Genomic DNA, 71,282 nt, shown 5'->3' with positions numbered 1-71,282 from the left:
TGATCCTCAGCCGCTTTTCTCCACCTGCCCACAAAGCCTTCCAGCACTTAGTGCTTCTCCCCTTTGCCCTGGCATCAGCTCAGCCCCCAGGCCGCCAGGCAATGAGATGTGCAGAGGTCTTGCCGAAATATGGCTTTTGCCATCTGTGTCATCCACGCAACAGATGGACACACTAAATAGAGGTCCTGAGCAAAAGCCCATTTGAGCCCTGGATTTTGATGAGCTGTCTATCAAACCCATTAGCAGGGCCAGCTCTATGCACAAGCAAATTAAGTCGCTGCTAAGCCAACACACCGATGAGAATGGCATAAGAGCTGTGAACCCACTACTTTCTTTCGCAAGAGCAACAATATGTAAAGTCAGACTGACTGCGACTGCTGCCAGGAGATGGGTCAGAGTATGGCCCGTGGTGGCTCCATACGTAGGGAAGAAGTGGTTTCAGCCAGCAGCTGCAGGGAGAAAAAGCTGTGATCTCCTGGCTTTCTCTCCTAGCTCTTTCCTTCATGTGTCTTTTCCCACTCCCACAGCAAGAGTAACCCAACTCCAGGTTCTCATCAAGAACCATGATTTGGTCTTAGCCTACAAAAAGCAAGGTCTGAAAGTTCAGAAGGAACTCAATTAGCAGAGACCACAGCTTCAATGATGAAGGTCCATGGCATCAATGACAGGGATTGCTTGAATATCGATGGATCCAAGTATGGCCTCAGCTCTGGGACTGTGTCACAGACCTAAAGATATGACTGTGTGACCCAAACTCCTGACTGCAGGAAGAGTCAGCAAAGGCTGCAGGAGCCTGCTGTAAAACCCCCAGCCCACAGAGCAGGGAGCTTTCAAGCAAGGGGATGTGGCCTTTCCACTCACCCTTTGTGCAAGGAGACTGACTCATGAGTGATTTCATCCACCATGCCTTTCGTCAACCTCACTTCATCTGCTGTTCCTGCAGCCTGGAACATCCCTCTTGCGTTATTCCCCCTACGCAGCCCCCTGCATTTCTCTCCCGCAGTCATGCCCCAGCTGGAAACATGCATTTTTCTACTCTTGACTCAACAGAGCCAGTAGCAGGGCGGAGGGGCAAATGAGCTTCCGTTCTGCCTTGCACATTAGCAACAAAACATGACTGACTGCGTCCTGATTGCAAACACTTTATTCTTGGTGACAGCATGGTAGAGGCACAAAGGATACAGCTGGATTTGCAGAGCCCAAGATGAGCTCTGCAGAACTGATAATTAGAAGAAATCATCTTTTTGACTTGTGAGCTGAGCACATTTGAACTGAGATCAGTGAGGGGGAATAAATATGAAAACCAATTATGTCATTTGAACCAAGTCACTTCCCTGATTATAATCACCTCCCCGTATGGGCATAAAAAAGGTGAAAAAATGCCCATGTCAAATTATTAAGCGAATTAGGGTGACCAGACTGCATTTAATGACTCTGTCGCTAGTAGAATTTAAGTGAAGTTGTCTGATGGGATTCTGAAGTCAGATGTGCACTGAGAGGGATAATTGGAGCATCAAGACAAGGATTTATGGTACTGTTGTGGTAGAGGACTCAGCGTAGGTTGTACAGCACTGCACCGCTACAGCAGGAAACCTTACTGCTGGCAGGGGGTGGAGTAACAGCAGTGAAGCCTCGGTATGTTCTGCAGGGCAGCGTCCTGCCAGGTTTCACTATGGTGAAATCCAGAGTCACACGGCCTGATGGTCCAGCACCACTCATGGCATCCCAGCAATGACTCCTGGATTGCAGCGAATAGAAGAAGTGAGGACTTCACTCAGAAAGACGGTGAGAAGTCAGGTAAATGCTGCATGAAGCAAGCAGTTGCAATCTTCTCGTGAATGTGGCTGAGATCCAGCAGGGCCAAAGACCCACAGATAGAGTCTCTAAAAGCAGAGATGATCCCAAAGGATGCATCCCAAACCCATTTATCACCAGTCTAAGGCTGGATCTGCAAGATGCTGAGCATCTAAAAGAGGTACCCAGTTTCCTCCCTAGAAACATGCTTAAATTTCTTCTCTGTCTGGTCTAAATTCACCAAGATTAAGTCAAGAATATGCCTACACTGTCACTGTTCTCCAGGCAAAGGGCAAGCCCTGCCAGCAGCCTGCAGTCCTTCCACCAAGATCCAGCACCCATCCCATCATCATAACCCTCTGGAAAGCCTTGAGATGAGACAAAAAGCTTAAGAGCTGTTTGCTGGCTTTTGCTGTGCATGCGTGAACCAAGCCTGTGCTTAGGAGCTTGCTGAGCAGTGTTTACACACTTACATCCACTCAGCTTCAGCAGCTTTGCTACCTCTCAGTGGAGACGTTTTAAAAAATACGTTTTTGATCCTTTATTAGCTATCCACTGGAGGTCTCATGGCATCTAAATTAAATACCATTAGGAGACCTCTAATCTGCAGTGTTTCCAGTAAAACCAGATGGTCTCTCTTGAGCATACAGGCTCATTCACTGAAGACTCTCCTGGCACGCTTATCCTCAACACTGGAGCTCAGAAAGCGAGCCAGGTGCTCAGCAGGCTTGAGTTGGCTGGGTTCCCCCACTGCCAGAGGGGAAAAGCCAGTCTGTGCCAGCCAAGGGTCTGAACCAGTATTTGCTCACAGGAAGGAAATCAAGGAATTTGGACGGCTCTTCCCAGTGGAGTGCCAGGAGCATCTAAGAACCTACATTGCTGTCCTCTGCCCACAAAACAATTTGGGGAGGCACAAATACTTATGTCTGTCAAACTGTTTAATCTCCCTGGCTTAAGCTGACTGTCCAAATTTGAAGCCTAACCAGATTTTCCCCAGACTGTTTATAACTTTGTCTTATCCTTTTATTAAGATGAGGAGGATTATTTGAAACTTTTCTTCTTTACAAATCCCCTCGTGCAAAGGCAAGGTGGCGCTTGAGATGAAATCTTCATCCCGGGCTTCTCCGATGAGAGAAGAGTCCTTTCTCACAAAGGATTTAATGACATTGGATGTTGAAAACTGGTACCAGATTGTTTGGGGGATCTATGATGCTCTAGTCCCCATGATTGCTGCTTTTCTTCCCTTGAGCCTAAGAAGCTGTGGCTCTTCAGCCTTGCGGAAGGAGGCAGAAATCCTCATTTTTGATGCTAGAAGCACAAAAATACGCAAACTTTCACTTGAAATGGAGGACAGGCAAAGAGTTCCCTCTAACTGCTTACAAACCTTGGCTCTTCTGAAAGCCTTTGTTTAGCTGCATCACTTGCTTTTATTTTAACTTGCTTTAATATTTGACAATTGGCACGACTTAGCCAAAACATGTATAAATCTTAGTGCTGAATTCCTGCAAGCTAAATGCCCCTGGGGAAAACGTGACCAGGTGTCCCCTAAGATGAACATCTGAGGGGGGGTCTAGAGGATATTTGCTAGCTGGTGCACAGATGTACAGGCCTGGTGAATACAGACAGCAGGGACATCAGCTGGACAATTTTACCCTCAGCAAGCTGAGGGGTCCCTCCTCGCCCAAGGGCTTAGAAAGCAGCTGGCTCCACTCATGTGCTCTGTCCAAGGAATAGGGCACAGCAGTGCTCCACATCCATACCTCATGCATCTTCAAACCCTGTAAGACCCAGGGACTGAGTGTTCGGGATGGAGAGAGAGATCAGGATTTGTATCTGCAAAAATGTCAACTACCAGCAATTGCAAGTGCGTCTTAGTGGAACAGGACATCTCCAGAGGAACACTCAGACCCAGGAGCAAGGCGCAAAGCCCTGTTCCCGCAGAGCAGGTACTGTGGTGAGTCACTTCCTCGCTCAGTTTTTCCCAAGCATTGCTCAGAAGAGGAAAAAATGCCCCTTTTGTTGAAGGGATACCCGACTGGGAGCTGTGCCAGTTTTGCTGCGGCCTTGAGGGAGTTTCTTAGCATTGGTGAGTGCCTGAGGTATTTAAATACCTTTCTGAAGTTGGATCTTCATTTCCCTGGGTTTCCAGCCTCTGTCTTTTGCATAGTCTTTTCAGACTGTAGATGTTTTAGAGCAAGAAGTCTCTTTTATTATGTACAGCACCTAGCACCACAGAGCCCACTTGCTAATGTTATTAAAAGCCCTGCTACATACCACCAAGGGCAAAGGTGGACACTGAATCAAAGGAGTTCTCATTAGCAAGCCAGGCAGGGATGCCGGAGGAACTGCCACACTTCGTGACATGCCGCGTATGCACCCAAGAAGTCACGAGCTCCTCTCAAAGCCGCCTGACGTTGCCCTGCGATCTCCTTGCACGATGCTAACACGGCCAGCAGGGAAGCGATGTCTGACAGGCACAGCCTTTGATTGCTATTGTAACATAGAGAATATTAGCAGAATTGGGCACTGGATCCATCCCTCAGTGCCTGTCTGTGCCTGTATTACTCAGTATTTTCATGTTGTGGTGGCAGAGCCTCCCTTCCTAGGTAATCTTGTTGTCAAGTTGCGGTGACTTTGGCTTAGTCTTTGGGAAGTTGTTCTGGGGAGTGGAAAGTGGAACATCCCGTAAGCAATTAGCAGGAGGAACACGTGCATTGCAGATGGTTAATCTGCCTGCTTTCATGTGAACAAAAGAGAAGTCCCTTGAATGAAAGGAAACGGGTAACTTTAATGCAAGCTACAGTAAATGCAAATTAACTCCACAAATAAAGAAGCTTTTCTTCTGGAGCCAAGAAAACATTTCTCAAACTCTGTATTTTAGATATACAATAATCTCTTTTATACCTCAGAAAGCCGTCCCTGCCGTGAGCAGTCTGATATCTTCCTTGCAGACTGTAATCAGTCCATCACCAGCACTCAAGGGTGAATATTAATGTTTGATTGTTCTCTTTGTATTCTGGCACGTCCAGTTGCAGGGCTGGAACCAGACTGACTTCCCCTGCAGCCTGCAACCTGCCCGGCCTCAGGTTTAGGCTGGAGTCCAAGAAGGTGCCTCACACTGAGCACTGGGGCATCCAAAAATCTTGGTATGGACCTACTGCCCTCCTCAGCACTAGGGTGTATCAGATTTTTCATCCACTGATCCACAATGCTGCAAAGACCCTGTACGGATTCAACTTGCCTTAGGGAACTCATCCCTTGCTAGGGGTGCTAGAGCCAAACAGGGCTGTGCACCTCATAGAGGACAGTGGTCCTTCTCTAGCTGCTCCAGAACAGCCTGAGGGCCAGGCAGAGGCAACAGCTTTAATCTGATGGGGGGTTAGAGCTGAGACAAACAGAAAGTCTGGGGCACTTCTTCAGGCAAGGGACCCCATGCTAGTTAGAAGAACCACTGCTGCCCTCTCCCATCACAGCAGTGTCGAGGCAGAAGGGTGCCTCAGTTGAACACTCTTGGGCTGAGATTAAATTTTCATGAGCAGGGCAAAAGGTGAGGGGGACAGCAGCCCACAGTTGCTGGGTGAGACAGGTCTGTGCTTATGGAGCAGCTGGAGTCACTGCTAATGGCCTGGCTACTGCAGATGCGGGGGAAGAGAGTGGAGCCAGATGGAGACAACAGGCTGGGCCAGGTGGCCAAAGAGTCTGGGGAAGCATTGCCTGAAGATAAAAGTGACCGAGCAGCCAGGGCGATGCCCCAACCTCGAAATTACCCAGCAGAAACTCCCAAAGGAGTAACCCCAGCCCGCCCCGGCACCCATCAGGGCAGGTCTCACCGGCATCTCCAGCCTCAGCACTGCTGGTCCCACCTCCAGCCCAGTGCAAAACAGACGACAGCCAATTTGGATAATGCAGGGGAGGATATGCAACACCAGCCTCCAACAAATGCTCAGATAGTCCCAGTGCTGGCTCTTTCCACCTGAAGTTCATAAAAGTGACATGAAATTCAAAGCTGTGGCAGGCTTCTCAGCCCATTCCAGCATGACAGATTTGTAAGTCAGTGAAGCTGATGGCATTTGGGAGGATTTGGTTGCAGATGGATCAAAGAAAATCCATCCCAGGAGAGAGCGTTTGCAATGAGAAGCAGAGTCTGTGTGTGAGACAGGAAGGAGGGAGCACAGTAGGGGTAGAGGAAAGGACGCAAAGCAGACGATGATTTTAATTTCCTTCTCCTTCAGGCTCTTTATTAACACCCTGCCAGATCCCTCACCCTGGCTGTTGCAGGGTCAGGCAAAATATGATGGCAGGTGGGTGCAAATCAGGGGCAAGAGAGACTAAGGCATCTACACATCCCACATCTCTCATGGCAGCCCTGAGAACAGAGAGGGACACATGAGGACGTGCTGGGGATGGGGAGGGAATAAAGGACCGGTGACAGCTCCTGCTTCTTGTGACTGATCCAGGTGACCTGCTGCAAACACAACCCTGAGAGGTGCTAATAGGAGAAGCTGCAATATCCTGATCAATCTACACCTGCTCGGGTCTGTACATCACCTACTGCCAACACGGTCGTGCCAGTCAAGCAACCGCTTGCCTTCAAGGCTTGCCTGCAAGGTGGCACTCATAGCCTGATCCTCAGCAGAACACGCAGGCAGGGAGGAAGGACAAAGCCTACGGCAGCTGTGGCTGGTACTGGGGTTTAAGTCCATCCTGGGGCTGGAGAAAAGGGATTGCGTGATATGGAAAAGAGCAACCGGTTTCCGCCCTCAGGTGTAGAGCTGCTGCCACGATGCTGCCAGAGCTGCTGCTTCTCCCTTGGCTTCCCGAAGAGACGAGGCTTGTATGGACATGCTGAACATGGGAGTACCATGCTGTCCAAAGGGTTTCCAGCCCCCACCCCTGAAGATTTTAACCCCTCAGGCCATTTCCAGTCCATGATTTTCAGAGGGACAGAGATCCTAGGGAGACGAAGTCCCCATAAGCTAGGGATGACTAGACAGAGGAGGGGGACCCTGTTATTTTCTCCACAGAGGAGAAGCAGCTGGAGCTCAACCCCTTGGTAGACAACAGAGAATACACACACACGCACGCACACAGACACAGATCCAAGCTGGGAAGCACTTTGGGCAGATTTCACACCTTTCTGGATGCCAGGAAGTGCAATCGTGAGAGACAGAGGCATGGGAAAGATGGCTCTGCAGCTTGGTACAGGCTCAAAGACAGCTCTAAGTCATTTCCAAAATCAGGATTCAAGTAACCAAGTGAAATAAAGTCAGGACTGAGGGAGATGACAAGGAGACGGGGTAATTTCTGACTCTCCTTGAGGTGCCTCGGCGGGTGGGCGACTGAGCAAGCGCCTGGAAGCCTCTGCTCCGTCAGGGGCACGGGAAGTTACAGCAACACCAGCGAGACAGGCCCTGGAGTATTAGCGCTAATAGCCATCTCAACCAAATTAATTCAAATTGCGTTCAGTCGACCATTAAAACGTTGTTGGTGGCAGCGCTTCCCCATCCGCTCACATTTTCATGAAGTAATTAAAGCCATTAGAATGTAAACCAGCTTTTTTGGCTTGGGAAGGAAAGAAAGCAGGAAGGAAAAAGGGAAGCTGAATAACAGCTTAGCTAATTCAGCTAATATTCCCATTATTTCCATATATACTAATTAGTTCCCATTCTCCAGCCATTTCCATACCGATGCATAGGCTTGGATCCTCTGCAGAGGTGCCTACACCCCTTGACCCCAGATCAGCATCCATCTCAAGAAGGATGCAGGCAGCTGGGTTTTCATCCCACCAACCCTCACCCCTCTGGGGTTCACATCCCTGGGTGCGAGTCTGTTCTCTCCCTCATCGCGAATGTGTGGGAGGAGGGGAAAGAGCAAACAGGTTTTGTGCTTGAAGGAAAGAAACCCCCCCATGAACTCCTACACAAATGGAGATAAGCAGGAGATTCAAGGTAACCACACTGTCCTGGGAAGTCATTTAATGACTGAGAAACCCTCCCTGCAACGTTCAGCTGCAACGCAAGTCCCCTCGAGTGATGGAGCTATTGGTGCAGGGTCTTTATTTATTGGGCAACCAAAGGGAGACAGCATTGCTGATGGCAGGTGGCCAAAGTCAGTACCTGGGGCTTAATTCTCCACCTAGTGCTGGCCTGCATGCCGGAGGGCAGGCACAGCTCAGGGCCAGCAGGACCTGCGGTGAGGATGACTTTGTGAGAAGTCCAGTGGTTAGAGAGAAATGGGCTGGAAAGTAGAGAGGCGAGAGAAAGGGATGCCCAGCAAGATGCAGAGGGTTGCTGGGGGGAGATAAAAATGGCTTGGCAATGCCAGGGAGGAGGAAATCCTGCTGCACCGCAAGGACAGATGACAGCTGTGTCCAAGCCAGTCTCCACTGGTGCCACTGTGGCTGGGCCAGGACCAGGGACTCTGCGATCCTCCCAGGGCAGTGGCTGGGAACTGCTGCCTGCATGTGCATCCAAGGCAGATGTTGCCTGCGGGACTGGCTCTGCCCAGGGACACTTTCCCAGGCTATATTGGTTAGACAGGGATGGAAAAGCTCTCCTGACTGGCTGCAGCAGCGACTGGCCTGCTGCTCATACAGCCTCTTCCCCTCTTCCCGCCCACCTCACCCTCACTGTCCCTGATGAACCACCCCTGTGGGATGGCAGGTTCCTTGGGTCACACAGAGGACCTGGGCAGCACAAGCCATACCTCTGCCCACACCAAGGCTTCACAATGCAGTGAAGCCTGAAGAGCAGAGCTGGCCCCATGTGGACTTTGCACAGACTTGAGCCATGCAGAAAGTGCTGTGATGGATGAAGAGGGCACGATATAGTCGTGCAAATACCTGGGGAGAAGTTCATTGTGGAGGTGCCCTCTCCATCTCTGGCTCTCTGCAGTCTGTCCCTCTTAAGCCCACCTCTTCTCCATGTAGGCAACGTGGGGGTGTGGGTTATCTGACATTTATTTTCAAGGCAGAGCACAGCAGAGGAGTTCAAGGGCATCTGAGGGGCATGTTGTGTCTGTGAATAACAGCAACAACTCCCTCCCTGCAAGGACCTTGAAGGAGACCAAAGGGCAAGTAATTCTGGATGCGGCAGCTACTGGGGGCCCTCTTGAGCTCAGCCTGTGCTTTATTGGGCCATCTCTCACTTTGACTGACTTACCTCAACACTTCAGAGCTAAAAGCCTGGAAAAATCATGCAGCCTACAGGACCCAGAATGGCATAACCAGTTGGGCTTGTGATCTCTCCCATCAGCAGGTTGGACCATCAGGCTGAGCGCTCAACTTTCCCAAGGGGCCAGTCTGTCTGAAGGATGATGTGCGCACAACCAAGCTGGGCTAGTGGATTTATGAGCACTCCTGGCTTAAGCTCAGCCAGCTGGCTTTGCACAGGAGTGGCGTAGGAGTACTCACATGGACTGTCCCATGTGCCCAGTGCTGAGACACAGCAATGGGTAGCCATGGACAACTACTGGGACTGATTGCATGCTGGCCAGTGACAGGATCCAGACTGAAAAAGGTACCCTTTTTTCAGAGGGCTTTTAGCTTTGTCCAGATAATTTCCTCTGGCTGGTTTAGTGGAAATGCCCCCAAACACCTGTATCAGTATGATGGAGGGTCAGCAATAGCAGGCAGGAGATGCCAAGTACCCCTGGAGTGGGTTTGCAGCCAGATGCATGAGAAGGTGGAACAGCAGCCCATACCACTGCTTTCACAGCTTTCACAGCAAGGTCCAGCCCGGGCCACAAGGAAGACAGGATGAATGTCAAGTCTAGAGCATCCTTTACACTGCCCTAGGACACCATTCTATCAGCATGCTTGGGCAGCAAAGAAAAAATCCATTCAGGAAGCTAAGGAGCAAATTTATCTCTAGGGTTACTGATCCCTGGTGCAAATCAGAGGGTTTTGCCCAAGAAGTACATTGCTGTTGATTCCTGGGAGAGCGAGGGGCACCCACAGGGCCGTCTTCGAAGTGGGGTCCCTGCCAGCAGCTGCTCTTGCACACATGTTGCAGAGGAGTAAGAAGCACTGGGAAACAGCAGGAGGAGGAAGGATCTGCATTTAACTGGCAGATCTTTGTAGCGGGGCTCCACTCAGGGCTGCCCAAATCCCCCAGCACAATCTCACTGCTGCTCTCACAAAGTGCTCCTCTGAGAGCGAGGAGGACGGCACAATGCATCAATCACCCCGGGCATTCATCCCACCTGGGCCTCTCAGCGCGATGTGAGGAGCAGCACTTTCAATCAGACAACATTAAAAATAAGAAAGATTCACATTTCCATTGGCATCAGCAAAAAAGGAAGAAGACGACGATGCCAATTGAGCCCAAGGGGCTAAATAGCGTCTTTCACTCAGTTTTCTATGGGCTCCCAAAACTATGGGAGAAAATAGAAATCTGTCTCTTTCTGTCTCCTTTTCTTTCCTTTTTTTTAATAATTCCTGGTATGCAAGGCCGTGTGCCGGGGCTGGTATTGTGGGTGATGAATCCTGAGTCAGGCGGCAGGGAGGTTTGTGTCCTATCAGCGTGTGCTTGCCGTGGTTTGGGATAATGTGCCTGCCGGCTTGTCAGGTGCTGATGGGGAGCAGGAGGGGTGGGGGGCTGAATGCATTTTTGATTGCTATAATTGCCACAGATTGGATGCTTGAGAGGAGCTAATTAACAAGGAGGCTATGGGCGGATTATACTTGCAGAACAGAATCCCATGCAGATCCTTTCCCTTTGTGCCACATGTATGAGATCATTGGTAGGTGATTATGGCTGTGAATACGGTGCTAATTTACTTTGCACGTCTGACGAAAATCCTGTGCATAATAAACCACGGAGGCAATTCAAAAGTGGCCCAGTTCAGAGGGGAAGGACAGCCTTGCTGCTAAAGCACTGAACCCAGAGCTAAGCTCCTGAGGCCTCCTGCTTTCCCTGAGTAACCGCGGCTGAGTGACAGCTCTTCCCCCTGCCTCAGTTTCCCTCCCTACCAAAGGGAGAAGGCAAGCTTGTAGCTATGGATGTTTGCAAGGCGCTGAGCGCCCTGTCAGGGAAGATGCTGTAAAGGAAAGAACAGAAATATCATCATGCCACGAGAGCAGATCAGACAGCACAGCAAAAATAGCAGCCAGAAAGCTGTGCACTTGGAAAAAAATACCCGTCTGTGTGAGCACTCTTGCTTTCAGAAGAAAGGCGTGCAAGCAGCAGCCCCAGCTGTTCCTGCAGCTTCAGGATGAGGGAGAACTGACAGTCAGGATTAGCTCTGCCATCCTGGTCCTACTGCTCCAACATTGTCTCACCAATGCATCTCCTACATTCTCCCAGGCTTACCTCTGGTCCCTGGGGCCCTGAGCAGGAGAGGAGCAAAAGTTTCTCCTTAAATATAGCCCTTATCCTGCTGGAGATGCTTGGGCTGCGGTTTAACCCAGGCTCTGATTTCAGGGCAAGGCTACACTTGTTTTTCTCTCTGGCTGCTAGGCATTCCTGGTGACCGAAAATTAGGATTTGCCCTATAGCTGTTGCGCCAACATACAGCTGGAATATCACTAGTCAGGCAGGGAAAAGAGTTACTGGACACGGAGACTGACCATCCATCCATCCATCCGTCCGTCCATCCGCATCCATCTGTCCATCCGCATCCATCCACCCATCCCTCCCTCCATTCCTGAGGGTTTTAGGAATAGGTTAGACTACGCAATACCCCTGTCTTGATTTGGAAAGCCGGAGAAGGGTTTGCCCAGGGTTCTTTCACTGCTGTCTGTGCCAGTGGGAGTTAGGCTGGGCAAGCCTGGAGGGCTTTGGCTTTTCCAAGCACAGCAGAAGTTTCCGAGCAGGAACGCCTTGCTGGGAGTCAGGCAGCTTGATTAAGTACCAGTAGACTCTTTTAGAAAGTTGCAGTATTCCTCACAAATAAATCATATCTTTTCATTAAAAAATGGAAGTGACATTTACAGGTTTGGTCAGACCTTTTACAGTATTGGGTAATTTTCACTAGAAATGTTTTCTGCACTTTTCAATGGAATTTTTTTTGGGGGGTGGGAGGTTCAATAAAGTCAGCATTTTCAGAGGAAAAGAAACAAAACCAGTTTCCAAGGTTTTTTTCTTTAATTAAAGTCAGCATTTTGGACTCCAAATTATATACAGGGAGTTGATCTGTAGAAGGAAAAGGTCTATTTTACCACAGTCATTTTTTGATTAAGGTTACTGTTTCAATAATAACGGCTCCCCATTGATACCAAAATGAAAATATCACTGGAGGATCTCCTAATAAGAATACACTGTTTCATAATATTTTCTCAGTTTTATTTCATTTTGTGCTTATGTATTATGCTCTGTATGATGGTTCCCATAAAACAAAACTCCACAGCCAGTCTTGTCCTGCAATCAAGAACTACTCACCTAAAATTTAAGTTTAAATTAATCAAGCTCAAAGAGAGAAAGAGATCTGTCTGCAGGTTTAAAAATAGGACTCATTTCAACAACAGGAAAGGGTTTTCTTCTAGAAAAAGCAAGAGGTGTAAAAATGGATTTCCACTTCTGTCACGACCGAATTTAAGGAGAACAATCCATGAATGAGAAAGGATTGTTCTGCTGAGGAAAGAGGTTGCTGCCAATTAGCAATCTGGGCTGCTGGAGTCCAGGGAGATAAACTGGAGAGGAAATATTTCATTTATTGAGAGGCAGGATTGAGTGTCTGCGAATGCTTTTAGACAAGATAACGATTGGACCTGGCCTGTGTGCAAATCTCCTCTCTTCCTGCAGGGACGAGAGCAGAGCATCCACAGACTGTCTCTCACTGCAGAAAGGAAGAGTAGACTAAGACATGAAATAATATAAAGAAAGGAAAAGATGTGGCTGACACTCAGGGTAAAACCCTGTTCTTGGAAAGAACCAGGGCTTAAGCTTTGAATAAAACTCACACAATTGATGGGGCCAAGGCTTGGCATGCTGTGGGGGAACAGACCTGCCCATCACCAGGCGCCTGGATCCTTCATGAAGGGAGGATGGCCGTACCCAGCGCTCTGCTCCCAACCAACCCCAGCTCATTGCCACAGAACTCATTCGTGACACTTTGGTCCAGGTCCCAGTTTTGACGCTGGCCATTTTCTGATGATGTCCCAACCCCAAGTTTTGCTTTGGACCATTTTAAAAAATGTCCCCATCATGCTGAAGTTTCTTTTTTTGAACACACCCTCCATTCCTTTTTTCTGCTCCTTATCAAAACATTTTCCATCCCTCCAGGTCAAACTCTGGAAATTTCCCTTTGGAAAGTTGGAGAGTGGACGGGGTCGAAGGCAAGGATCAAACCCGAAAATGTGGAGTCACCTCCAAAGACAATGTGATGGTAAGCTTAGTGGGACGGGGTTTTTCGGAAGAGAAAAAGAGGACACGTAAGAGGATGTTGTAAGGGGGTTGGCCTTTTTGAATCATTCACATTGAAACATTGGCATGATTTGTCCTAATTTCTAAGCAAAATATGTATCTCTGGTGCTGACGAGGAGACAGGTTGTCACAGATGTGGAACAAGCCAGGCAGCGATACTGGTGGTACACATCGCTAAAGGAGCAGCATTAGCATATTGGCATTTGGGCTGCCGCCTTATCTCAGGCTGACTTCTGAATTAAAAGTAATTCCAGGTACTCTCCTTCTCCTGGAGCGGTTTGTTACTTTATTATTAGGATTAATTTTCATCCTGTTGAGCTCTGCCTTCCCCCACCAAGAGGAAGGAGAGGCCAAGTCCTGCCCTGGAGAGAGGAGGGGGCGGCGTGAAGGCACAGCCTTGTCTCCCAAAAGCACCCGCGGGGAAGGAGGCGCGGGGCTGGCTGATAAGGGACTGGAAGGGAGCAAAAGAAAGGCCCGATGACAAACCTGGTCCGGACAATGAAACGCTATCCGGGCATGCAGGCTGGCAGCCGCTGGAGTGCACAGCCCAGATAACGAAGCACCGCGCGCATGCACAGCCTGTGACCACCTCCCGTGCGATGTCAGGATGCTGCTGTCCCCTCCATCGCTGCCCAGCATCCCCATTCCCAGCCATGGCTTTTAGGGGATGCCAAAATGCCGCTCCAGCTCCGGTTCCCTCTCTCCAGGCCCCCGTTTTGTGCAGACAGCATTCCTCCCTGCTGACAGCCCTCCCCATGCCAGCTCTGGGATCCTGCTTCTGCAAAGGGCTCTCGTCTCTCTCATCGTTAAAAAATTAAGAGTCCCATTAAATACTACAAAGAATTTATTGGCCAATGGGTAAAATGAACGGTTTTCTTTATGACTGCAATGATCATTAATGAAACTTTAGGGTCCCTGTTGAGATCATGGAGCAGAATAAATGACCTCTTGCTAGTCATTGTCTCCCTGGCTTCTAGGACTCTGCACCAGAAATGATCCAACTTCATTTAAGGAAAATCAGATTAAAAACAGATTAAAGTAAAAGCACCTCATGCCCCTGTTCTGATTTAACTGTGATGAAAAACAGACCATGAAGTAACTTTATAATGGGAGGAAGCTCATTTAAATAGTCCCCTCCCAACAGAAAAAGATTTAAGAATTAAATGAATGAGGAGATTTTCCTTTTAATGAGATTAGCCTTTTATAATTGCTCATTGTGGACCACTCAAGAGATTTGGAAGAAAAAAAGTTATACAACATACCTGGAAAACACTGCATTAGAAACCAGCAAACCGTGCCCCTTCACCATCCATTCTAAAAAGTGAAATTCAAACTAGTTTCGACTTACACATCACTCATCTAAAGTGGCTGCCACTCCTCCAGATCCTCTCTGCAATTACATGGGTTTCTAAAGAAAGAGAAACAGAGGCTTGAGATTTGCAAACCTTAATACATTTGCTAAAAATTCTCCCCTTTCCCCATGGAAACAGATTTTATTTTTGAGTGTCAGCTGTCTGGCAAGGCCATGTGATTTCATTTCATCTTTCCAAATTTCAATCCTACCAAAAATAAAGACTGGACAGAGCCGTTCCTTCTGGGTTTGAAATGCAGGCTCGATTCAGAAGCGCTACAGTGAGGTTGAACTAGAAGTTTCACGTCTGAACTTGAAGCGTTTGGCTCCCAAGTCCCAGCTTTGGGCCGTATAATAATACCACAGTAAGGGCACATACACACGTATTGTTTTATCCCTCTCTGATTGCGATTTATATTTAGTGTTAGGCTCTTTTGGATAAGCTGAAACTAATATTCAGAGCAGGCTTTTCTTACAAAGTGGGATTGAGCAGTTGCTTTCCCTGTTCCAGTTGATGGGAGCAGGCAGTAAATGAGATCAATAGCACTCTTTGAAAGCAAGCGTTTCTCCATATGCTGCATATTCACAACGATCATCTTGCTCCTGTTCTTTATCTCTTCACCTGCAGCGGTTGCTATGAACCAGCATTTGGCAGCCAGCAGTACCAGTACACAGGCATCTCTCAGCCCTGTGCTGCAGGATGGATCTTGCACCTTTCACATTGGGATTCTTAGATCCCATCCCCAGCCGTTGTCTCGGGATACACAAAAGCTACTAAATATAGGGAAAGACTCCGCTCCCTGAAATTTGGCTGCCTTGGAATTGAGCATGTTGTCTATGTGAGCTGTCCTGTCCTCCCTGCAGTCAGAGGGGAGAGAGGCATTTCCAGAGGATGCTCTGCTCCACTCCAGGAGGGGGGTTTAAGGCAGGTGGGACGATGAGTGTGCCAGGAGGCCACTTTCTCCCATCATCTCCTGCAGGGCCAGCTCAGATCAGACTCCTCGCTGTCAGGAGCTGAAGTCAAGAAAGCTGGATCCTGACCAGGATCAGCTGGGTTTTGATAAGGCACCGCCCAGTGCAACTATGCTGAATACTGGAAAGCCCTTCTGGCTGTGACACCGGGGGGTCAGGCTGGGTGACTACAGCCATGCCCCTGGGCAGCTGGTGCTCACAGGGAATGGCCAAAGCAGCTCACCAGGGCCATCGGCCATTCGGAGCAAGGCAGTGGTCAACATGTCAGCAGCTGCTTACCCTGATGCTAGAGCTGCTCAGCCCTTTATTGTCAAACCATTTGGCTTTGAAGAGAATTTTTTCTTCCACTTTCATTTTGTTATCAGAAGTCAAGTCCATTTCTACAGCTGTTAGGATTGATTTACTTTGATTTATGCTTCCTTTCTGTGTTTGCAAAGGCAAAGAGACACCGTTTTCCAAGTGTCTCTGCCACCCACTGACTGCATTCCCTTGTAAATCTGTGCTGGTACCAGAACCAGAGCAGAAAGTGAAAAGTGCCACTAATGAATCCAAAATTTCATCCCCATCCACCCACCATCTGATGCTGTGTGCTCCCCCCTGAGCTCACCATGGCTTGGGAGATGCTCTTAATTATGCATCAGATAAGAGGAACTTGGCTTAACCATTCTTGGCCTTGAATGCATACAAATACGCTTTATGTTAATATTTGCAAATAGCCTCTCAGAGGAGAAAGATATCTCCCAAGCTTCTCATCTTCTGGGGTTCTCCAGGAGATGGAGGGGGATGGATGCAGCTGTCAGCCATTAGCGCAGCCCAGGGATGGGGGGCAGAGGCAGAATCACAAATATTCAGCTTAATTCATGCAGTTGATGGGGAAGCCAGCAGCCCTGTGAGGTCCTTGCACCCTGGAGCACCCAGAGAGCACCCTGTGGGCAGTCTTCTGAGTGGAGCTGGGCAACATTTTTTCAGTGAATTGAGAGGGGTGTTTTTGCTGAAAACCAGACTTTCAGGAGGGCTGGAGCTGTTTGAGAATTCAGGTCAAATGCAGCAAGGAGTCTTGGTGGAGACAAAAGGAGGGCGTTTTGAGAGAGAATGTCAAAACATTTTCTCGCTTTCTTTTTTTCCCCCTGTTACAAAATAATTTTTTTCCTTCAAAAATTGCCCTAATTTTCTGGAGACACTAAAACAAAACACAGACAAACAAACCCATCTGCACAGGATTGAGTGGAAGATGGGGGCTGGCTGGAAACCACATTTTCCTATCTTTGTTTTCACTTGGGGAGCACAAGGGGCTCAGGGAGAGGGGGCTGCTCTCGTAAAGAGGAAGAAAACCCTCCTTTTTAGCTCACCCAAAGCATTCTCCACAGCCAGACACTGACCTTACTACTCTGTTAGTGAGCCAGCTCCTCTCCTGAAGTATGGAGTCCTCCTCATCCTGAAGGATGAGTACTGTACTCCTCATCCTGAAGGATGGAGTAGCTGGGACAATGTCCTGTCAAAGACCCCTATTGCTAGGACTCTGGGGTGTCCATACAAGCAAAGTTTGGAGGCTCCGGTTCATCAGTTTTTCAGGAAAAAAGGAGGAATTGCCACGTTCGTTTCTGGGTTGGTGGTGCCCTACTCCCCGCCATCCCCGCTGAGGTGGCTGCCTGGGGAGCGATGCCTCCACGGTCCCCGCCCCTGCAGCATGGTGAGGGAGAGGCTTTCATTCCTTCCTTGCTGTCACCTCGGCACCATTTACCCCTGCTAGAGACTTGGAAATTAAAATAATAAACAAAGCAAACAACACTGCGTGCAGAGGCTAATGTACTATAATGCTCTGAAACACAGGCAGCCACTGCCTCACGCTGAGCAGAGAGAACGTTTTTGAAAAATGTATCTTCCTCTGACAGCAGTTATTTCAACATTATCTTTCTTTTTTTACTTCAAATAAGGCATTTACTTTCCCCCAGCTCATAATCTCCTTACGGAGAAGAGCAGAGGGCGGTGGGGAAAGGCAGAACAGTTACACTTTTTAACACAGTCAAGGCTGGTGGGATTTAAATCATGGGAAAACAAACAGAATTTAACTGCCTGGCTGAAGTCACATTCATGTCGTGGGTATTTATGGCAATCATCACTAACAACAGGAGATTAGATGTTGTGGAGAGCCTGAGTGCCAGCTGTGGAGCAGGGGTTGACTCTGCCCGTGTGATCTTTAAAGCAAGGATCAGGGAGTGTGCATCCCTGTGTGTGCCCAGGTGTGGCTGGTTGTGCTTGGTCCGTGTATTTGGTGGCTATCTCAGAAAGACCTTTGCTGGGCTGCCAGGGAGCTCCCCCTTTAGCAATCGCCCATGAGCCAGGTGAGGACACAGCATCCCTTGACATGTCCCTGTGCACACACTCAGTCTGGCGTGGGTCAAGACCCAGCTTACCCTTTCCCTGCAATGTAGATTTGATACGGGACACCTAAGTGAACCCGTTTCTGGACACCTTTCCATGCTGTTTGGATGGAGTGAGTATGGCTGGGACCAGGGACACAGCAGCCTTTAAATACCGACTGCTGGTATTTCACTTCCCTGAGCATCTCCCCTCAGCCAGCTGAGCAGAGTCCTAACAGGTCAGTTCCCCAGCAAAACCATCTCATCTCCACTCTGGGAAAATAAACCACATACAGCCAGAACCACTGAATTGTTTCAAAGGATAAAATCCACCTAGAAATCCCCCTTTTCCAATTCCCAAACAGACATGCCCACGTTAATAAAGTGAAGTGCTCTCACCCAGAACAACTCCGGCAGGGGAAAGGGTTTTAATGCACTGAGCGGGAGGGAAAATTAACTTGCAAGAAGAAGAGCTCTGGTTGGGTCCCCTGGGCCTGGGCAGCGGCATGGTTTAGAGACTTGTTTTAATCAAATTGGTCTTAAAAAGCAGAAAGGAAAAAGCTCTTTGAGAAGTCTGACCCTTGGGCACCTCAAAGATGAGGGCACAAACTATATGATATACTGACTCAGAGGAAAGAAAAGGGGGTGGAAACAGACTGAGTCTCATTTTGGAGGTGGAAAGTAAAGGAGGGAAGAGGACAGACAGATCATCTGCTGGCTGGTGGAGTTGGATTCAAACCCATCTCAAGGCATGATGGCTCCATATGGGACCCATACGTGATCCCCACTGGGAGCAGCTTTCAGCTGGGCCTCAACATCCCCTTAGCCAGCTCTGTGCTGCAATCATACTCCATGCTTGGGTTTATTTGTGCTGGAGGCTCTGCAAGGAAGGACGAACATGAGAACTCATTGCACCTGAGGAACCAGACAAAATCATTAGAAACAACATTAGTGAAAATAAATTAAACATGCACCAAAAGAATGGGAAATCCCCATTCCCCACCTCTGCCCTCTGAACAGCACTCTGCAATGGAGATGTTGCAGACAGAGGCCGATGTAAAACTATCTGCCACAATGTGAATATTGAAATTCCAGAGGCACCAAGCACATCTGCGCAGATGGGAAAATAGTTACCACACTTGGGTAGTATGACAAGTAATTTTTTTGCACCCCGAAAAACAACTCAATTGTGGGAGGAATGTGTCAGTTGCAATTTTGTAACTTAATGAAATAAATCAACCAGATGGAAAGAAGAGACGAAGATGAGCCCACGCAGTCTCAGGGGAACACAAAGGCCACATGAAGCCAGCTGCCGGGAAGCCAAGATCTTGTCTGGAAGACTTCGGAGCCGCCCTTGAGGTGATGACAACAGATTCCCCAAGTGAGGAAGCATCTTTGAACTTTCTCCAGCCTCTGGGGCTGAGGTTTCAGGAACGCATGGCCACTGAGCTACAAAAAGACAACTTCTTGCTCAGCTCAGCAGCGATCTCAGGGGACTCTGGATGGAGTCCTGCCCCTGCTGACCTGCTGGGATGCTGCTGTGTCTCCTAAGGGGACGCAACAAAGCAGAAACTGAAAACCTCAGAGGCTGATATCTGCAGGACAAGCAGAGAGTGACAGCGGGAAGAGTCAGAACCATGGAGAAACGCTGGGAGAAACGGCATGGCTTAATCCTGCAAAGATGAGGAGACGCTCCTGGCACTCATCTACGTCCAAGCAGACTGAGTAAACCTAGAGCAGAAGAGTCGGAGCAGGGCTTGGCAAACCCCGCGCTACTCCCTTGTCATGTAAAGGAGGCAGAAAATGGATGGCAGATAAACAAGGAGCATCTTTCCACAGCGGAAGCCCAAGACAACACATCCTTTGGCCAAGGATATGCAACGCTGCCTGCCTAAAATAACCCCCAAAGGCCCACAGCACCCAGCTCTCCGGAGAGGAGGTTTTAGAGCAGGAAAGTGATTTCTAGAGGCTCCCTCATTAATTTTCATGGCACCCACAGTGTGGTTTTAGAACAAGCAGAATTATTAATGTTCAAAGTTACCCAAGCACTGTCGGGAACACAAGGTCCTCCGAGAGTCAAAGCAGGGCTGACAAACTGGGGAAGGAAAAGCCAGAATTGAGCGGGTGCATCCTTCAGGGCGCAGCCGGGCTTGTCCTCAGAGGCAGGCAGAGGGAAAAAAGCAGAAACCTTGGAGAAAAGGTCCTGTGCCCCCTTGACGGCTTTGCTGTTTGGAAGGAAAAAAATAGCATAGATATTTAGCTTTTAAAAGGGGAGAAAATTGTCTAATTGCACTAGTTCAGGGCTGCCCTGCTTCTGAGCCACCCCAGGCTTCCAGGGAGCGGGACAGTAGGCAATTAGGAAGGGCTAAATATTCCCAAGGGGTAGAGCTTGCCGCTGGCTGGCAATGCTGATCTTGCACTTGAAATCACATCTGAGCTTTGGTGACATCTCAGCTAATTAATGAGAAAACCAGCCCAAGTCTCCCAGATTGAAGTATTAGTTCTGGTCAGACATAAATCAGTATCCACAAAACTGTCCTGAATTATCTCCTGGCTAACACAGGAGGGAGGATAAGAGCCCAATAGCTGTAAAGGCATCTCTGTCTAGCTCTCCTCCATCTGTCTTTGCACAAACAGCCTCATTCCCAAGCACCTCAGTGCTTTTGGGCTGCCTCGTGCCCGCAGACTGCTCCTGCCCACCCTCAGCTATCCCTAATGCCAGCCACTTCCTTGCATCTCCGAACACAGGATCCAGCCACGGCGAGCCGGAGGATTTCGCTGTGCCAGGGGATACTTGCTGGCTGGCACTGCATCGCCTGTGATCTCGCCCCGTCGGAGCAAGAGAAAATAAGTACCATTTGTTAACATGCCAATCGTTCTTTACACTGGCTGATTAAAAAATAATTACCCGCAGCCATTATTGAGCACTCTTGCAAATGAGCTGTGGGAAGCTGTGACCGTGCGCTTAGCACACAGTGTGTCTTGCTTGTTTCAATATTATTTTAATTAAGTATCTGGGTAAAAGGCCTTTCTAATGTAACTTTCTTTTCATATGCAGAGAGCAGGGCTCCGTGCTCGGCTGAGCGGTGCCAGACTGGTATAACCCAGCGTTGCTCCAGGCTGCTTCCAGCGTGGTGACACAGTGGGATCTACTACTTATTTGAATTCAAGAGGACTAATCTTAGGCAGACCCACAAGGGGAAGAGAGCTCGCCTGCAGCCCAGGGACACGGCCACAGCAGATAGCTGGAAGGCATTGCTGCCCTCGTGCTGATCAGCTGAGGCTGCCTGGCTTGGGCTGGGCTGTGGACGGGGTGGAGGCGGTGGCCAAGGACATCCCTTGTAGCTGGGTACTTTGGACGAGTTCTCCTGCAGACACAGAGGACCAGCACTGCTGAGGCAGGCTGGCCCTCCCTGCTAGGTGAGAGGAGAGGACCTCAGTCGGAAGAGCTCTGGGACAGCTTCATCCCACTGCAGGACCTCAGACCCCCAGCACAGCTTCATTTACCATGGACGTTTTTTGCTCTTTCCACAAAATATTTTGCAAAAGAAAACAGAGAAGGGGTGGAGGAAAACCCATGTGTGATGGTTGCCCGTCCACCTCCCACAGCTGCTTTTGTGCATGACTCAAAGCAGCCTTATCAGGCAATTCCACCTCTTTCTTATTTACGTGTTTTCCCCTTCCCGCATCCCAGCTGGGGCTGTATTTAGCAGAGCACATGGTCACCATCATTTATTTGGGGGGAGGGTGTTTGCCCTTTCACATGTGCTGACATTCTCTCATGTAGCATTTAAGCTGCAGCATTGATTTCAATTATCTCTTGTTTGCAAGCGAATTAACTCGGCAAACACATTTCAGATCCTCCACCGGTGTAAAACTAACACTGCGCTGGAAAAATCGAATTACTGCACAGATTCAAGCAACACAAAACAGCCTCAGAGGTTCCTGTTGATCTATCAACTCTCTCTTATCAGTCAGAATTCCCTCTCCAGTTATTTCTATCAGGATAAAAAAAAGTCCCTGACCAGGTGGACTCTGAAGTCCCTATAGACCTGGCCTCCCCATTGCAGCCAGGCTGGGGGGTGACGCTGAGCCCTGGGCTGGGTCCCTGCCACAGGCTCTGTTTTGGGGGATGCAGAACCTAGGGAGGCAGGAGATGTCGAGAAGGGTGCAGCCAGAAGGGGCCATCATCACAGGAAGGTCTTGCAGCAGGGTGGGTGAATGATCTCTGAGTGTTTCTGTGGCAAAGAGTCAGACTGGTCGTGCTCTACTCCCAGAGCAACACAGAAACGACATAGCTTTTTGATCAAACGGACACTTGCATTTCCCCAGACAATTCCTCTTTGTGAGTTGAGAAATGCACCAATTCCAACAGATGCTCCAGAAGCCTGAAACCCTGAGCTTCAGAATTCGAATAGACAAAACCAAATAAAAATTGGAGAGGTTTTCCCTTGCTTCAACAAAAACATATGTTCTCACCAGACATTTTTTTGACAGAAAAAAATAACACATTTCCGAAACAGCTCTAGTTACTGCAGATGACTTCATTTCCCATTTCAGACACTGCCGTGGCAGGAACGTAGAAAGCAGAATTGATTAGAGCAGGTTAGGTTAGATAGGCAGCCTGGTGATGAAAAGCTGCTGCCGCTCTCTCTGCGCCCATTTGGGGCCATTAGCAACCTCCTTCCCTCTCACCCAGGGATGCTGCCCCGTTGTTGAATTCTGCTCCAAGTAGCAGCACTGTGTCTCTCAATTTCTTTCTGCAGCCTCGGTTTTCAAGAACATTTTGCCCCTGTGTGTGCTTCCCTTGCCAGAGGTGGAGCTCCAGAAAAAAAGGAAGGAATTGCTGTATACATAGTTTGGCAATACACTTTGGGATCCCTTGGGATAAAGCTTGCTGGATCAGTGCACTCTACTATTATGAGGATGTTGATGATGATCCTAGTCTCCTCTGAAAGCCTTTTTTTTTTTTTTAAATGCAATAACCCTTCCTTGTAGCTTCCCCCAGGTAATTGCTGTTCCCAGCATAGACTCACAGTGGGTCACCCAAATAACCTGGAAAGAGTCCTTTGCCAGTCCCTCCTGTCTTCGACATAAAACTACTAGATCTTATTTGCCACCGCGTTAAGCTGGCTGAGAGGGGAGCAGGGTTGTGGATGCAGTGCAGTTTGCTCTAACAGCCTCTTTTTTTTTTTCCTTCCTTGGGTAATTTCATGGTCCATTAGTTTCCTGTAGCTGCTCCATGCAAACACACACACATCACCATGGTGTGTGAGCTTCCCTCTTGCTAGCACAGGCACGGGGCAGACGACACATGTATAGCGCTCACGCTTGCTCTGGGGGCTCGGGAAATGCGGCTCACCCATGTCCAGGGCGGTGCAGAGCAGGATCCCCAGGGGTGCTGACGTCCCCCGCACTTTGGTACATGCTAAATGCAAGCATGCAAGTGCTGACCTGAACCAGTGGGTGAGGACTGGCCTGGATTGCCAGTGCCCCAGCACAGTGCAGCTTGCATGACACTCATCTGGCAGAGGCACTGCACAGAAAATACAGCGGGGAGAGCGCGGCAGAGGGAGCAGAGGGTTTTCCCCACCAGCCAGCCCCAGGGCTGCCCCAGCTCACAGCAGCTCACCCCAAACAGCCAACGGGTTGTGGTGCCCGCAGCACCCTGCCCTTGCAAAGAGAGCAGCTGAAGCCTCCTATGAGACTCCTGCACTGAAACGGAAGATGCAATCTGTCGCTTATTTTTAAACCATCTAGGGTAAAAAAAAAATCTGTGCAAGAGGATTTTTTGCAGCTGCATTACATTGGTCAGTTCTGAAACTTGCAGTATTGGGGAGTTGCTTCCCAACAGTGCAGTCAGTGCTCAGAAGCTGCGACCCTGAATTTGCAGGGAGAGGCTGTCCCATCCCTTGGGGAGAGGCTGGGGGCAACAGGACAAGCAGTCCCTCCTCTGCGGCCTCACCGGGCCGGCACAGTGTGGGTGGAGGGGACTGATAAGACTGATGTCTCTCCAAAATGACAGCTTTTGCTTGGAGTTCGCTTTCTCTCCCTAACAATTGAACTTTGAAAAAAAAAAAGCCAGAGCAGAATGTGAGTCCTGCCTGGGAAGGAGAAAAAAACCAACACCAACAAAAAAAAAAGCAACAAAACAAAGGGAGGGGGGAGATTTGGTGGATCTAAAACACAAAGAAATGTTATTCATGGGCATTATTGATTAAGTTTTCCTCACTGACACATACGTAAATACTTATCTCTCAAATGAATAAGAGGCTCTGTAATGCTGGAGGGAAGAAGGGAAAAGATTATTGAAAACACGAGGGTCAGAGAAGCATCCGGCTGCAACGGATGCATTGAGAAGATAAACGAAGATGTCTTTGTCAACACATCGGTCTGCCAAAGACCAAATATGATAGAAGACAGTGATTTTCGGGCACTGGAAGCAATGCTTGGGCTTTGATAACAATGAAATAGAGATTATGGAGCAGATCCTCACCTGGGCTAATTCAGTGCCAGGACCCCGATCACAGGGCAGCTGCACCAATTTACATTGCTCGAGGATCCTGCTTGCTCTGGACAAAGCAGCCCATTAGCAGAAGGGCAGAAGAGGAGATTTATGACAACCTCTGCAGGGCAGGGAGAAAAGGGAAGAGCGGCAATGAGCGGGATCAAAGGAGAAACAGGAGAAATAGGGGCTGTGACCCACGAGCACCACCAAACGTCCCCAAGCCCCTGGGTACCACACCATCCCCAGCACTGCCTTGCCTGCTGCCTCTGCTCAAGAAGGTGGGGGGCACATGGATCCTTGCCTGCAAACAGCTCCTGCTGGGGCTGGCTAGGACACCAAAGAAAGGTGCCAAATCTGATGAGGCTAAATCTGGCCCATGAGCCAAACACACAGTCTCAAGCAGCACCATGAAAACCAGGTTTGGCAAGCAGAGCTGGGACCCCCACACACCCTGAAAGGGCAGGAGCAGACAGGAGGGTTTGGTGCTGAGCATTTGGTGATATCAGCCCAGCAGCACTTGAGCCATCTGAAGGCTGTGAGGGACCATCAGGATAATCTATTCTGGCAACCATCATCCCCATGTGATCAGCTTGTGTGTCCTGTCCATAATTCGTGGCTCCAGCACCATGACTTTCTCTCAGGACAGCAGGACTGTCTCAGAGCTGTATTCAACCTGCTCAGCACAGCTCAGATCTTAACCTTTCTACATCTCTACATCTGCCACCATGTGGGGAACAAACGCTGAGCACCGTACAGGCAGGATTTCCATTGAATGGGACACTGCAGCTGGTGTGCTGACAGATGCTGACAGTGGATGCCCAGCAAGGAGTTTAAGAAGAGGCCAAGCTGCCCCAGCATGGGGTGAGCTTGGCAAACACCAGCATGGGCTGCCAAGTGCAGGATCAAAGGTGCATGTACACCAGGAGACACTACAGTTCCCCCACAGAAGCTCTGCTGCTTCAGGCCAGTTGCCAGCCATCACGTCTGCCCAGTTGTAGCCAGAATCAGGTCCCACCAAGCTCTCTCAGCAGCTGTGGGGACTTTGCAGCTATACTCCCCACACACAGGGTTTGCTCCTGTCCCCTCGTGTGGCAGCAGCCAGGGCTAGGTGCTGGGCTCTGCCTGTGTTAACGTCCCCCTCGCCCTGAGTGGCAGAGCTAGCTTGCCATCAGCCAGGCCAGCCATTTCCATGCAGCTCCTTGTGCCTCAGTTTCGCTGTCTATGACCAGGAGCACAAGCTACATCCCTGAGGGCCCAGGTTTACTGTGACACCTGCTCAATCTACTCACAGGAGAAAGGGGGGAAAAAAAAAAAAAAACTTCAGGGCTTTTCCTACCACCTTCTCGTAGTGCCTAAAACCCAGGCAGCGAAGCTGATGTTAGCCCTAACGAGCGAAGGCTCAGGAGCTGGAGCAGGGCAGCCTCTAGTGGCTGCAAGCCAGGAAATACCTGTCCCCAAACCCGCGCTTAGGGGATGTTTGCTCTCCAAAGCAGCCAGTCTGACTGAGCCATGGCCTGTGCTGCTGCTGCATTGCCCCATAGCCCATAAATCTTAGTCCTTGGACTCCCCCTCCCTGGTTTACATCTTTGCCTCCCTGCTGCCACAGTCATGTCTCCTACACTGCTTCCATTCGTTCCTCCAAAAACCTCCGACCCCATGGGCTTCTGCTCTGCCCATGCAGCCACAGGTACCAAAAGACACATGTCCCAGACCTCATGAATGTGCCACACAACATGTCCACAGGGCTCATTAGCATCACTGGAAATCGCTGTGGTCCCAGCACAGATTCGGCCATGCGGCTGATTGCGGTTAGCCATCAGATCTGCAGTATGTTCTCTAATTGCAGGAGCTGACTATTGACAGCAGATCCATCCGAATTCATTAATGCCCCATCTGGAGAAGCAAGGCCCGTTCTGCTGCAGGGTGGTCTGGCCCTAGGGGATGCACAGTGGCCTCCATTGCCTGGGGAGGAATGCTCCCCAGGCCTGCCCTGGGAAGCAATGGTCAGGACCTGAACAACCAGCCCTGCTCCCATCATTGCATCTATGGCCAGAACCACCAATGCCTCCTTTGCTGTCTTGACCCTCCTCTGCCAACAAAACTTTGTCTTCCAGGTCGAAAGCTCATACTCTGCAGCCATCCCACATTTCCATCACAGGCCTTCAGCTTCCCCTCCTACAGGACATGAGGAGAACAAGCCAAGTGAGACAAAAATCCTCCTAGCTGCCTCCAAGAGCCATTTGGCTTCACCTCAGCACATCCCGCTCCTTGCCTTGTCCCAGTTTTACTGGTGTGAGTCAGAGCTCTCCAGCTAATGGTTGAACATCAGGGTGGGGATGCGATAAGAAAGGCAAGATGTAATAGCTACAGCTGCACCAGGGACCAGGCTGTTTGTGGGACATATCAGAGGACAGACACCTAGACAGACAGACATATAAATCAATTGGGCAGTGGATAAAGCAGAAGAGGACCTCTTTACACACCACTGTGCGATGGTCACTTGCAATGAGTTGGACAGAATGTTTTCAGGCCCCGTGTTCCAGGGCAATGACCAGTAACACAGCACAGCATTGGCACAACAGACTGGCTAACCGCTGGCTGCTGATTCATCAATTATGCAAGCAATTTAAACACAGTTTAGGTCAATAAATCAGGCAGCGGCTTTACTTTTAGAACACCCTAAAATGAAAAAAGGGGTGGGGAGAGAAATCAAGCAAAGAGGTCTCTCTGCAGCAAGGATCCCCATACTTCATCCTAAGTTGCATGCACCCAGGGGCCCAGCACACATCCTCCTGCCATGCTCCCACTGCGGCTGCTGGGGAACTCACATCTGCCATCAACCTGCCCTGCTACATTTTTGTTGGAGAGCTCAGGCTGTGGTGTAAGATTCAGGGACAAGGCAAGGGTACATCCAGAAGTAGAAACAAGGAAATTCCTCAAGGACTGGAAATATGGCAGATAAATCCCATTCATGAACGCAAGAAGGTTTTCCTCCCTGCCTTTGGCTTTGACCATTGCACTAGGAGATGCAGTCTCCTAGCTAAGCAGCACTGGCCCACGTGCAGCCATGCAGAGCATCAGAGACTCTCCTGCTGCTCTGAACATCACACAGAAAGTCCTTAGGTGCAGCAGGGCCAGGTTGCGTAGCTCCCAGATACTCAATATTTAGGTTATGGGCTGAACAGTTCCCAGTTTACACATTTTTATGCATATTGTCATTCCTTTACTACAGAGGAGACCCTAGTCTCACAGGGGGGAGAAAGCATAGGGTCTCATAGTTAGGAACAGAAGTCAGCCAAGTTCAGTTTTGATATACTGAGAAGAGAGTGAAGTTGATTCTCAGTTGGGACTGGATTGTTACAGGGCTGGGAGCATCCTCTGTTAGAGGCTTAGAGTCCAGACAGACTGGGCTGCATCTGTGTAACATGAATCACTTGGCCAAAACCAGCCAGGGAGCGTGGATGTATCAGAGAAATTTTTGCTTCTCCCTGCTGAATATCACCTTGTTCCTTTTGACTGCTTCTTCCTTTTGTCTAGACAAAATAGAAGCTGGAAATGTCCCAAAAGCCTTGTAGGATTATTTCTTAAAACCCCAGATCCTGCTCTTTGCTACTCTATAACTATTCTTTTCTGAAATCATTTATGGTTTCAAAGGTATGATGCTTCAGAGTGACAGATTACAGCCACCCTCCTCAGAAAATGTATCATAGGCAAGATAAGGCAGGACAACAGCCAAACAAGCCTCTGAACAAGCCGACGGGGTTATAGGGGAGGAGATAAGAGGAGGACAGGGACAAGATACAGCCTTTTATCCTCTGCATTCACCAAGACATTTGTCCCTTCTTCACTGAAGCAGACTTTCTCCAACAAGCAGCATCTGCACCAAACGACCTGAACCCACCTCTGCCTCGACAGTGTTCATGAGAAAGGCAGCTAAGCAGAGGGGGAGGCCGTTTTTGGCCAGACCTCTGCGTTCTGCCCCCAGGAATGCTCAACATTGCCTGTGCTGGCTCTTTGACACCGAGGCAACAGCAAAATTAATGGCTGTGCTTCTGAATGGGATTTAAATGTTAATAATTAAGAAGGGACACAGCTCCTCAAGGCACATTAGCAGTCATTTGGGGTTTCATTCACCTTGGATGATTACGAGATGGTGTGTAACGCAAGGGTCCTCTTGTGATGGGAACCCATCTACTGGGAGAGGGATGGAGATGCGAGAGAGCCTGGGCCAATCTTACCTTAACTATACAAAACTGATCCTGTCTTCCCTTTGCTCCCTTTCCCCAAAGCCATAGTGGGTCCAGGTATTCAGTCTCTCAAGAGCATGGAAAGATTTTTGTGTTGGACCCGCATCTCCCCTGATGTTGCACAGCTTTCCAAGTCACACAGATTACCTGAGCTGTCCCCAAAATTCAATCTCCTGCCAAGGCTGTGCGTTCAGCTGTTTGAAAGTACAGAAGAATTTCTCTTCATCAAAACAAGAAAGGGGCCAACGCAGTTTTGTTTCCATCAGAGAGGCTGTCAAAGCTGTTCAGAGGAGGAGCAGGAGCTGCTGCATCCAGCTCACCCTGTTCATCTGATAACGGCACCAGGGCAGAATAAAATCAGAAAGCCGGTTGTCATAGGGTCTGTCAGCTCCCACAACATCTTGCCCTGCCATCAGTGCCAACTCCTTCCCCCACTCAGTGAGACAAATCACCCATGCACCCTGATCCTCACTTCCCAGTAAGCTCAATTTGCAGAGATGCTGCAGACAAATGAGCTTCCCAGGAGGCTGGTTCTGTCACGATCAGCTCACGTATCACCTAGATGTCTCCGGGCATTGAGACACAGCATATTTGGCTCCATGTTCATTATCTGTACTGCACTGTGGGCAGAGGCATTCAAAGACAAGACCTCCTGGCCTGAATCAGACGAAGTGTGCTCTCCGAGTTCTCCTTACTCACTTTCTGGTTGCTGAACTTCTGCAGTCAATCTCAGGCCACGGTTTTCAAGCTGTTTTCCATGATTATAAAGCATAAAATGTCCTTTTCTGTACTAAAAGTTTAGAGTCGCAAGAATCCATCTGAATCCAGAATCTGAAGCTTTAGAACAAACACCCATTCTTGCAAACATCACAATAAAATTATGTGAGCCAGCAATACTTGAAATAACACCCAATTTATCTTCCTATTTCCCCTGTATGATTATGTCTTTCATTTCGCTGGGGTAGAGAACCTTGAAAACAAATGAGTCAGTTTGATTTTTGTTTCGTGAAGAAGTTCATTTCCTGGCTCCTTTGCTTGCTCGCGATGTTTGGCTGACAGTCTGCGTGTTTTCTGAAAAATTGAAAGACTTTTGAAACTTTGGACTTTGTGAGCCAGGAGGGAGAGTTTCCAGCACCCTCCTGCCACCCTCCAGTTTCACAGTCTTCCACCATGCTCCCAGCTTTACTTCTCACAACCTTCCCATCGCTGAAAACACAGCAGACGACTGACAGCCTTAAAGTTTGGCAAGATTTGACCTGATAGCATTACTTTAAAATGTCAATAGCAAGTAAATCACTCTCAGCATCACATGAGCCTGTGCTATGGTGGTGGGAGTGGAGGCTTTCGAGCCCTTCCTCCTGCTATGTAACCCTGACCGATGCCAGCAAGCAGGCACAGCCAGGACACAACCACAGAGATTTACCCCCTGGAAATAAAGGAGAACAGACTTTTTCACTCCATCCTGAGGAATAACCTTGCATCCTTGAAGTCAAGCCCCTTGACTTGCTTTTCAAGGTGACTCCACCAAGTGATGGAGTGGCCCAGGGATTGTTGAAAGCTTCCCTTCCCAAGACCTTTGGGTATTTTCCTCCATCCCCTAGGTCTGTCCTGCAGACAAGAGCTCATCACCCTTGCCAGGAGGTTAATCATATATCAGAGGGCATCTCCAAAACTTGTACTCAGCACCACTGCCCGTACCTGTGGAAGCAGCCCTGCATTGCTCCAGCCAAGGAGGCACTTGAAAATCTCAATCTCCCCTTCAGCCTCTCCCAAACCCTCAGCACTTCATCTCACCCATGCAGCAGCTACCACGCTCTCACATACAGCCTTCTCCAGTCTCACAAGGAGATACGGCCAATTTAGCAGTATAATGAATGTACGTACATAAAAGTTCTGATTCAAACACTTTCATTAGATTTAGTCACTGGCTCCCAATACAAAATGATGGTGACACCAATTCCTCCTCAGCCCGAGTGACTAATTGTGACACAGAGGCAATTAGGCTTGGTTAAATGATCCATGTCCCTTCAAAATAATGCTCTGTCACACTGCATTCGCCCAAAATAATCCGGGATTGACTTGACAATCAAAATATCTGTTTCTTCAAAATTAATAAAAACCCAGAGCTCCTTGTTTCTCCACGGTGCAGCTGCAAAATGAAAGGGCTGCCTCACTGCACATGGGGGAGGATGGGCCACCCCTAGGGAGACAGGAACAGACATTAAAAGGCTAAATGCTGTTAGAGACAACAGCCTTCACAAACTACTTGCTACAGGCAGAACACAGCCGGAATAGAGCTGGATAGACTGCTCTGGCCTTTTGCAAACCTCCTCCAAAGTCTCCAGCAGGGGCAATAGCTGGAACATGGGAAGATGGGACAGGCAGGGGTCTCTGGTCATCTGCACCAGGCTGTTGCTGCAGGTGTCCTCATCAGAGGTCGCAAGCCACAAAATGAACTTTCCTGGTTGCACCCTGGGGGCAATGTTCCATCTCCAGGAGCTTCTGTCTAAAGAAGCCCTGCAAACAGGCATCTGTGGCCCATGAGGTGACCCTGCAAAACCCATGGCCCCGTGGGTCCTGGGAAGTGGATGGGCCACCTCATGGAAACCTCTTGCAGAGAACACAGTGCACACAGGGACTGCATGGCACTGTCTGCCCTGGGGACAGGGACACTCAGGAAATGGGAGCTGAGTTTATCCAGGGCTCAGACAGAAGATTCCAGAGCACCCTGCACTTCCCCATCCAATATCCTAACCCAGAGTTAATAAGGACCAACCCTTGAGTCTGTTACCTAGTTATCTGCCTCCACAGGGAGCTCCTGCTAATTAAGCACATTGGGTTAATTGGAAGAACCCACACAAACCTCCCTAAGGAGCAAGCCCCAGGAATGCACGCCCCCTCACCCCTGCTGCCCCATCCCACCCCGTGCTCTGCATCCCCCGGAGGGTTTGTTAGCTCTTGCTGCACACCCACGACAGTGGAGGGCACCCACCTCCGTGGGACTCCAGTGAAGGATGCCCTGGCAGCTTAGCTAATTTCTACATCACCCCCAAATTGTGCCAATGCAATTTCCATCCACTCTGCACGGCTCACTGCACCCGGCTCTGAAAAGGGAATTACAAAGCAATTACCCACGTTAATGGAAGCAGATACTCCGTCCTGCCTGCCTTGCTGCTGTCTCTCCACCCCCAAGGGCCGGTGGCATGAAGGTACCATAGAGCCATCTAAGCACAGCTTGTGACCTCCCTGCATCTGCATCCCACTTGTTCATGCTTGTTCTTGCACGGGCAGTGTCCATCAAGGTGGCTTTTCAGGGACTTTCCCAAGTGGATTCTCATATGTCTGATGCTGTTGAGTTCTCCCTTTGGAGACATCATTTTGGGTCTTTCTCGTCCCCCTTTCATTGAACTGAAGAGGAACTTAACATCTTTGAGGCTCTGCCCCATGACAGTGTTGGCTGAAATGGGGCAATTGGCTCAAGGTGCCTGGGCCTGGGGTGAGAGATGGGGAGCCAAGCTCCTCATCTCATTCCTGCAACATGAAACTGGAAAATGAGAGATTTCACATCCAGGGCAAATTACCACCTGGGAAACAAGAAGTGGCACTGCCTCCTCGCAAAACACTAGGCCATCCTACACAATTTCCTCCTCCGTGCAACTGCTTAAATCAGCATGGACCAAGGGCAAGGGTCCAGGGGGAGACTGAGCCTCATGTTTGCATGCTAGATGAGTCCTTGCCGGCAGCAGAAGATGGAGGAGGGATCCCTGAAGCGTATATGATGTTGTGCATGTGACAGAAGGGAGTCAGAGCTGTAGGTCTCTAACCCCTGTGCCCCATAGTGAACTCAGCCACACAGTCAGTAACAGACAGAAATAGCAACTTACTACTGGGAGAGATTTTTCACCAAACTGTCATTTCATCAGTGACTGTCTGGGCTGATCTGCAAAAGAAGACTGTAAAATACCTCCAAAAAGATGTAGGAATAGAAACAGTCCTCCACCAGAAAACTAAAAATCACTGAGCTTTTAGGGATAGTGGTTTATTCATATTAGTCGTCATAGCATGTTATAATCTCTTTCCCCCACAGCATCCCCTCCATGTTGCAAGAGGATTAATGACTTGTATCCCTCATTTTCCAATGGAGACAACAGGCCTATCGCTTCTGCTCTAGCTAAGCCTCTCTGTTCTGCAGGTCCCAGTGGCTTTAGCTCTTAGGCTAAATGGATCAGCATGCCCACTGAAACTCAGGGCAGTTGGTTTCAATTTATTCCTAACTTCAAGGCTTCCTTCTTCTGACACAGTGACCCAGACAAGTCTCCCAGCCCTGGGTCTCCAGCCCCTGACACCCTGGGGCTCCCACATGCTCCCAGGCTCCAGCAAGAAGAACCACAGCTCTAGGCATGGTTGGAGGTGGGCAGGAAGGCGTTAAGTCTGGAGCTGCACTAGCTCTCCCCCTCCTGCAGTGGGGAGTTCATCCTTTATTTATGGGCCAGCCTCCTCTGGATAGGAGACATTTAAATTTTTCAGCAAGGTCTATGTCCCATCACCCAGGGCAGTTTAAATTTTCACTCGTTTCATCATGCACAGACATCGGTACAGGAGGATAGTAATTACAGCAGGAAAAGGATGAAAAAAAAAGTCAGTTCTGCAATGATTATCCCCTATGTAAAATAGAATGATGTATATTTTACAAGATGAAAATGATCAGCCTGTTGCACCACTCAGCCCTACCCGCACACGACAGAACAGGGACGTTAAACGAGCATCATTAAGGTGTTGTCTCAGCCAAAGGACATTGCTGCTGAAAACAACCACTAAATGTGAGAAAGCCCCGTGTAGCACTCAGCTGCTTTTGAGCACAGTGTGACCAATAATGTCTGATTGCTCATCAAAAGGCAGCTCAAGAACAGAAAGTTGTTTAGCATTGGAGTCTCCAAACAACAGACTTGTAACATGGGATATTTCCATGTAGGGTGCTGACATCTAACTCTTAAGGGCTCTGATTTTCAAAGACTTGTGAAAACCCAGCTCTGAGACAGCAGGAGAGTCATTACAGTCCATGGGGAGTCCCCAGGCTTGGTGCCTCCTATCACCAACCATACCAAGAGCAGAAGCCACCACTGCCCCAGCTGCCAAAAGAGATGCTGATAGGGGAGAGCTCATCTCACCAGACAGTGTTTGATCAGGCATGCTCAGAGAGATTGGTTTTATGTGTCAGAGAAAGTTCAGGCTCCAAGCAGAAGCTCCTGGGCAATTTGCACAGCTGAATATAACAATTTGCTCATGGATAATGTTAGGGGAGGGAGAAGCAATGCTTGTCCGAGTGCTAAAAAGGAGAGCTGGTCATTGCCTTGCCATCAAGGCATCACTCTGTCATCATTTTGCCAGATTTGATTTAAACGGCTAATTACTGCTGCAGGAGAACAGAGAGACTTTGAGCTGCACAAAGGCAGGAAGACTGTGTCCAGCCAAAGGGAAGGGCAGGCAGTGCAAGTGGTCCCATCCCTCTTCATTGCTGGGGGAACTGGGCATGGAGAGAGAGTGGCTTTTTTACAGTCACACAAGGAGGCTGCTGCAAGGGTAGCAATAGAAATCCCATCTCACAACCCCCGACCTAGGAAACCCTGCCTTTCTTTCCAAGCCACCTACCCCCATCTGCTGGAGCTGTGCATTTGCCTCCTCCCCACCCCTCCAGGCCACTGCCCCACTTTGGAGGGTTGCAAGTGGTCATCAAGTTTTGTGGACTCGAGCTCCCCAACAGCACAGCAAAGAGGTGGCACAGCCCAGGGCAGTCCTGCACAGAAGTCCCTGCTTCCAGGCCACCACAGCAGAGGGAAAGGGAATGCCCCTGGGAACCTTGCTTGGTGTTTCTGGAAGGGGAGGCAAAAAGTTTGTTTGTTTTCTTCCATGCACTGGAAGCTCTCTAATTACACTAGACTGTTTCCTGTAGAAGGGTGTAATTAAAAGTGAATGGCTCCAAGTCCTTTATCATCATGAATATTAAAGAAAGATAAACACTACATCAATATTCATTTAAGCAGAAACAGAAAATGAAAGGCAGGACTTGATCCTGCCTGGCACTTCAGCGTTTTATAAATGTAATTACACAGCTGGGGGGGGAACAAAAAACCTCACAAAACAATAATGACCTTGGCACAAAGCAGCTGAGACAGGCTGCAATCAGCAGCCACCCCATGCCATGCCCTTCCTCATCACCCTGTCCCCAAAGTTAGTTGCTTCAGGGGAAGGTACAGGACATTTCCAGGTTGACAGGTCCAGCACTAAGTGGTCCAGGAGCTGGGAGTCATCTCACCTTTGCTCACAGCACGGATGCACAAGTGTTTGCTAGATGTACAGTTCAAACTGGATGCTTTTATTGACTATACCAATAGTCCATCGTTCTCCAGTGCTGCTGTGGGGTGACCCAAAGCCTGCTGAGTGAGCCAACCCCATTCCCTCACAGTCCTGTAATATGTTCAAGATTTTCTCACTTGGAAATAGATCTAAGTCACATTTTCTGTCTACCTTTTACCTCTCCCTCCCTGGTTTCACCTTTTGCTTCTCTTTTCCATTTCCATCTTTTCCATTGATGAGACACAAAGCATAGCTCACTGCTAGCAGCTACTGCGAGCAGTGGGGCTGGATGGTCCTTCGGTCTCTTGTTAATGCTGCTGGAGTCTCATCAGTGACCTGTTTGTGTGGGTTTGGTATCTTTATCACTGTTTATAGCATGGCACCACACAGCATCTTCACCCACCTACACTGGCTATAGATACAACTCATCCCCTGCACATTGCACCCTCCAGCCTTCAGTCATCACAGACCAGCTTTCCCCAAGGAGCCCAGACTGGGAGCTAAGCAAAGGTTTGTGTATCCCAGCTCAGCCCCCACAAGCATTATAAAGACACCATTAAGGAGAAAATGGACATAGCTGGCTTGCAAGAAAGTCCTCCATGGCAAGACAAGCCTACATCCTTCTGCAGGAGGTCACAGGTGTCCCCACCCACACCACCAGGATTTCCTAAGGACCAGGCACCCCACACCTCACCCAGACTGCACCCCTCAGCTTTCTGAACAGCTACTCATGCTTCTGCGTGCCCTGAGCCTGATGCCAATAGAAACAGCAGAGGAGGGAGAAAGGGCAGAGGGATCACAAAGAAAGAAAGTCCTCCCAAGGCTCAGTGTAACAACACAGCCCCCAGCTGCTCTGTAGATATTTATGCAATTTTCAGTCTCCCTCTAACCGGTCCCCAGGCAAATCCAGTGCACCTGAGTCAGACCAGCAAGCAGCGTTAACCCTCGGTTTCCAGCCACCCTCAGCACCCTGCTCTGCAATGGGAGCACAGTCCTGAGCCATGCCCCGAGGCTGCAAAGCTTTGTCTGAGGTGTAAAACTGATGTTTAAATTTCTTCTATCTGGAAATGAGGGCAAATGTGTGTCTGGGTCACTGCCTGATGATGTCTCAGACAGGCACTGGCTTCAGACTTCTCCCTTCACCAGCCAGCCCCCATTTCATTTCTGCACTTGTAACATGCCCTTGGTACCTTTACTCTGCCCGAGAAGTGGCCGCATCCTGACAGCAGGTGAAATCACCCGTGTGGAAATAATTTTGTGATGCTAGAAATATTTGGTATCAATTTTTGTGCTCAAATACAACCCCAAAGAGCTCACTCATGAACGAATAATGCAGAAATTGCTATCCACAAATACAGCCCGGGGCACCATCCCTCTCTGCCTGCTGCTGCCCTCAGGACTAACAATCTTCTGCTTCTCCCAAATGTACAGCTCATCATCATCTGAGTTTTTGTGTCTTGGAGGGGTTAGTTGGGACATGAGTAAGAGCCAAAACGTGACTTGAATGACATTGTAAATGTGTTTGTGTGTAGAAACACAAGCCACAGCAGATTTTGAAGATAACTAATGGCCCATTGCTGGGTCTTATAAATGCAGGTGGGTTGTTAAAATCCACCCAGCACTCCTGTCTCCAGCTATGTGATCTATAAGCTATATTCCCTCTCCAGCCTACAGAACATGTTGTGCATTGCCTGCCATTCGCCGGGTCTCTGCACACCTCCTAACAACAGGCGGCAGATGATTAACAGGTTGTTAATGAGAGCAGAGCTGGTGTTTGTCGATAATACTCCACAGTGAAACCCACGCAGCCCACATGAAGAATGACTGCTCCTGGGCTGGTTTGGAGTAATGCACAGAGGCAGGCAAACAGCTTGCAGTCCTCTCCCCACACCCCTCCTTCACCAGGTCCTCTCCTACCCCCCTGTCTGTGCATTGCCACGAGTTTCCAGTCTTCATATTGCTGCTCCAAGGGATGATCAGTGGAAGGGTTAAATGTCCAGACCTTCGCTGGATGGGGTGCTCGGAGGTCTGGGACAGCTGGCCCTTCAGCTGACCACATTAAAGGCAGCAGCTCTGGGAATCATATTTATCAGTTAACGGAGCAATGACTTCAACGTTTGTATTGCCATTATGACTAATGGCTCGGGCCTTCCAACACCAGAGCATCTCGTGTGCCTTGACAGTCATCCTCACCATGAGAAAGTGACGCTGAGGGAAACTGGTAGGGGACACTGGGCCTCTACCATGGGTGCCACACTGTGTGTGAGGTGTGGCGTCTCAGGCGAGGCACACATCCAGCTGTGGCTGTGGGGACCTGGGGGTCTCTTCAGCAGTAACAGGGTGTGCACAGCATCAACAGTTGAAGGACTTGTCTGAGACACCTTCTTGCCACACTCCCCCCACCATACATCTGTATTACCTTCCAGCCTTAGCAGCTCAGCTGCCATGTCCCACCCCAGAGGTGGCCACATGTCAGAAGCAAGAGGGACGATTCCTGGAGCGACTGAAAGGCCCTGCAAACATGTGGGTGTCCATGCTGGTGGCAGCAGAGCATGTTTCCACTCCTGGCTGAGTGCAAATGAGTCACTTGGCACTGGCTCCTGTATAGGAAGAGCTGCCTCATCACTCAACCAGTCCAGTGACGGGGCTTTGCCATCAGTTTTGGCATTTCTCCATACACCAGACCTTCCTTGGGTCCTTTTCTTTCCAGGACATGTTGCTTGAGGTAGCCAACATTGTGAGGACAACACCATCAGCCTTGAAAGTATTTCCTACCAAGGACACAGATAGGGGCCCGAAGCATAAATATATGTTGGTCATGGCACACATGGGCAGTGTCCCCAGCCCCAGTGGCACACAGCAAATTGCCTGCCCACACCAGCTCCATCAAGGACCAAATTGCACCACCAGGAACCACCGCTCATGGTAAATTGCTCCCTGGTCACCATCCTACCAGGTGCCACCATACCCCAGACCCCAGTGGGCAGACAGTCCCAACGCATCACCTGCAGGGACAGGATCGTTCATCACTGCAGCTAGTGAAGATTTGCAGGCTTCCCTGTCCACCACAGCCTTGCCATCACCATGTCTAGAAATGATTGCTGCAACCCAGTAGAGAGGTCTTCCCGTTGGGGGAGCTTTGAAGGGCCTACTGGCCCCAAGGGAAAATGGCCATCCATCCCCTCTGGTGGCAGTAAGCTTTGGGTTCCCCAAGCCTTTGCTTTTGAGGCTTCCCAAGAGGAGAAAGATGCTACATTTAGGGCAGAGATACGCACCCAGAACAGGGGCTGCAGACCCAAATGCTGGGAGTACGAGCTACAGGAATCGCGGTGAACCCTGGGCATGTGAGCAGGGGCTGGTGCTACAGGGCCAGCAATGACTCATGTCATGGTTCAACACCCACCAGCTTCAGCTAGGCCAAACTTTTGGAAATTAAAAAAGAGAAGGAAACAATGCTCTGAGATTTTTCTGGGTCTTTCTTCTTTTTGCCCAGGGAAGTAAGGTCGTGCAAACAAACTGTTGATTGAGCTCAGCTGGCTCATGTTATCTGTGCTCGGGAGCACGGCACAGCGTGCAGTCCCCTCCAACGTCGCGGATTTGCTATCATCCCCTGCCACCCACGTAATCACTTCAGTCACGCCACGCTCTGCCCCCGCTGCAATTTCACAGCCACTCGGTCAGGGGGAAATCACAGCTATTTGGGCTTGTCTGAAAGCATTACAACTGTGCACTGGCTTTTAAAAGGACACTGGTTTGCACAGAGAGGGATTGACCATGGTGGGACCCTTATAGGGTCCAGAGCTCCCCAGTGACCTACTTGCCACCGAGAAAAGGGCTTAGACAAGGAAAGGGTACTGGGTCTGGGCACTTGGGGATGGAAAGCAGTCCCCTTCCCACACCAAGAACTCCCCTGGGCTGGAGAGGGTGTGGGGCATCAGGCTGTGAGGCAGGACTGTAGGCTTCAAAGCCTGTCCCTGCCCCAGCTTTCCTCTGGACTGCTCAAAAAAAGTTTCAGAGGTCTTTTTCTCTTGAAGGTGTGCAAGGGATGCTCTGCTGCCTGCTTCTGTGGGTACTAAGTGCCTAAACCCTTCATGAATCTTGTGCCTGTCCTTCAACAGTGGTGTAGACACAGCCAAACCTGTATCCCATCATGGTGGATGATGCTTCAGCACCTCAAATCTCACACTCTCAAAAGCATTTAGGGGCTTCCCTTCCAGTGAAATACAAAGGGGATCAATGCCAAAATACCCATCAAAGTCAGGGCCAGCACACATGGTTAAATACCAGCACAAAGTCACAGCTCTGGGAGCTGTCAGGAACCGGTGATCCAGTGGCTGGGACCCAACAGTAGGAGAAGATATATTTGACTGGGCCAATATATGACACAACATCCCAGTTTCTCTGGTTTTGTTTCAGTGTTATACGCATTTTTTCCTCTGTGCACCCTTTTAGGCTCCCCCAAGCATCCCCCTGTCTCAGCAGAGGAGGGAATGCCAGATTGCTGAAACAGCCTGATCATTTCGTATCAGTCGTGAACGTGCTCTGATAGTCAGGGTGCATCGCGTGACCTGTGCCTGTCAGGGTAGAGGATGGGGCTGAAAAGAGGAAAAAGAGGGCTCAATATTTCCATCCACAGCGTAATGGATCTGATTTTCTCTTGCAGCCAAACAAAGTATAGATTTATTGCAAATAGCTGCCGGGCTGTGCTGACAGTGCACTAGATTTTTTTTTAGGTACCTTCTAGTCGATGCTGCGTGCTACCTCAGCAAGTTACCTCTGCAAAGGGCTGTGGCATGAGCCTTACCCCAGGGCAAATGCCAGAGGAGGGCCAGCATGGCCCAGGGGCAGGGAGGAAAAGCTGGGTGCAACTCATCTGTCCCAAAAAGCCATCCCACCTCTAAAATTTCTCCTTATCCAGCCCATCTGGCAAACCTACCCGTGGGAAGTGCCTTCAAGGAGCAGTTTTGGAAGCCCCCCGGAGCCCAGAGCTCCCCGAGCTGCCCCGGCGTCCCCGGGGACCCCCGCGTCGCACCGCGGTCCCCACCGACCTCCCCAAGCAGAGATTCAAGTGCCATCTAGTGGCATGCGGGGCCCCGTGGGACACACGGACGTCCCCACCTCCCGGGCAGCAAGCCTTGCCCTGCTCACCACCTCTGGGCACGCAGCCTCCAAGCTGCTCTGCCTTCTTCTCAGCAGAGCCTCCCTTTTCCATCACCCTACAACCTCCTTTTCCCACTTCTCTGTAGCCTCCTTTCCCCATCTCCATGTGCCTTCTTTTTCCCATTGCCATTTATCCGTCTTTTCCCATGCCCGTACATCCTCCCTCTCCATCCCTCCAGGTCTGGGCCACCTCCACCTGGGACCATCACAGCGCACTGTGCAGCAGGCTCCAAGGGCAGGGGACAGCAAAGCCTCCAAAGGACTTGTCGGATCCCGAGCTTACAAAGCAGGGAGATGGATTTGCAATGGGATTATCAGCCCTGTTCAGACTCCTGAGTGTCTCTGTTGTCACCTCCGTGCCCTGTCCCCCAATGACATCCCCAAGGTGGGTCTTGCTGACTCCCTGGCACTGGGACTGCAAAGAGAACCTGCAGCAGGGTGCTGTGGGCCCCACCAGCACCTCCCCAAGGATAGCTCTGGTGGGTCCTCTTCAGTGGAAAGAGCCACGAGGGGGCTCCAGGAACCCATCTGAGTCGGAGGAGAGATGCCAGGAGCAGAGCTTGCATCTCCTGGAGGATGGAGGAGAGATGCCAGGACCAGAGCTCACATCTCCTGGAGGATGGGGTCTCCTCCAGCATCCAGGGTGGAAGAGAACTGGAGAGATGTCACAGCTCTGCCAAGGAGCAGGATCTACCATAACTTTTGTCCCTGTCACATACATCATGCCAAGGAGCAGTGCACGTGTTGCAATGTGCCCAATACAGGCTGTGGTGTGGGCTGTGCTGGCCATACCCAGGGGCAGCAGGGCCACAAGCTCTTGCAGAACACTGGTGTTCAGTGTATGAACATTTACACTGGCTGTGGCTTCATCCCACAGTCTTATTCCTGCAGGTCCACATTTATCCACAGCTGTTTTATCCCTGTCTAACTCCACTGAGTGTAGGGGTATTATTTCCAGCAGGTGAATTTGACCCCAGCATTAAATTGCAATTGTCCCTGACAATTGCAGGGGGGGTGGACTAGATGACCTTTAAAGGTCCCTTCTATCCCAAAGCATTCTATGATTCTATGATTAAAGAAATGCTTTAGATAACACTGCTGAGCTCACTCCTTGGTGACCACCATGGACATGCAGAAGTAACTCCAGGAATGACCTCTTCAAGTATGGGAGACATCAGTGAGAAAGCAGGTGCAAGTCTGTCTGCTGGTTTGTCACAGTCTAACTCCACTGTCCCATCAGCACTTGGGGAAGAAAACACTCCTCATTAAAGACTCAGCATGCCCTCTCCTGTTACTGCATGGTGAGGCCTCAGATAGAAAACATTTTTGCAAGTCCCCCAGTAAGGTGGGGACAAGATTCAACACCCCTGGCATCACTGTGTTAGCTGGATGTTTTAGGTAAAGAGTAGGTAAGAGCATACATGAGACAAGGTGACCCTTGCCCAGCACCCTGCCCAGCCAGCACCAGTTTCTCCCCTCAGTGACCTTTTTTTGCCTTTACTCTTGGTGGACACTTCAAACAGCCATGTGAGCAAGCAGGCCTGGCCACAGCAGACCCTCCTCTTGGACAGGTGGGAATAACGCTGGAGAAGGCATTGCACCACTTTTCCTTTGCAGGCTCCTGTCTGTCTCCCCGCCAGCAGACTCTGCAGCACAGGGTTTATATTGCTACCGAGGCTGGGGACAACCTGGAGTGCCAAGCCCGCACAGCTGCTGGGTGGCACCATGGCTCAGCGGGAAGAGCCCTGCACGGCAGCAGTGGGGTGCAGAGTCCATCAGGGCTGCTCTGCTGTAACCAAGGGAGGCAATGCAGTTACCCAGGCCAGCTAATTAGTGCTCCAATAGGACTGGTTTGGAGACCTGAGACACTTAGTAGAGGACTGGGACACTGCAGGTGTTGGGACTGGGGTTTGGAGCAGGAGGGAATGGGAATGCATGAGGCTGCAGGCAGCTTTAGACATCTGGGAACAGCAGAAATGAGGTGGTGGCCATTCAGCCACTGCTTCTCAACCTTCTTTAGGAGCCCACACTGTCTCAGGTCAGATTTGGCCAGAAAAACCCTGATCCCTGAGCTGGTCAGCGTGAGCCTGCAGAGAGCTATGATTCTGCACACCAAGGGGTTTGGGAGGCTGGTGGACGGGGACAAGCATGGGGCAGGGAAACCCCCCAGGATACGGTAGTCTGGCAGAGAAATCAGCTCAGAGGGCTGCTGATGGGATCTACAGTGACATGCCTCTTGGGCATCCTCTCCTGCCCTCCAGAGCCTACAGGGTCAGCACGGATGCTTTAAGTCCCTGCTACACCCAGCAACATGGGCCGAAAACATGGACTGTCCCAGTCCAGCCTCACGGTTGTAAACACAGACTTTGACCCTCGGTGATCTGGCTTGAAAGAGGCATCAGCAGGCAAAGAAAATGTTACTTCAGAATTAAAGTTGCCCCTGAATTAAAGGAGCTGTTCCAAAAAGCTATAGAAGGCTGTCGTGATGGAAAAATGAGTGTATGAAGGACCCACCCTGAAGAACAGTCAGGGAAAAAATAGATCACACTGTATTCAGGGCTCAGACAAGACCACACTTGTCTGCAAAAATAAAGCCTTGCATTTCACACATTGCTTACATATTAATTAGTTTGATCAGCTTGCCTGGGTGTGTTAATATGAGTGAGAGCTTGTGTCTGTACAGTGATGAGCTGTTAAAACTTCCCAAATAGAGCTACAAACAATGGCAGACCGAGATTTTCCCTTTGGCCAGAGCCTTTCTGCTATTTTTCTAGTGCTTTTCCACTCATATTTTTCTATTTTATTTGACTGAGTCTCCTAGGTACCATTTCTTCCCCAGTGCAGAACCAGAGACCCACAGGAGCAAGAGAAGCGGCTTCTGCACAGGAAGCCAAGGAACCGTCACCCCCAGAGCACAAAGACAAGACATGGAAAAAGAGGAACATTCTATTTTCTTCACTCTATGCCCTTCCCTCCCAGCTTCTCCGGGATTGCTGGAGGGGCAAAGCTGCCACAGGAGCTGGAGTTAACATCGCCCCTTTAACGTCGGCGCCGCAGCCTGACATCAGCGAGCTGGGGAGTCCGGGGAGGGCTGGGAGCTGCTGCTCCAGGAGTGGTGCCAACACATCCCTGTTTCCCTGCCTCTTCCCTGCTCTTGTTTGTGTGTGTCTTTTAACACGCCGCATATGTATCCGTGCCTGCCAGTGGATGTCTGCAGGGTTTACATTAACCAGCTCAAGCTGAAGTTAGTAAACAGCTATTAAAGTTTTGCTCTTGATGTCTCCAAGGGTGTCATTTCTGGAGGAGGGAGTCACTTGCATCCTTGGACTTCCTACAGGCTGTTCCCTTGTTTGCAGCCCAAATAGATCTTCATTCTGCTTAGCTAGGCAGGCAAGAGGGGTCTGGGCTGGTTGGTGCCTGGCGCAGGGAGGGGAAATGAATCTCCCGTGGCTTAGTGGGGAGTGTTCGTGTTTTTACCTGTTTCCTCGACAGGAGGGAGTCAGGCTCAAAACCTGTGACTTCAGTGTTCAAAGTTCTCTCTCCCAAGCAGAGTCCGCATCTAAAGCTGCTCTTTTGCCCTGGGACAAAACGCTGAACCCAGCGATTCCTCAGCTTTGCAGGAGGCTGCAAGCGAGGTCTTGATTGTACTGGGACTGTCACAACTCAAAAGTTTCTTGGAAACCAGATTCCCATCCCAAACGCTGTGCGGGACTGAGCAGAGAAGCCAAAAGCAAGTCCCGAGCACCGATCCCAGCTGCAGCACCACCACTAAAGCCATTTATCCCCGCACAGGTTGGTTTTTTTTTTCACACGTTCTTGCCTTCTGTTTTTGCTGGAGCCTCCGACCCTATTGAGAGGCAAATTTTAGCCATCTGGCAAAGCAGGCTTGGGGGGGGGGGGGGGGCGGGGGGAAGAGGGAAAACACAATGTGCATGGGCACACACACACACACAAAAAAAACCCTCTGGAGATTAGGGAAGACAAAAACTTCGCTGAATGCCACGGCTTTTGCTGGAGCGCACGGGCAGCCCCGCGGCGGGAGAGGCGGGAGCGGCGGGCGGGAGGCGGCGGGGAGGACGGCTCCAATGCAGGCAGGTCTGCCTGCCTGCCTGCCTGCCTGCCTGCCTGCCTGCCTGCCTGTGGGGATGTGGGGAACGGTTGCAGGCAGGGGAAGGCGTGACCTGCATGGAAAATGCCAGACAACTCCAGACGCGCACACACATAGGCGCACACACGCTCACAAATCTCTGGACAGAGATAAGGCGGACGGCGGAGCGTTTGGAAGGAGGCAAAGCTGTCCCCTGCAAACCAACCAGCAACACGCTGTGCCAAACCCACCGGCAAACCCTCCCGGCAGCAAAATGGGGTGAGTACCTGTGCGACGGGCTGCCCCAGGGTCCGGCAGGCTGTGGTCTGGGGGCACGGCTGGGCAGGGGGGCCATCCCGCCAGGGAAGGTTTCCCTCCGATGACTGTGGCTTCGGTTTCCCCATCTGCAAGCGAACGAGGCGTTGCTCATGCCTCGGCTTCGTGCCGCAGCCCGGCTTGCGTGCCGGCATCCCGGCAGAACCGAAGGGAGCCTCGGGTGACAGGCGTACCGCTCTGCCATGGTCCATGGGCAAAAGGTGCGAGCGAGGCTGGACGTGCTGCATGGGGCTTCAGGTTTCTGTGCACGCACGATCGTTTATCACTTTTACGTGAGGTTAAGACTTTCCTGGCATGGGAAAGAAGTTTGATGTTGTTTTGCCTCCTCTGTTTAAAGGAAAGCAGAGTTGCATGGCCCGTTCAAGTCGTGGCGGTGATGCCCGTTTACACCAGCTGAGCATCCAGCCCCATGCAAGTACTCTGACCAGAGGAGAAACAGATTTTCCCTTCACACATTTTTGTGGTTTCAGACAAGTTGTCAGAAAAAGGCATGTTCAGCCTCACTCTGCTTGAAAGAAAAATCAATCCAAATTTCTCAGCTCCCATTAACTTTGCTTTGTAATGAAGAGCTGGGAAAAGTGATGGCACTACACAAATGAGCCCCAGAAATCTGCTGCCCTGGTTTGAAAGAACACAGGCAGGTTAAAAATAATCCACTTATATAGCTTCAATTTCCTCACCAGCATACCTAAATCAAGCCCTGATTTTGAAACCGGGTGTACGTGTACATGTGAGTAGTTCCAGCGCCTGTAATACACACCTACAAGCCTTTGCCAGGCCTTAGTACCTATTTTAGAAAGCGGAAATTTTCGACTCTAATGGCTCTAATTTCCTGCATGTTTCTTTTACTTTGTGCGCTCCACTGGGTGTAAAGAGCCTGAGATCTGCCTCTCTTTCTGGGTCCCGTGCAATGGAATGGGCTTTTGTGTTTGCACCTCGAGCACAGGCGGTGTTCTCCCCTTGCATGGAGAAATACTCGGTTTATGCTCACTTCCATGCTCAAATGGAGCTCGAGGCTGGTGCAAGGTCAGCTGGGCTCCACTGGTTTACCTGTCCTCTCTGCCCTCCTCTGGGACAAACAAGTTGGTAACAAGTTGGGACAAACTCTTTAGGCTGAGATTTTTTAAAAGCTGATTTTGATGACAAAAGATCTCTAAGGATCTCAACCTCTGTGTGCTTCTCCATCTGGGGTGAGTGGTACCCTAAGAAGACAAAAAAGAAAGGAAAAAAAAGAAAAAGGAAAAGAAAGGAGAAAGGAGAAAGGCGAAAGGGACAAAAGACAAAGGAAAAGCAAAGCAAGAAAAGGAAAAGGAAAGGAAAGGAAAAGAAAAAAGAAAAAGAAAAGAAAAAAGAAAAGAAAAGAAAAGAAAAAGAAAAGAAAAGAAGAAAAGAAAAGAAAAGAAAAGAAAAGAAAAGAAAAGAAAAGAAAAGAAAAGAAAAGAAAGAAGAAAAGAAAAGAAAAGAAAAGAAAAGAAAAGAAAAGAAAAGAGAAAAGAAAAGAAGAAAGAAAAGATAAAAGGAAGAAAAGAAGAAGAAAGAAGAAGAGAGAGAGGAGAGGAAAGGAGAGGAGAGGAGAGGAGAGGAGAGGAGAGGAGAGGAGAGGAGAGGAGAGGAGAGAGAGAGGAGAGGAGAGGAGAGGAGAGAAGAGAAGAGAAGAGAAGAGAAAGAGAAGAGAAGAGAAGAGAAGAGAAGAGAAAGAGAAGAGAAGAGAAGAGAAGAGAAGAGAAGAGAGAAGGAGAAGAGAAGAGAAGAGAAGAGAGAGAGTAACATGCTGGGTTGTGCTGCTGGGGCCCCGGTTCATCCTTGCCCAGATGCAAAGACGTGTGCTGTTTATTGAGAGTCAATGATCCCAATTTGACAGGATGAGGCTAAGCAGTAATAACAGTAATGATACTTAGCAGTTATTGCCATGATGCTTTCATTAAACCGATTTAGAAAGCGTCATTATTTTATTAAGCATCCTTATGTTTATTCTTCCATTAAATGAAGATTTGCCCATCAGAGCCCCATTAGTTAAAGGATGTGTTGCCAGCGGCTGCTGCTCCCAGAAGCATGAGAAATACTGAGCTCCTGATGGCCCCGGAGCTGGCTGGGAGCTGTGGAGGTGCCCTCGCATCGTGTGTGGTGCCTGCATCACCCACCTTTCAAAGGGGTTTTCCCCTCCTGGGAGCCACGTGCAGCTCCCACCCTCACCCCCACCTCCCCCACGGCTTGGCAGGGGGTTCGCTCATGGTGACACGGTGCTGTACCTCCTCTCCCAGCCGTTTCAACCCACTTGGGAAAAGAGACTGAGCCCTCAACAGGTTTTGGCATTGCCAGAGTTTCATTTCATCTCCTCACATGTGTTTTCCAGGTACCCCCTGACCTGGTCCTTTTGTGCTTGCTGCTCTGCGCAGCAGATGCCATCGAGCTGACAGACATGTTTGGGGAGATCCAGTCTCCCAACTTCCCCGATTCCTATCCCAGCGACTCGGAAGTGACGTGGAACATCTCTGTGCCCGACGGATTTAAAATCAAGCTGTACTTCATGCATTTTGACTTGGAGTCATCCTACCTCTGTGAATATGACTATGTGAAGGTGAGCACGGGTAGATGGTGGGGGTAGACAGCAGACCTGTTTGGCCAGCTGAGAGAGGGTAGTGCTGGAAAAGCTGGGAACAGGCTGTTTTTCCCCATTTATTGAGCACAGGAGTTGTCATTCCAGTGGACAATGGGGAGAGCACAGGTAAGCTGACAACATCCATTGGACTAACAGTGAGTGGGACACCAGATTCAGAGCTTACCCACAGAGGACCAGATTTCTGAAAGTATTTGGGCACCTAATTCCCTACTGGACCCAACAGGATTTGCACACCTACAGGCTGACTAAACCCCTGTGGCTAAACCTCCAGCCTGTGCCACTCTGATGCCAGCCACGTGCAAGGAGGACACCTGAGCTGGGCACCCTTTGCCAGGCCATGGCCGTGGGTGCACCTTGCAGCCAGCCTGGATCCCTGGCCGCGGCTTGCAGGCTCTTGAGACACCCTGTCCAGCCCCCAGGGAAGCAAAAGGGAAAGGTTAGACCTGAGCTTGAGACTGCACGTTGGGGTCTGCAAGCAGCAGGACACAGACCCAAAGGCTCCCTTGGGTTCAATGCAAACCCATTTCACAGCTGAGATAAAATTTCGGGGCCACTGCTGGCAAATACCTGCAGCACAAACAAGCTATAGAGGTTCCCAGGGAGCTGTCATGGCCAAAACTGCAAAAGATTTCAGTCTGCTTCATTGCTGGGCAGTAACTCATCAGAAACTGCGCTGGGCCGCACGCTGCAGTGCCACCCAGCATCTTTGCCTCTTGCACCACAGGTCTTCCCAAGCAGGCTCTCCTTCGCATCCAGGACAAGCTGGGTTCTCCGTATATTTGAACTTGGTGATGTTTGGTGCTTTCTAGCAGACCAGCAGTAGCAAGCAGGTGCTTTCTAGGTTTGCCTGGATGAACATGCCTTACCCCATCGCCCGACACAAGCCTCACCCTACCCCTCCGCACAGAGGCAGGTGGAGGTTGCACCCAGGTCTGGAACCGCAGAACTCAGCCCTGGTGCTAGTTGCCTGCTAATTGAAATTATTATTTTATTCTTGCCCTAAGAAAACAAAGCAAACACTTGTGTTTTTTTTTCCTCTAGGATCTGTTGTTCGCTGCTTTAATTTCCCCTTTGTGCTGGCACCCATTCTGCTACTAACAGCTCTCATTGAGGTTTGATTAGTTCTTTCTGCTTCTCCTGGATCTTCTCCAAGCACAAGGACCAGGGACATATATAGAGATATATTGCTTTAAAAACCCAACAAGCTCAAGGAGCAGATTTCTTGGAAACTTTCCCCATTCCAAGCTTTACCCCTCCTCCTGCCCTTCACCCCCTGCTCATTTTTCCTTTTTCATAAGGCTCCCTGTTATTTGGCCATGGTGCCAACTTGGCACCATAGTTCTCCCTAAAGCTGGATTTCCATAAGAAGGCGGTATTTTTCACAGGGATTTAGAGCTCAGCTGTATAAATTTGCTCGGGGCTGTAACTCAGCTTACGGAGCCTCCACCACAGAATTACATTTGAAAAGTGCTGAAAATGGATGGATTACGGGAGATCTGTAGGCTACTCTGCTGGGTAGAAGTACAATCTTGATGCTGCTAAACCACCAGCTTAGAAAACATTAAGGAGAGCAGCAAATGACTCCATGGCTATTTTCCTCCTTGGGTCTGTGTGTCCAGCCTCTGTCCACCTCAGCACAAGATGTAAAAACAGCATCAGCCCACTCTTTGACAGAGGCCAACAGTGCATGGCTATAGAATATAATTATGGACCCAACACATAGAGGTGCTTTTCTGTAGTACTCCGCCAGTCCCAGTGAAGATGCTGAGAAAGCCGCAGGTGGTATCTCTGCATTGAATGGCGCTCAATGGATTCCCCCTCTGTGAACTTGTACCACTGCTTTCTGAACTCATGGGTGACTTTAATCTCTGCAGCACCCTGTGGCAGGGAGTTGCACAGGTTAAATATATGATTATACACCTGTGTGCATGTGTGAAGAAACACCTTCTTGTTTGTTCTGACCGTGGGTCTGACCGGGCTCTCCATCAGGGTCTTCATCATCTTGACTGCCATAAGAAGGTCAAAACGGGGGCTGAACAGCCCCGATGCAACGTGGGGACGCAGCTCAGGACAGGCAGAAAGCTGCTGTCCCCCGGCCTTTGCTTTCCTTACCTCCTTGGCTGCCCACATGCCCGAGCTCTCGAGCAGTGTAGAAAGTCATCCTGAGTGGCAAGCTGAGGGTGAGCCGAGCTGTAAACCACGCAGAGCTCTGCCTTCGGGGTGGTCTTCAGAAGGGAACAGTTTCCAGAGCTCTGAAACAATGGCTAATTAAAACAATAGCTGTTTATTTATATATATACACATACATGCGTGTGTGTGTGTATATATAAAAAGACCGTGGCTTCTAAAGAAATGCTCACAGTCCAGGAGGCTTGTTTGTGCAAATGGGGATGGCAAAGAGGGGGAGTGGTACTTCAGTAAGGAAGTGAGCCAGGAGGAGCAGCCACCCCCAAAATACCCACCCAAAGAAGCCCCACGCAGGTAGGAAACACCAGTTAAACGCTGCCTCGGGAAGCCAAGCTCCAGGCCCCGGCGTGTCAGAGACAGCCTCTCCCCGGGTTTTGGATGGCCGCCCTCTGCTGCCTGCCAGGTACAGGGGGACAGGGAAGGAGCAGCCATCCGTGATGGGCTTTAGCTCCTGCCCTCGGCCATGCTCCTTGGCAGGCTCTGCCCAGCTCATCACTGTCCCCATAGAGCTGATTTGGGGGTTCCTCATTTACGGGGGGTCTCACCGTGGTTTGCCCAGCTCCCTTCTGGGGTCACCCAGCACTGAGCGCTTTTGCACACATGTCTCTAGCACTGGCCCGGGGTACCCCGAAAGCCACGGCTGTGACCGGGAAATCAGGTTAAGTGACTTGACTAGCGTCACTGAGCGCTGTGGCGGAGGCAGGGAGGTGGGAGACGAAATCCCAGTGGAGGGCCAGAGATGGGAGATGAAATCCTGACTTCTGAGGGGCCTTTACGAGTAAATCCCTGAGCTTATTAGGGAGATCTGAGCCTGGGGTCCTGTCCATGAGGTTTTGCACATCGCTCAATCAAGCCCTGGGTGAAATCAGCCCCTGAGGGCTTGGCAGCCAGCTTTGGACCAACTCCTTGATTGAAGCAAAGATGGGGCCCGTGATGAGAGGATTTCCCCCCAGTCAGCCTGTGGCAAGTCCTTGCTGGCTCACGGTCCTCATGGGGTTACATCTCTTCACCCCAATCCCTACCACTGTGTCCTGATTCAGGATGGCACATGCCTGAGACCTGGCAGGTTTCAGCACATGCCACAGGGCTTTCTCTTCACTCCTTCAAGCCCAGGGGCTGTCTGATGGGTCTCTCCAACTGTGCGTGGGGGCAGGAGGGCAGAGGGGTCTGTGACACTTTGAAGGTCTGGTGGGTCCCATATCCCCTGACACAACCCAAGTCTCCCTTGGATGCACCTCTTCATGCTGCATTCAGACTTCTGCCCACATGTGGCACTTGGGATACTTGTCTGCAGCTGCTATTCACATCCGTGTCCCCAGGGTGGATTTGTGCCATCGGGTCTCACCCAGGGAACCCCATGTGTGGGTGCCCAGGAGCTGGCCAGGCATCTCAGGCAAAACCAGTAGCTGCAAGTAAATTTGCTCAAGGGTGGCCAGGGTCCCAACTGATCGCAGAAGGCAGTTTTTGCCAGCCCCGGTGAGAGGCTGGTGAAGGGAAAACAGGGGTATGGGCCAAGCTGGGGAGGCAGGGCTGCAGGCAGAGCATCAGCTAGTGCCACCGCATCAGGAAGCAGCACTCGGGGAGGGGGACTATGAAAGATTTGCGATGTGATGGAGCCACGTCCCGCCGAGGTTTGGCACGGTGTTCAGGGTTCATAGCAGGTCAGCTTTGTACGTGGTGTCCCAGGCTCAGTGTGCCATCCCCTGCCACAGGCAATTCACATGGGGCAGGGCTGCATGCTGTGTTGTGCTGAGTGCTCGGCGGCACCGGTCCCAGGGACACCCTCAGTGCTTAATGCGGCGCTGGCAGGGGCCATGCAGGGCCAGGGAAGGAGCTCTATGCTGCGTTCAGGGCAGTGCATGCCCAGCCTGGGGCTGCAAGAAGGGCATGGGACACATTTACACCTTCCTCTGCTCAAAGGAGGGGGAAAAAGCACGAATCAGGGCTTGGCATGAACTGTGGGGTCAGGAGAAAAGCATCCTCTTTTGGTGCTGTCAGCCAGCTTCAGCCAGGGGGTAATCCATGCCCCGAGGGTGTGGGGTCCCAAGAGGAGCACTTCAAATCCCAGGAGGCAGCTGGAAGGCGAGGAGGGCCCAGGGCTTTGCTGCTCACCTTTCCCATCCCGTTGGCTCTCCGCAGAGGAGTCTGGTGGCACCAGCCACCCCATGCACTGCTGGGGACCACAGTCACCCCCCTTGCAGGGAAAGGAGGAGGATCAGTCATGGGATCCAGCCAGCAGCTCCATCAGCACCCCAGCATCCCACCTGGGCTCTCCATGCACCCCCATCCCCGCCAGGGAACAGGCCTGGCCCAGAAATCGGGCAATGTGGGTGCAGCAACCTGTGGGAGGGGACGATCTCCAGACACCGAGCCAAGTCCACAGCAGGGGAAGCCAGCCATCCTCCCCTTTCCCCCACGGCACGGCTGCCATGTATGTTCCCGTGGAAATTCAGGTGCACATTTGCACACGAAAGAACTCTTAACATATATCAAGGAGAGGAAGCATGCATGTTGGGGAGAGGATGTCGAGGAGACCTAGATGGAGGCTCCTGCTGGGGCTGTCCCATCCCTGCCTCATTTCCAACAGTCAGCAGCAGCACCAGCAGCAGCAGGAGTCATTTTGCAGAAAACCCCGGTTCATCTGGGTGTTGCCTTCTTGCATGCACTCTAACTGCAAGGCAGCTCAGCAGGGGCTGTTTCATGCCCTTCCCTGTCTCTGAGCACCTCCTCCCCATGTCATGTTCCCAGTGTCTTCAGCCCAGCGCTGCAATTTCTCTGCCTAATGAGCCATTTATATATATTACAAGTGGTATGTTTGGCCTTCATCAGTCCAATTAGTGCATTCCTGGAGGGCTGGAGGAGGGGGGTGGTGGCTGCGTTTCCGTATTGCCGGCTGCCTGCTCCTCTCCGGCGGCAGACACTGAACCGCCGGGCCAAATTCCCTTTGGTGTTCGTAGCATTTTGTTAACCCGCCTGCTGCAGGAGGCATCTCCAGAGCATCACTGCTCCGGCATCCCCAGAAGCCCATGCCCTGGGGCAGCATTTCTTTTCTGCCAAGCCAGGGCTCCCCAGCTCCTGCCTCCTGCCCCAAAGGGGGAAATTGCTATGGGGCAGAGGGGGGCCACACGGCTTGGGTCACCACTTCTCTTAGCCACCACCCAAGCGAAAATGAGGGGGACAGAGTCACAGCCGGGGAGCAACCTCCATCTGCCTCCATCTGCCTCCATCCAGAGGGGCAGAAATCTTAATGAGGGTATGAGGAGGCAAGCAGAAACAGGGAAGACAGCAGGAGGCAGTGGCAAGGGTAAATTTAAGGCACGAGAGTGTCACTATATTTTATTTTTCAAAGGAGGATTCTTTCAGCGTATTTTTATAGGGAATTTCTCTGCGGCAATTGATATTTCCCTCAGGGACACATCTTCTCTAGTGAAAACGTTGACATCGTGACCCGAGAGGGAGAAACTCCAAACAAACAACCAGGATTTAATTACCAGCCTGCTCGCTGGATGTAAATGATCTACAAAAAAGTATACAGTCCTCAGCAGAAGCAGCAAATATTAACCAGGGATGATGACCTCTCTGTTTAGTTTACTGCTGGAGGGCTGTCTCTGCTCCCTGTGGCTCGGGGCATGGGACCCATCATAGATAAGGGGCCGTGGATACCTTCAGCGAGGAGAGCACAGCTCTCCCGGGCCTTATCCTGCCACTCCGGGGCTGTATCCAGGGATGCTGGGGGCAGTGTTGGGGCTGGACCCATGGTGGGAGCATCCTCGGGCCATGACACAGGGCACCGGGGAGGTTTTCCCGCACTTCGGTGATGCTGCGCTGCGGGTCCTGCACCAGCCAGGGCTGGAGGAGAGGGATGGGAGCTCACATGATGGCTCGTGTGTTCCTGCAGAGGTGACAGCCACCAGCCTCGCACAGAGGAGCTGTCTGGAAATTGCTCCTTTCCATAGCTTTCCTTAAGAAAAAGCAGTTTCTGCAGAAAGGGCTGTGCGCCGGGTGGTTGCACAGCAAAGACCATGTCGGGGCCGAAATGCCGTTTTCCTTCACTTTGGTGATGGTGCTCCCGTTTTTCAGTCTGAAACACTATTTCATTTCAAAACAATCTTTCTTTCAGATTTAAAAGAGATTCTAAAGCACCACAGTATATTTCAAAGGGATTGAAACCAGATGGATCCCAAATTACTTGTTTCCTTTTTTTTTTTTCAGAACACTGTTTCACAAAAAAAAAAATTCAATTGGGTTTTTGTCCCAATGCGGGGCACATGTTTTTTCTCCAAATTCTCAAAATTTATCATCGGAAAGTCTCTCTCTTTTCTGGCCAGCTCCAGCTTGTATGAGAGGATGGAAAATATCTGGAGGCAATGTCAAGGCATGCTGAGTTGCCATTTCCACGTTGGCTTTCCCTGGTGTGAGCGAGTTTCCGCCTGCTTGTTCAGCCCTGGGAAATTTCCCTTTCAGCCTCAGACCCTCCCTGGCCGGTGCATCCCGAGGGTCTCCAGGAGATGGGGATGCAGCCGGAGGAGGGTCTCACCTCGCCAGGGCCATGCAAGCCAGGGATGGCATTGCAACACCTCCGGGACCCCATGGGTCCCCAAGGAGGCGGCCTTTTTCCCTGGGCATGGGCTGGGGGGCTGCACGCTTCATCACAGCCTCAATAGTGTTGGCTTGGCATAAGCGGTGGGAGCTGGCATGGTGGTGTTCATCACATTCCTCAGCCGAGGGGTTATTCATATTCAAATTTCCTGGGGGAAAGCAGGCAGGGTGCTGGGAATGAGCTGGGAGAGGTTGCTGGCTGTCAAGACAGGGGCTGGGGGTGGGATTTGCAGGAGAAGGAGATGGGGTCAATGCTGAAGTGATCCTAGGGAAAACAGCGAGTTAAAAGGAGGGGAGGGGGTTTCCAGGAAAAACCGGAGGGTTTTCCACAGGTAATACAGTGCTTGAAGGCATGGGCATGGCTGTGCTGTAAAGGGATGCACATAGAGGCTAGGGAGCATGCTGACATGACAACGGGGCACGCCGGCCCATCAGTCCCCTCCTGTAGCCCTCTGGGTGTGTGGCTCCAAGTCCAAACAGTGCTTGGTACTGCTGGCCTGGAACCAGACAGGGACCCTGGGTAGCAGGGACAGGACCGAGCTTGTTCATCCAAATTACGACTGTTGCTTTGAGCTGATGCAAAACCGATGGGCAGGGGCTCCTCTGGAGTCCCAGCGCTGTCCCAGCAGCACAGCCCTCACACAAATGTTGCTGCCCAGATCAGCATTTGGGCTGAGGGAGGAGGCGAGAGGGAGCATCTCAGGTACTGACAGCTCTGAGTGGGAAAAACACGGCCTGGGGCTTATTTTCACACCCCTTCTTCCGTGCTGTCTGCCCACGTCCTCACCCCACCTCCCAAACAGGCTCCTTCCCTGCATCCTCCCCTTACATCCCGCAGCTCCTCCCTACATCCTGGATGCTACCTGCTCTCTCAGCATCTGCTTCAGAGGGTGGCCACAGGCAGGAGCGGGCAGACCTGAGCCCCTGAGTTCATTTTGCAGAAACCATTTAATTGCTTTACTGAAGTAACAGCATCTCAGAGAGCCAGAGGATTGGGAGTCAGACCTGAAATGCTCTGAGCATCCCCAGGGTCATGCTTGGCTGCAGAAGGTGAGGTGAATGCAGCAGGAATGGCTGGAAATTGATTTTTAGGGCCAAGGCACTGCAGGGCTGAGCAGGATGGGGCACCCAGGAGTGCAGAGCTACATCCTTAAGCTGTAGCCATCAAAGGCTGCCAGATGGGCAGCCAGCCCCTTGTGAGCCCTGGCAGGGGCCAGGCTGGGCAAGCACAGCCAGAGACCTGAGCTCTCAGGTGCAGAGCATGACTCCAAGCCCAGCCTGACCTCCCCCAGGAAAGCACCATGGGCTCTCCGGGCTTGCAGACACCCACAGCCCCATCAGAGAAAATTCAGAGGTGACCAGCACTGGGGAGCACCCCAGGGACATGTCAAACTCCTGTGTTATCCAAGTGCTTAGCAGAGCCCAGGGGGCAAGTCCCAAGCCCTGCCAAGTGCTCACCCGTTCTTTCTGCTAACAGATTGAAGCTGAGGACCAGGAGCTGGCAACCTTCTGCGGCAGGGAGACGACAGACACAGAGCAGGCTCCTGGCCAGCAAGTGATCCTGTCCCCGGGGCCCTACATGGGGCTTACGTTCAGGTCTGACTTCTCCAATGAGGAACGCTTCACCGGCTTCGACGCCCATTACACTGCTGTTGGTAAGCAGTGGTTAAGCCTGTAGGACTAGCTTGCTAGGGTAGCGTAACAAATTTGCTAGGATCACACCCCAGGCCAGCCTTGGGGACCCTAGCAAGAGAAGTCCTTGTGTGCAGCCCTTGGGCCATATGGGACTTGCTGGGTGCTCGTGTGACCCACCACATGGGACAACTGATTTCTCAGTGCTGTGGCAAATGTTGCCACAAGGAGTGATGCGTGGGGGGCTGCAGGGTGACCTCCCTTCCTTGTTATCCCCACCATAGATGTGGACGAGTGCCTGGAGAAAAGCGACGAGGAGCTGGCGTGTGACCACTACTGCCACAACTACATCGGCGGGTACTACTGCTCCTGCAGGTTTGGCTACATCCTCCACTCCGACAACAGGACCTGCAAAGGTACTGCCCAGGCACGGCTCGGACGTGGGGATGATCACACAGAGGGGTCCCTGAGCAGGCAACAGACCTACCAAGCACAGGCAAAACTGCCCTCTCTTGCTGCCAGGAGGGACAAGGTGCCTCTTCCCCTACAAACCTGGGGCTGGAGAGCACCCAAGGCCCACAGTCTTCTTGTGTGGGAAGGAGATGTGGTTTCTCACATGGGCTATGGTCCTCAGCTAAGCCCTATAGACCTCCTCAAGTCAGAGAAATGAAAAGGTTTAGTCTCTGCTCTGAATCTGCATCATGTAGATTAGCTGGGATTAGCTCTCAGCCCGGGACCCTCTATGCCACAGGCATATTTGGAGGTTGGCTGTGTGAGGTTCTCCTTGCATGGACCCATATTCAGGGTCCATGGACCACCCGGAAGACCCCACTCCACTGGGAGGGCTCCTGAGCATGGTCAGGGCTGGGATACAGCTGCAGGGCCCTGAGCGAGCCACGGCTGTGTTTCAGTGGAGTGCAGCGACAACCTCTACACCCAGAGGAGCGGGGTGGTCACCAGTGCCGACTTCCCCAGCCCCTACCCCAAGAGCTCGGACTGCCTGTACCGTATCGAGCTGGAGGAGGGCTTCTTCATCACCCTGAGCTTCGAGGACAGCTTCGATGTGGAAGATCACCCCGAGGTGACCTGTCCTTATGACTACATCAAGGTGAGCTGGGCTCTGCACACTCCTCCTGTCCTGCTCTCCTGTCATTTCCCCGGTGCCCTGGTGATGGGACCAAAATTGTCCTGGTCTAAAAGGGGGTGATGAAGCCAGAAGGAGCCCTGTGCTCAGTTGAACCCATGTCTCTTACCACATCTGATTTTGCCCCTCTCAGCCAATAGTGACCCTCTTTCAGTTCACATCCCCCTACACATGGTGCTTAAGCCCCACTGACCCCACTGCAGCCCCATCCATCAGCCTCATGGTGAAGCGATCCTCAGGGATCAAAGTTCTGCCGCAAGCCACCCACGCTTCTTTGCCTTGGCAGATCAAAGCTGGCCATAGGGAGTTTGGCCCTTTCTGTGGAGAGAAGTCCCCAGGACGCATTGAAACCCAAACCAACAGCGTGCAGATCCTCTTCCACAGTGACAACTCGGGAGAGAACAGGGGCTGGAAGCTGTCGTACACAGCAATTGGTAACTCCTGCTGCTTTCCCCCGCTTGCTGGGCTTGGGCAATGGGAAGGGCTTTATAAACCCTGCAGGTGGAGATCATGAGTTTGGTCATCCATGATTGTGTCTCCAGAAAGGGTCTGTTCCAGAAATCACAACAGAGGAATAAAATAACACAGAGCCCTCCCTTCAAAGGATGCTGTTTTTCCCTATACCAGATGGGCCCTGAAACAAGACCACATTGCAAAGCAGAGCAGTTTGGGACAAGATAATTGCACAAGCTACTGTTATTAGCTCCCAACCTTGTAATGCCCAAAGCCAGGGACCGCCCAGGACTGGGGGAAAGACCTAGAGCCTCCAGTCCCTCTAGGAGAAGAGCCTGACTGAGCCGTGCCAGTGTAGGCTAACAGCAAGAGCAGGGCAAGGATGCTCAGACCTTGCTACAGGGACTGGGTGGCAGAGCTGGGACTCTCCATTTCCTCCATTTATTCAGCTGGGTTTTGTTTTGCTTCATTTGCTTTTTATTCAAAGGAAACCCATGCCCACTGGTGCAACCACCGATCAATGGAAAAATCGAGCCTTCCCAAGCCAAGTACACCTTCAAAGACCAGGTTGTCATCAGCTGCAACACTGGATACAAAGTACTGAAGGTATGGGGTGATGGTGTGGAGCTGGGCATCTGGGTAGGAAAGGGGGGATCCTTCCTCCCAAAGCTCCTGCATCTCTGTTTGGGAGAGTGAACACAACCCACATACCATCCTTGCCCCCTTCCCAGGGGCAAGGACAAAGCTTCCTCTGAGAGCCACCAACTTTCTTTCCCAAAGACACAGAGGAAGAGAGAAGATGGCACTTTTCTGAGCCACCCTCTCATCATCCCTCTGGAGCCGGCCAGCTCATGGGATGCCAGACTTGTCACCTCTGCCAGAGAAAAAGTCAGCAAAAGCCCCAGGGGAGCTGCCAGGGCTCTGCCTGCTCCCCACCTCGGCGGGCACTGGCTCAGCTTCCTGGGCAGCCCTGCAAAGGCCAGCCTCCACAGACCAGGAGGTCCTCCGGGACTTTGGGACAGCTTCAGCGAGTCAAGGGGGACGGGATTTTGGCAGGCCCTCTCCAAGAAACAGCTGAGAACCATGGCGAGCATGGGTGACTCACGTGGTGGCTGTCTTCCCTCCAAACCAGTAGCCCACTTTGACTTCCAACATGGAGCTGGGTATTTCTCTGATCTCCTCCCAGGCTCATCCTTCATGCAGAGCTGCCTCCTTGCCCAGCCCAGCACCTAAAACAGGAATAAATGTCTCCAGTTCTTTTGCATTCTCATGCCACTGAGTTGCTGGCAACAAGAAAAATCAAGTTTTTCATTTGATTTTATTGCAATTTTTAGCTAGAAATATCCTCTTCCAGGGGACTCTGGATATATCCTGACTAAATCACCAAGAAATTGACTATTTATGGAGAGAGGAATTTCCTTGCCTTTTGCATTGATGGTGTTTTTTTGCTGGCATCTTCTGCACAGGATAACCTGGAAAGTGACTCCTTCCAGATCGAGTGTCTAAAGGATGGGACCTGGAGTAATAAGATCCCTATCTGCAAAAGTAAGGACACCCTTCCCCACCCTGCCAATGTCCTTTTTCTGCTGAAATAATTTCATGCTAAAGGGAGCTGCCCTGCCAGAGCGGAGTTCCTTACTCAGAGACACAAACCCAGCCAGAGAGGCTACGTAACTCTGTAAAGCTCTTTTGGCTCATTCTTGGATAACATAACGGGGCTCGCTTCAAATGCCGCAAGCAGGAGGTTGGTGTTTTTATTTAGATTACTCATATAACTTGATTTGTGAGCCGCTTTGCTGTCTCCCTGTCAAAGAAACAGCAAGCCTGGCTCTTGAGAGCTGCCTCTGTTAGATAAATATGGGACAATCTGCGATAATCTGGTTCCTGGTCCAAATTTCCTTCCCAATGGAGGTTACTAAGACCCAGGGCTTTAGAGAGGTCCCAGGTGCTAGCCTAAACTGGGCGCTGCTCAGCTAAGTGAAAAGGGAGAGAAAAGTTGTCCAAATATTTACAAAACTTAAAATGGGAGAAAAGAGAAGAAAGGAGATGCCATTTGAAAGGATGGGTGATGATTTGCATCATCTCTTCTTTTATCTAACCGAGCTCCTCTCTCAGCTCAGGCTTGGGAGATGTACCTGATAACACCTTTTCCCTTTCCCCCAAACACCATCAGCCCTCAGGGAGGCTCTCACTGCTGCTCAGTCTGCTGTAAGGCTGGCCCAGAGAGAAGAAAACCAGCAAACATGCTCAGAGAAGGTCCCAAGACCTTCCAGGAGAGCCAGGACAAAATGCTCTCAAGGGATATTGGGATCCAGGCTCTCCCCATCTGGGCAGATCCTTTTTCTTTTAATGGTACTGTGGATCTTACCTTAGGAGAGTATTTCTGGAGTTTTAATTCATGTTTTCTCACTCAAAGTGGAAAACAGGAGGCTCTCAGACCTGATAAATAGATTCATATCTGAAAGTGCTCCTTAGAAAGTGAAGCCCTCTGCCCTACCAAGGAACTCCCCACTCCTACCATTCTTACTACCACAGTCTCCCATTGATTTTATCCACCTTGAGCAGAGATCAGATAAAAATTGGCGTTGCCTAATACAAAAAGAACAAAAATCTAGGCAAATATTTTTAACCCCAAAAAGTATTATTTTTTTGAGAAAATTGAAATGATTACCTGCATTATTCCAGCCAGGCTGGAACTGGTCCCTTCTTGTGATATGACTCACTACACTAAATTTCTAAGACTTTTTTTGGAAAGCCAAGAAGCCCCTAAATGGGCAATTCAGGCCTCCAAACAGCAATGCCTCCCACCTCCCCGGGATGTCTGGGAGAGGCAGGGCATGAGCAAAAATGGTTTTAGAAAGCAATGCAGAAAATAGAAAACTTCTCAGCCAAGGTGGATAAAATCCAGCTCCATGGCCTGGCGAAGCTAAACACAACCCCGTGACGGCTTCTCCCAGCTGCTGTCCCCAGGTCGCCCCGGCTGAGCAGAGCGAGCCGGTCCCCAGCACAGCCGTGGCTCCGCTGGCATCCGCGGCACCCTGGCACAGCTCGCCGGGTGCTCCTTAACGATTTCTGGTGTTTTGGGGGCTGGGTTTCCTGCATGCCTCTCTCTGCTCATCTACTAATTGGGCTTTCTCTCTCTGCTCTCCTCCTTCCCCTCTGCTTTCGGTGCAGCTGCAGATAGAGCCGACAACCAGACAGAGGGAAGAGCCGGCTCGGAGCAAGTGGCCGCGTGAGGCTGGTGTCGGCCGTGCCGCCCCGATGGGCAGCCTGTCTCGATGCTCCTCTCTGATCTGTCCGGTACCCAGGGCAGGTCCCCTTTGCCCCTGGCCCGGCTGCCAAATCCATCTCCATGGCTTGTCTAACCAGCATGGCACTCTTAACACCTCCACGCCTGGTGCTTTCTTAACTCCGTCTCGAGAAGGGGGAAGGAAATTTGGAGTCAAGCCCCCTTTCCTGCTGCCGTGCTGCCCCATGGGAAGGGTGCCTGCCTGGCCCTGGCACCTCTGCCTGGGGACCGTACACTGCTGCCAGCTCCCAGCACATCGTCTGCATCCCTCCCTCTCCACTTGGATGCTTCGGCCGCGCTCAGCTCCCCCTCCAAGGCAGCAGTTGCGCAAGGAGCGCGGCATGGCTGCCTGTTTGTCTGTTTGTTTGGATTCAGCCTCCTGCTGCCCTTCCTTCCCGGCCCAGCGTCGCAAATAAGAAACACTCCTTCCTCTCCTCTCTCCAAGAGTCCTGGTGCCTTTCAGACCCTCCGGGCAAGGAGGCTTGGAGGATGGGTTGGCATCACCATCCCTTTCCTGCAGGCACTGAGCCCTGGCACCGGCACAGGGGGATGGATGCTCCTCTGCCTCCCTTTTGCTCCCCACTGCTGGCCCAGCAAAGGTGAGGATGGGCTGACCTCAGGCTGATTGCAGCTGAAGGAGGTCAGAGTCTGATGTCCGGCCCCATTCATGTCCCCAGGAGCCCAGGGCATGCACCCTGAACTCCCCAAGGCATCGGAGGCTTCACTGGGAGGATGTCAACCAGAGGCTGGGAGAGGAAGAGGAGGTGTGTGCTGGGGAGTTCAGTCCACCTCTGGTCCTACAAAGACAGAGATGCTAAATGGCCCCTTTCCCAAGGCAAAAGTCCAGAAAGGCTCATGGCACAAACTCCCTCCCCTCACCCTTTCAGCAGGACCCAGGACATTGGTGGAGCAACACCTCTGTGCAAAAGCCCATTCTCCAGGCATCAGGCCTGCCCCAGGCCTGGGGGACACACAGGGAGGGGACAGGATGTGCAGGCCAGTAGATGCTGCCCTGCAGCCATAAACAACCCCAGAGCAGATGTGCAAGCTAGGCTGGTCTCCCAACATCTATTCCCTCCTTTCTGCAAGCCCCAGCATCCCCCAGCGCCTTATAAAGGTCCCATGGTTGCTGGCACCATGGCACAGGAGCGCTGTGCCCCCAAGCACCATGAGAAGAGAGCAAGTTCAGGCCAGCCGGTGACCCCCAGGGCTGGTGAGAGTGGTCTGTGTCCCCTCCTCTGCCCCTCTGCAAGGCACAGGTACCCAGGGCCTCCACACAACCTGGCTGTACCCACACACCCATCCCATCACCTGCTGTCCCTACAGGGGGGCTGGAGGAGACCCTGGTGAACAGTGAGCTGCAGTGTTTTGCCATAAGCGGGGCTTTTTTCACCCAGGCAGGCAGTTAACCCTGAGCATCAGTACACGTCCCTGGTGCCAGCTACTGCTTCTAGTGAATTGTCTCTTCGTTAGCCTGGATCACTGCATGAGGAGTTAGGGCTCCTGTCCTTGCTCCCTTCCTGTCCTGGAGCACATGAAGACCCACAGAGCTCACATCATCCCTGATCGACAGGACCTGCTTGCTGCAAAGTCACCCATCCCCTACTCAACCCCTCATTTTAAATGTGGCAGAACCCAGCTCTGCAGCACTGCATTTCCCAACAGGATCAGACCCCAGTTCCTGCCCTCCCCTGGGGCAGGTCCCCCAGGACAGTGCAGGTCCCCCAGGTCAGGGCAGAGGGAGGCTGCACAGCATCACCTGAGTGTGCTGTGAACTGCCCCCATGGTGGGGAGCTGCAGCTCCCACAGGGTGACTCTTGGCTTTGGCAGATGAGCCACCTCACAGCCTGGGGTCCTTCCTGGGGTGAGTGGCACAAGCCCAATCCAGGGGACAAGCTGGGAGGAGCAGCTGGGCAGGGCACTGTGAGGGATCTGGGGGAGAAAGGGGGCCATGGACAGGCCGTTGGGAAGGGCAACAGCACCCTGGAAAACCTTGTCCCTCCATCAGACCCTGAGCCCACATCAGGGATGGGTGAAGCAGAGCCAAACCTGCCCATGTCCTGGGGAATGGAGCAGGTGGGGTCTCACCTGCTGGCCTTCCCCCTGCCTGCACACCAGCCAAGCCACACTCTCAATGTCCTTCATCTCCTGCCATCGCAGGACAGCCATGACCTAGGGCTGCTCAGCCTGGTCTGTAAATGCTTATCAGCACTGTTTGGTGAGCAAGACCAGAGCAGGAGGGACGGGGCCATGCTTTCAGCAAAACCTTGTGCATAGAGGAGCACCCCTGATGCATGGCACAGGTTAGTGAATCACTGCCTGCTTTTTCCTGCCCACTCCTTAGGGATGCATACTCTGGGACCATCTCTCAACAGATCTCACCTGCCAGACCAGGTTTCTTCCCCTCTCAAATGTATAACAGAGAGATCTTGCACTAAATGAAGTGCACAGGAGGGGCTCCCAGGACTGGGGTCTCCACCAGCATGAGTGCTGTCGGCCGTACAGCCTGTGGGTGAGCCGTGCTGCTGGTGTTCAGCAGTGCCCCCCGCGTGCCCTGTCTTTGCAGGGTGGCCGTGGTGGGGTTTCACCGGGCCAGGCTACCCTGCCTGAGGACAGCCTCTTGCTGCCATCTGAAGCCATGTCAGGCTATGCCTCCTCTAGTGCCCTAGAGAAAGGGGATACAGGACCATACGGGCCCCCGCTCTGTCCCATAGGACCACCATCACATGCCAAAGGCCAGCATTACCTGCCCACTGGCTGGCTGGACACCCCAAAAAACAGCACAGGGCTCAACCCCCCTTCTGTGTTGGCTTTCAGTTGCTGACTGCAAAGCGCCGCTGGAGCTGGAGCATGGCTTTGTCACCTTCTCCTCCAGGAACAACCTGACCACCTACCGAGCAGCCATCCAGTACCACTGCCAGCACCCCTACTACCACATGGCCCCCAACAGCACCGGTGAGCAGTGGGACTGGGCCGCGTCCCCACAGCACGGTGCGGGTGGGCACGTGGCCATGCGTGTGCGCATTTGCAAGCGGGAGGAGCTTGGGATGGCCACTCAGGGATGCTCTGCAAGCAGCAGGCTGTGGATGTAGCCTACGCACATCATACCCTGCATCTGCACTGCCTGGATTTTCAAACTGGGCGCATCCTGATCTGCAATGAGGTAGGATGGCATTAGCACCGCCTGGTGCTTTGCCTGCGTGTTTTACAGCCTCAGCAGAGCAGTGTGGTTATTCTTCTGTGCTCTGCCTTCTCACCCTGCCATCTGCTCCCTGCAGCCTATGGAATTTTCTGTGTCTCTGTGAAAGGAGCTGCTGCTGGAGAGAGCACCAGGTTCAGCAGCCTCAGAAAGGGCTCCACAAGGTTCCCCATCGCAGCACCCAAATGTCCGGCGTAGACAAAGCTGAACAGATAGCAGTGGGATCATGGCAGACTGAGTTTCCCCCTTATCCCCCTGGTCGACAACCACAGAGACACCACAAGGTGCTTTTCCAAGCACCACAGATCTCTGCACCCTTCGGACCCAGCTCTGGGCAGCATAAGGGGTGTACACACACCCCAGCCCTTCTTCCTCCTCCTTCCTCAGCAAGCAAAGCCAAAGGATTTCCTCAGATTCCTGTCTCCCTGCTCATATCCCCTGCACACCCGCTGGCCCCGTGCATCTGGTCCCAGCATCCTGCATGCATTAGTGGAATGGGCACTGGCAGCATTAATGGGGTGGCAGCTGCCAGCCGAGGCTGAGGGCACAGCACAGGCCTCCAGACAACTCAAGGCAATGAAACCGAGGATGGTGGCATGTCCCCTGCATGGGGGCAAGGCTGCCAGGGCCCCCCAGGGAATGGAGCACAGAGAGTGTAAAAGGGAGGTCACCTCCTGCTCTGGAAAAGGATTCAAAGGGTCCTGACAGCTGGGCAACATCTCACTGCAAAACACAGCCCCTTATGCCAGGGCCACAGCCCAGTTAATGCTTTGCTCTCTTCCAGCCACCTACACGTGCGACGCATCAGGGGTGTGGAGGAGCGAGGAGCTGGGGACCAAGCTGCCATCCTGCCGACCAGGTACCAGTGCTGGGGCGGCTGATTCCTGCGGCAAGGGGTGCAGAGCACAGACGTGGTGGGGAGGGATGCCTCCATACCTGACCTGACCTGCTGCTTCCCTAGGCAGGGACCCTGCTCCCTGGTGACAATGCCATATGCCTCGGCTTTATGTATCCAGCTGCTGCAATGTATGGCCGCGAGGGTGATGGGGACAGAGGCCTCCTGCTATCCCGGCTGGCCCAGATGGTCAGGGTGCAGTGGTGGCACTGGGCAGCAGCGATGAGGGCACATCTCCCTGGCAGCATAGGACAGCAGTGGGGTCACAGCCATCCTGGTTGTCAGGGCTCCCCAAGCTCCCTGCTCCAGCAGACAAGAAAACCATGAGGCCCAGGGCAGAGTTCACTGGCCACGTTCAGCCCCCAGCATCACCAAAGACGACTCCAGAGCATTAGCTGCCCAGCGCTGCTGGCTTCCAGCTCCCATTAGCAGTGTGTCCACATGCAGGAGCAACTAGTACCTCTCTGAGCCTTGCAGAAAAACCCAGCTCCTTCGCAGGGAAAGAAAAGTCCCAAGCCTTCAAGCAGTGGCAGAAATGTTTGCAGCCAGAAAGTTTCCAGGCCAGGCGCCCAGTTGGGATTAAATAAAAGTCCCTGAGATGTTGGCTGGCCGTAGCCCAGTCTGGCTGCCAGGCGGAGGGGCTGGAGGCAGCCTCGGCTGCGGGTTGTGGTCGGATGTGCAGGGATGGCCCTTCGAAGAGGTGCAGGGATCCAGCTGCCATGCAAGAGCTGCAGCTGCAGCCACCCTGGGGTTTGGGAGCTGGCTCAGCCCTATGGAGGGTATCTGCTCTCCAGCCATGCTGAGTGACTGCAAGGCCAGAGGAGGGACCCCCTGAGATTCCCTGCAGCCCACGGAGCTCCAAGACCAGGGCCATGGCTGCTCTTGTTGCGGTGACTGCTCCCTGCATCTCTCCTTGATGTTTCAGCCTGAACTAATTTGAGCTGGGAGCATACGGGGACATCTTTTGGGGCCATAGCTGTTTTCATGGGCCATTTCCAGGCCTCCTGATTAATGACAGAAGTCAGAGAGACTTCAGGAAAATGGAAAATCCCAGAGAGAGGGTGATGCTCTCCTGAGATCGGGATCTGCAGGCAGCAGCTGGCCAGCTGCTCTTCAGATCTTCCCCCGTGTCTCACGCCACCTCCCCATCAATAGAAACTCCTCTTCCAGGCCACTCCGCGCCTGCCTCTGCCATTAGTGGGAGCATTTGCAGCCTGGTCAGCGTTTTTGATATGTAATTTAATAGAATAAATATTTGGCTGGATGCGCTTCCTCTAAAACCATCTCCCTTGGACAGCCATCAGCTTCAGTGCAGCAGACCAGCTGGGCTGGGCCGGGATGCAGGAATTATTTGCCTGAGCATGTTTTCTATTCCTTGCAGCACTGGGAAAGGCAGGGGAGAGGAGCAGATGCAGAGACACTCACTGTGCTCCCTCTCTGCTGGAGTTGCAGTTTTCCTAGCAGCAGATCCCAGCCACAACAAATCCACGTTAGCAGCTCCTGGTGCTCCTGCCCTGGTTGCAAGGCTGACTCTCAGCTGCAATCCCGTTGCCCTGGGGGGTCAGACCCTCTTTCTGGGAGGCTTTGCATCCTCCCAGCACAGGGGGCATCGGGGCAGAGTCCTGGCACTTTCCACTGAGGATGTGGGTTCCCCTTGCAGACTCGGAGGGATGAGACCACCAGCACCTGAGCTGCTGTGATTTGGAACTCTTCCAGATGTAGAAGGGCAAGCCCAAATCAACTCCCACAACCTCCCAGCAACATCAGCACCTCCAAGCAACCTGGGAGTTCCCCTCCACAGTGCTGCCACAGGCATGAACCAGCCCTACCAGCACACCACCAACCATGCCTCAAGGCTTCAGTTCCCCAAGGGCAGGAATGTCCCTGCCCAACCTGTCCAACCCTCTCAGAGCCACCGTCAGCATGCTGAGTCCCTCCTCTTCCTCACGCCATGTCACAGTGCCTGAATAAAGCTCCTGGAGGCAAACCAGGTAGCACATCAGGGCTCTTCAGACATTAATTCTGGGTCTGTTGAGGAGCTGAGCAGAGGGATGCTGACTGCTGGCTGCCAGAATTGTGGTGAGGACTTGAGATGCAGGAGTAAAGCCCATGGTGCTAGGCAACATCCCACGGCTGAACCTTCTCCAGCCACGGCTCCTCTGGGAGGGCAAATGCCATGGCCGTGAGACCACAGACCTCGTGATGGGTCTCGGAGCAAGGGGCGAGGCTGGGCTGATGTCAGGCTCCAGTCCTCCCACCAGCATTCCCCTGGGTTTCTTGGCACACTGAGCAGGAGCTGGACAAGCAGCTGGATGGTCTGGGAAGTGCTGAGCGAGCTCACAGGGCACGGTGAGGCTGCAGGATTACTCATTTGGCCTTTCTGCTTCTGAAGTGGTGTGGATCCAGCCGAATCACTCCAGAAACTGAACTGCAAATTGAGGAATTGCAAAGTGCAGGCTGGCCTTCAAGCTATCTCCTTGTCCCACCTACCAGCTCAACTGTACAACAACCCTTTAAGTCACAGCCCTGTTTTACTGCAATCCAAGCTTGGCAGAAATCATAGCATCTGCCAAGTCTTTGAAATAGCAGAAGGATCCCTCCACTTGCCCTTCCCTAAGGAATCTGGTAGCACCATGGTCCCCATCTGGAGCACAGATCACATAGGTGTAAACCGAGACTAAAGTCTGATATTACTTAGAGTGCTTGAAGTCCCACTCTGGCTCACATGTTTTGCTGAATCCATGCCTGACTTCAGTGTCAGGAGATCTGGTACAGCTTTGGGGTAGCTAACCCCGGATGAAAGCCTCCACGGCCCCATAGTGTGCTATACACAATTCTGACTCTATTCATTCCCAGTGGGCAACAGCTCACTCTTTACATCAGATGAGCCTGTTATTTGCAGGGTAAATCCTCCAGCCTCTCTGGAGTAGAGGTCCAGCACACGGGACCTTGGCAAAAGCCCACTCTTTTCATCAAGGGCTCTCCACCTCCCTTCGTGACAGGGCCACATGTTCTGCAGCCCTGCCCTGACAGGTACCAAGAGCTTGACCCTTCCCAAGCCCAGTGGAAAGGGTCTTTGGGCCTGAAACCCACCTGGGCTGATAGCCAGAAGTGTGCCTAGAAAGTCCATGGTCTCATGGCCAAGAGCATTCACATCATCCTTTCACCATCTCCAGCAAGGGTGGGGAAGGAGAGGGCAGCTGGGAGGCTACTTTTTTGGAGCAAACTTTTGGGACTAACTGGGCCTTGACTGCCCTTGACCAAACCCAGGATGGACTCCCGCAGAGCCAGGACAGCAGGAGCAGGGAGCTCCCAGCTCTGAAGATGCCTCCTTCCCTGGTCCAGCACGGGCTCTAGCGGCTCATCTTGGTTTCAGCCCTGTCTCATTGCCAGCAGAAGAATGGCCTGTTCTGGGCAAGCTGCCATAACTGTGGGAGCCACACAGCCACACTCCAGGGTGTGTGTGTGCTGGGGAGATGCAAGGGGAGTTCGGACCCTCTGCCCCATCATGAAGGTATTGCAGGCCCCAAAGGTGCAATGATGGATGGTGCTGAGCAATGTGCATTCATCATTGCAGGTAGATTATGCCAAAGGCCTAGTGGTACCTCCTGGGACAGCCTCCTGAGATCCTCCCTTGAGTCTCCCTGGATGCCATGTGGGACCAGATGCCAGGACTGGGGTTTCCATGGGCACCTGGGGAAAGGGGGCCCAAATCCTGGAAACCAACAGGTTCTACTGACCCATAGACAAGACACTTCTCTAATCTATACCTCATTGTCCACAGCCACAGAAAGCATGAGACATCCAGAGGGCTTGGTATGGCTATTTTTAACTCTTGAAGAGCTAGACCCAATTGTCCTGGGGCTGTGAGCAAAGAAAGATGCTCTGTGCTCTGAAAGTATTGCTGGAATAGTTCAGACAGCAGAGAGTGGGGAAGAGCCCAAAGTCACGTAGCAGGTTGGTGACAGAGGCAGCACCAGCACTGAGGTCTCCTGGTCTCATGTCTGAGCCATCAGGCTTAGAGAAACATAGGGTGGCTCCTACTTCACAGAAGAAACTGGACAACCCATGCAGGCTTCAGACTGGACTCTTTGTCCGTGAGTAGCTTCACAATGGCTGAACAAGGTCATGGAAGAGCAATAGACTGACCCTTTCCCAGGAGGGCAAACTATTGCCACCAGAAATGGTTCCATCAGGCAAGGAAGATGCAAAAGGAGCTGGGGCTGCCTTTAGGAAGCAAAATCCTTCAGAAGGACAGATGCATTCCTTTCCCAGACATACCTCCAAAGACCTGTTAGCATAGGGGATGAAGTGTAATGCCCAGCCTGCTCCAAGCTCTGAAGCACACTCTGCCAGGAGAAGGTGAAGATGGCAGGGAGGATGGGCTTTATCCACTGAGAAAAGGAGAAGAGTTGCCCTCTATGGAAAAAAAAAGACACAAGTGAGCATTTGGTTTGAAGATAACCAGCCATGTGGCATAATCTACAGGGATGTCCCTTTTCATTTGTTCCCTAGGTAAGTGCTGGGAGTAACTGTCCTATCCTTTTTGTCCCCAGTGTGCGGCCGGCCGGCTCGTCCTCTGCCTGGGATCATCAAGCGCATCATTGGCGGGCGAAACGCAGAGCCTGGCTTCTTCCCCTGGCAGGCCCTGATTGTGGTGGAGGACATGTCCCGGGTGCCCAACGACAAATGGTTTGGCAGCGGGGCTCTGCTCTCAGACTCCTGGGTGCTGACGGCTGCCCACGTGCTCCGCTCCCAGCGGCGAGACAAGACTGTCATCCCCGTCTCCAAGGAACACGTCACTGTCTACCTGGCCCTTCATGACGTGAGGAACAAGATGGAGGCTGTCAACCGGACAGTGGAGAGGATCATCCTCCACGAGGAGTTTGACATCCAGAACTACAACCATGACATTGCTCTGGTCAAGCTGAAGGAGAAGGTGACCATGGGGAACTACGTCATGCCTGTCTGCCTGCCCCAGTTTGAGCACGAGCTGGAGGGGCCTCACCCTAACACGCTGGGGCTGGTGGCTGGCTGGGGTATCTCCAACCCCAACATCACGGTGGATGAGATCATCAGCTCAGGCATGAGGACGCTGTCCGACATCTTGCAGTACGTCAAACTGCCGGTGGTGCTGCACGCGGAGTGCAAGACCAGCTACGAGTCGAGGTCAGGGAACTACAGTGTGACCGAGAACATGTTCTGCGCCGGCTACTACGAAGGCGGGAAGGACACGTGCTTGGGAGACAGTGGAGGAGCCTTCGTTATCCAGGACCCAGGAACCCGGAGATGGGTGGCACAAGGGCTGGTCTCATGGGGTGGCCCAGAGGAGTGCGGCAGCAAGCAGGTGTACGGTGTGTACACCAAAGTCTCCAACTACGTGGACTGGGTGGAGAAGAAAACAGGCTCCTCAGAGAGATGGACATTTCTGGACCCGGAGCTGGAGAGATGAGTGACTAAGCAGGCTGGTGCCGCAGTTCCCTTTCTTGTTGTTGTTGGTTTTTAATATGCTCCAGACTCTGGTCTTTCGCAAGCAGTAGCCACGATGCTCAGCGCACGCCAGGCCTTTGCCAGCCCTCTACGTCATCTGTTTCGCTTGGTTCTATGCCCCTTCGCTTGCACTCTTAGGAAATGCTTGCTAGGGAGCTGGGGGAAGGGAGCGAAGGGTGAGATCTCAGCCAGTGTCCTCAGCTTGTGCTGCCCATCTCCAAACCTCACCCAGCTCCCAGGGAGCCCCCCTCCAAGCCAGGACAAAGGCACAGCGATGGAGGCAGCATTTCCCTGCCACCAAAGCTTTCGGCCATGCACAGAGAATTGCCTCCATCCCCAGGGTTCTCCAGCCAGATCTTCCCTTTAGACAACACAACTGCAGGAGCTACAGAGGCTACGGACAGTGCAGGAAACCCAGCTGGGCAGGCCTGGACCTCACAGGTCCCCCACCTTTTCTGTGCAAGGAGTAGTGAGAGAGCCCTAGGGGTTTGCTACTATTTTTATTTGTAAACAAATGTCCCTGCCTGATGACATCTCAGGCGATGTCCACCTGGCCCCAGGGATGTGAGGATGCATCCACATTAGCCCTAAACTTCAGCCGTGGCTGGAAAGCTAATGGCTGTCGAGATGGCACCAACCCAAATGGGCTACCCTGACCCCACCATGTGGGATGAGTGCCCCACAGAGGACACAAGGACAGGGAGCAGGGTTTGTACTCAGTGTCACCCTCACCTCCAGCCACCAGAACTTCTCTGACCCTCCATCACCTCAAGCCCTCTCCAGTCCTCCCCCCAGACTAGCTCTTGGAATGGTTTCCAGCCATAGCAGACCTCTCAAGGAAGGCTTTCCAACACACAAGACAGCTTCACATCTGCTGTACCTAAGCAATACTTACTTATTTTCAGCAGAAACATTTCAGATAAAATGCCCTTTCTTGGGGTTTCACATCTTCTTTAGGGGCCTGGGTAGTCCTGCAGTGCATTCATTCTTGCCAGAAACCTTGTCACTTTTAAACTGCTTTTAAGGCCATTGATTTTGGCTGATTTGCAGGTTACTGATGGTGTTCAGTGCTTGTTGATGGCTCTTCTGGCCTGTTGCAGGTGTCCAAGTCATTCTAGACTGACCTTAACTCACCTAACACACCAAAAGTATTGATATCTCCCCAGCCTCCCTCCATGGCCCATGCAGACAAGTAAGCCCCACCAAGGAACAAGGTCAGGTGAGCTTACCTTCTTTCAGCGG

General features: G+C 51.5%; 1 protein-coding gene across 1 annotated transcript; it reads left to right on the top strand.

Annotated features, from left to right (window-relative positions):
• Positions 1–44,301: 44,301 nt before the first annotated feature.
• MASP1 (MBL associated serine protease 1) lies at positions 44,302–70,002 on the top strand (the record flags this gene model as incomplete). The annotated part of the gene is given in 13 exon segments (XM_082320898.1): positions 44,302–44,321; positions 44,323–44,475; positions 46,886–46,908; positions 46,911–47,110; positions 55,416–55,593; positions 55,855–55,986; positions 56,482–56,678; positions 57,001–57,148; positions 57,655–57,773; positions 58,634–58,712; positions 63,274–63,411; positions 64,440–64,514; positions 69,107–70,002. Coding segments are annotated over 13 exon segments (2,358 nt in total).
• Between the last annotated feature and the right edge of the window lie 1,280 nt (positions 70,003–71,282).

The sequence above is a fragment of the Platalea leucorodia genome, assembly GCF_965183815.1.
Source record: "Platalea leucorodia genome assembly, chromosome: 8".
NCBI classification, from domain to species: Eukaryota; Metazoa; Chordata; class Aves; order Pelecaniformes; family Threskiornithidae; genus Platalea; species Platalea leucorodia.
Note: the sequence above shows the minus strand (reverse complement) of the source record. Positions and strands in the feature narration are given on the sequence as shown.